Source organism: Lolium perenne, chromosome 5, assembly GCF_019359855.2.
Source record: "Lolium perenne isolate Kyuss_39 chromosome 5, Kyuss_2.0, whole genome shotgun sequence".
In the NCBI taxonomy this organism is placed as follows: Eukaryota; Viridiplantae; Streptophyta; class Magnoliopsida; order Poales; family Poaceae; genus Lolium; species Lolium perenne.
The window spans coordinates 263,818,604-263,883,582 of NC_067248.2; the positions used below are offsets into that span (position 1 = coordinate 263,818,604).

Consider the following 64,979-nt stretch of genomic DNA (forward strand, 5'->3'; position numbering starts at 1 on the left):
TGCTAGCTGGCAGAGGTATCGGCCAGACCCAGATCTAGACGTCCAAGACCCTAGATTGGCGGCACCACGAAGTCCACCATTCCCAGCGCACGAGCACACCTGCACAAGCACGACCACGTTGGTCGGAGGGAGAACAGACTGCAGCCGCCGGAGTAGCTGTAGTACTGAGCCGGCCCAAGGACATCGTCCCAGATAGCTAGCAAGGACGTCGCCCCAGCGACTCCAGAAAGGCGGGACGACACCCCAACGGCGACCCACCGCCGGAAGCTCAACCGAGCTCCGACAAGCCCGAGCGGGCAGATCGCCAAAACCGGCGCTGCCGGTCCAGTCCGAGCACGGCACTAGCCGCGACGGATGGTGGTCGAGGAGGCCTCTGCGTACAGACACGAGAGAGACCCCAAAACGGCCGGGCCCGACCGGCCCAGATCGGCTGCCGCCACCATGGACGCAGGAGCGTTGGCTGGCGAGGCGCTGGGCACCACCGCCGCGACCGCCCGCCTCGCCGCCGACCACGGCGAGATCCGCGCCGGCCTGGGCCGGAGCCGGCGCCCTCCAACGTCGCCTGGTCAAGCCCGCCCCGTCGGGCCTCCCAAGCGCACGGGAGAGGAGAAAACCGCCGCCGCCAGCACCGCCCGGGCTTTGCCCGGCGGCGGCGGCGGGGGAAGGAGGGGGAAGGGGGGGGGGGGGTGGGGGGGGGGGAGAGGGTGGGGAGGCCGGGGCGCCCCGGTCGCCCACGGGAGCGGGGTCCTAAACCACAAGAGTATGTTTCCACCAGAAATGACCTTGCTGTCTATTTCGAGGAGGGAGCATGTGCTTCTGCGCTTCATGGGAAAGTAATCTCCACGAAACTAGGACCTAGCTTGCGAGATACTCCCTCGGTATGATTAAATTGACACGAGAGTGCACAGGTACTGACGCCCGCGTCGATTGAACACGTATAGAGGTAGTAGATCGGAAAAATCGATTCGTAACGTGCAGCAAAGAGTTGAATATAGATCACCTGATCTTCTCTGCGGATTGAGATTCGACCTTGAGGCCTTGACGTGTGATGATATGCAAGTTGCAACACACGCGGCACAGTAGAAGACGGCCCCCCAGAAAAAACCACATATACAGCAGAAAATAAAGCTACAAATGGTGCCCTCATGGTCCCTGCGCTGCACAGCACAGCACACCGTCGTGGCCTGTCGCTGCCGGGAAGAAGAAAGGCAGACGTCCGTCTCGCCCAGATCCGTCAACCCCCATTGCGAAACACACCTGCTTTGTGCGCCCAATGGAATTGGAAGCTAGCATGCGCAGCGGTAGACCCTCGTCGGCGGCTCTACGAAGCCGGCCACTCTCCATACGCACCAAGCCAAGAAGAGCAGCGCCACCGGCCGCTGCCGGCGCCGACGAGTCGGCAACGGAGGGGGAGCCCCTGAGCCCTACGTCGAGACTCGTGGATAACCTGTATATCGTCGTCACCATCGGCCTGGGCTCGCGTCTGAACAAACCGGCATTCAGCGCCGGCATCGCCCGCCTCATTGCCCCCCACCCTCGCTTCAACAGCATCCAGGTTAGCTAGCTACAGTATTTGGAGTACCAGCTGCCTTTGGTTTAACCAATGGGATGAGAGTTGAGAGGGCGCGTAGGTGACGGATGGTTCCGAGGACGGCAACCCGCGGTGGGTGCGGGTGAAGGTGAAGGTGGAGGACCACATCGTCGTCCCGGCGCTGGATGCCGCGGCCGTCGCCGCCGACCCAGACAAGGCATTGGAGGACTACGTGGCGTCGCTGTCCACGCTCCCCATGGCGCGCTCCCGCCCGCTCTGGGAGTTCCACTTGCTCGACTTCCCCACCTCCGAGCCGGAGGTGGCCTCCACCGTGGCCATCCGCATCCACCACTCCCTCGGCGACGGCGCGTCGCTCATGATGCTCCTCCTGGCGTCCGCACGCAGCGCCACCGACCCGGCCAGCCTGCCGGCCATGCCCACCCGCGCGGGCGCCATCTACGCGCGCCGCCCGCGGTCCGCCGGCGGCGCGCTGGCGTTCGCCGCCTTGGTCTGGTCCTACGTCGTGCTCGCGTGGAACACCGTGGTGGATCTTTGGTGCTTCGCCGCCATGGTCCTGTTCTCCAGAGGAGAACCGCACACGGTGTTCAGCCCGCCGGCGGACCGCGGAGTACTCCCCGAACACCACAACAACAACAGGCGCCGCTTCGTGCACCGGAGCCTTTGCTTTGACGACGTCATCTTCATCAAGAACGCCATGAACTGCGTAAGGCTAACTAGCTAGCTTGCTCTCTCTAATTCCTTCTTCTAAAGCTAGCTGGAGTACACTATTTCATCAATCGTCTTACTCGTCTGGTGTCCCGGCAGACTGTCAATGACGTGCTAATCGGCGTAACTTCTGCTGCACTATCACGATACTACTTCCGCAAGTCCGGTAAGTGGCCGGCGGTGACTGGTGACTACTCAAAACAAAGGATTTAATTAATCATTGTACCATATACAGTTTTTCCTGGAAGCCCATGCTTTACTTATAAGGCTGGCCCATAGTGGTTAGTATCATCATGTATATAATACTTTCTATAATACTAGATCCATAATGCATAGTATATTATAGACTAGTATCATAGTTTTGCTATATTACTTGATTTCTAGAATCCTAATACAAATTTGTGTACAAAATTTATTTGATACTAACTTTTCTCGTGATGTTATGATACAGTATCTACCTATGATACTCTAATCTCCTCTCTCATCCATAATTACCTACTACATCAGTATTTTTGGTGGGGCTAGGATGCATGATACTAGCTATGATATTAGCACTATGACTAGCCTAACCTACCGTCAACGTATTAATATATGTCAGGTGGCACTAACGCAAAGGATATATGCCTACGGTCGGTCATCGCTGTCAATACAAGGCCACTCACTAGCCTACAAGTAAGTTTTCCCCCTCTCTATTGTGACATGTAGTATCTGTGTGTAAGAAATATTAAATTCAGGCCATTGTTAATTATTTCATCCATTTCTATGCTCCCTTTGTTTTTATTTACTTCACCTTCTAGGTTTAGTTAGAGTCAAATTTTATAAAATTTGACTAAGGATATGAAAAAATCATATTTTTAAATACTAAATGCATATAATATGAAAATGTACTTTATAAAGATTTCAATAATATATGGTTTACATTCTACATGTGGCTATTTTTTTCTAAACATTTGATCTAACTTGACTAAACCTAGAAAACAAATTAATTGTGAACGGAGAAAGTAATTCTGAATAAAATGGTAACTATATATCTCCATACTCAGGGATGACATTTGGGATAGTGGAAACGTGATGTTTGCTCCATAATTACTTTTATATGGAGTAATACTAACTAATAAATTAACAATCATGATGTTAACATACGAAGTTTCATGACAAACTATGCATGGTATTATCCACCTGACTTAACTACATATTACATTATTTATTTTGATTTGCTACAGTTAGAGTTGCTACATTGACTACGCTTTTTCTGGAATGCCAAATTCAAGGATATCTCTATTCCCTACTAATATTTCTTACAACTATGAACAGGTATACGCTGATATGATAGAATCTGGTAAGAATAATGAGGCGGCATGGGGAAATCAAATAGGCTACATCCTTCTCCGATTCCATTTAGCCATGTGCGATGACCCACTTGCGTATGTTCGCAAGGCAAAGAAAACCATGGATAGAAAAAAGAACTCACTCGAAGTGGCTTTCACACATAAGATGTGTGAATTTTTCCTCAACACGTTTGGTCTCAAGGTATATTTGCTCCCTATTTGTATTTTCCAAACACTTTATTTAGTTATTGTTCATGTTTGTAATTGTCCAACTTAACCGTCTAAGCAGGGAGGCGCTTTCATATTTGGTGGTATGGCTGAAAATACAACCATAGCGTTCTCAAACATGGTTGGACCAACAGAACAGATAGATCTTTACGGGCATCCAGTTGTTTTTATTGCGCCTAGTGTATATGGAGTTCCACAAGTAAGTTACCCAAAATCTTGCATCAAAAACTTGTAATGTCAGCACTACCATTTCTTTACATCACTTCGGAATGTGTACTGTATTTTTGTGTAAAATGTCAGCACTATCATTTATTTGAACAATAAAAAAGTAGAAACCCAAGACAACAATAACAAACATCCTGCATGGTTGACCACTAGGAGGAACTGGAGTATAAATATTACTGACAAGCAGATTCGAGTTAAGAAGTACTCGAACAAGGTGGTGGAGGTGTACTCTTAACACCCATCACCAATAGAGTTTTTAGAAATTAAGGAGAGATGACTAGACCTTATGGTGCCATTTAGAATTTGGAAATGATTTTTTTTGCCTCACTTGAAATGAGCAGAAGTTCAAAACTTCCATTGCCTTTTGAAATTTGTTTCAAAAAAATTAACAAACAAATTGTTTAAATTTTGGTACAATTGAACTTAAAAACGATAAAATAAACATAACGTATAAATTATTGTCAAAGTTTCTTTTTTTTTAGAAATGGGAGCATCGCCCCAGCCTCTGCATCAATAGATGCACACAGCTGTTTTATTGCATAGTTTAATATTTAGAAGTTATACAACTCAAGAGACACATAAGGTATACGTAAAACTTAACCAACGGAAAATAAAAAAGAAAATATAATTATGCAAGTTCCAATCTCTTAATAGGCTGCCAGCCACCCTGGTTGTAGATATCCCGAGCAACCGTCTCCAGACGGCTGCATCCAGAATCCATATGCGCACGCTGAGCCTCCGGTAGTAGGTATGACCATTCGTGGATCCAGTGCGTAACCATACGGATAACCTGTAAAAATTTAGCATTTGAGCTTCTGTTAAAGACAATATCATTGCGACAATTCCATATAGCCCACATCAAAGCACAAATACCCGTTCGAATCTGTGCTTTAGATATTTTATCAACACCATTTAGCCAATTTCCAAACATATTTGTAACATTGGCCGGTGGAGGAATATTAAAAGTATACTGGATTGTTCTCCAGATTAGCTTTGCGAAGGGACAATCGAAAAATAAGTGGTTTATAGTTTCATTAGAGCCACAGAAAACACAATTCTTACACCCATTCCAATTTCTTTTTGCGAGATTATCTTTTGTGAGAATTACTTTTTTATGAAGGAACCACATGAAAATCTTAATCTTCAGCGGTACCTTTATTTTCCAAAGATATTTGCGCAAGAAAACCGTATGACCATTCATCATGTCTATGTACATGGATTTGACCGAAAAAACACCATTGGTAGTTAATTTCCAGACAAAAACATCCGGGTCTTCCGTCAAGTTAACCCTGATTAGGCGCTGAAGTAGTAGTAACCAAACCTCCCATTTATCAGTAGATAAAGTTCTCCTGAATTCGATATTCAGAGGATTACTCGTTAGAACATCTGAAACCGTAACGTTTCTCCGGCGGACAATGTTATACAACGAAGGGTATTGCTTAGCTAGCGGTTGGTCACCTAACCATATGTCCTCCCAAAAGCGTGTATTTTGACCATTACCAACTTTGAAAGAGCCGCGAGAGAAAAAATCATCCTTAACTCCCATGAGCCCCTTCCAAAAAGGAGAATCGGTGGGTTTTGTTGTCACTTGTGACAGCGTTTTAGTCCGGAGATATTTATTATGCAGCAACTCCTGCCATACTCCATCCTCATTTAAGAGTTTAAACATCCACTTACTGAGTAGGCATTTGTTTTTGAGATCTAACACCTCCACCCCGAGACCCCCTTGATCTTTAGGTCGGCAAATAATGTTCCACCTAGTCAGCCGATATTTACGCCTATGCTCATCATTTTGCCAAAAAAACCTTGACCTGTAGAAGTCTAATCTTTTCTTTACCCCTTTAGGTATTTCAAGAAAAGATAACATAAACATCGGTAGGCTAGTTAGGACGGAATTAATAAGTACAAGTCTATCTCCGTATGAGAGTAGCTTGCCTTGCCAGCAACCCAACTTTCGTTCAAAGCGGTTCTCTACTGGATTCCATTCCCTATTGAGAAGTTTTCTATAATGGACCGGGATCCCCAGGTAACAAAAGGGGAGAGAACCAGCTTCACAACCAAGGATTTGCTTATATTGGTTCTCCACATCCTTCGCCTTCCAAAACAGAAAATCTCACTCTTATGAAAATTGATCTTAAGTCCAGACAGTTGCTCAAAGATGCAAAGGATTAACTTCATGTTAACAGCCTTCTGAAGGTCATGTTCCATGAAGAGAATAGTATCGTCTGCATATTGTAGAATGGATACTCCCCCCTCAACTAAGTGTGGGATAAGACCACCGACCTGACCATCCTCTTTTGCTCTTACAATTAGGATTGCCAGCATATCAGCAACTATATTGAATAGGATAGGTGATAGAGGATCGCCTTGCCTCAATCCCTTCCTAGTCTGGAAGTAATGGCCAATGTCGTCATTAACCTTTACCCCCACTGATCCTCCCTGAACATAATTAGCCACTAAATTACACCAAATAGGCGAAAATCCTTTCATACGCATAGTTTGTTGAAGGAAATGCCAATTAACTTTATCATAGGCCTTTTCAAAATCAATTTTGAAAAGGACCCCATCTATTTTCTTCCTGTGTAGTTCATGGATGGTCTCGTGAAGGACAACTACTCCTTCAAGTATATGTCGTCCCGGCATAAAAGCAGATTGTGTAGGCTTAATAACCTTGTGGGCTATCCCGGTTATTCTATTTGTACCTACCTTGGTAAAAATCTTGAAACTCACATTTAGTAAGCATATAGGCCTATACTGTTGGATCTGGACAGCGTCTTCTTTCTTAGGTATTAAAGTAATAACCCCAAAGTTAAGCTTATATAACTCGAGATCACCTTGTTGTAATTGCGTAAAAAGGTTCATGAGATCGTGCTTAATAGTTTCCCAGAAGTGCTTGTAAAACTCGGCTGGAAACCCGTCTGGTCCAGGAGCTTTGTTGTGTTCCATTTGAGAAATAGCTTCAAATACTTCTTCCTCAGTGAACTTAGATGTGAGGAAAGAGTTTTCCTCAGGGGAGATCTGAGGTATATCCGCAAAAATATCTTCTCTCATATAAAAATTGTTTTTTGTTGGTTCCCCAAATAGTTTCTTATAGTACTCAGTGATGAAAACTTTAAGATTTTCCTCACCAACGATTGTCCCTTCGTCTTGCTCTAACTGAAAAATCTTCTTCTTCCTATGTTTTCCATTAGCAATCAGGTGAAAATATTTCGTATTATTTCCCCCTTCTTGTATGTGTTTTACTTTTGCACGTTGGGCCCATTTAGCTTCCTCGTCACGTCTGAGTTTAGCTAGGCTATCATTAGCCTTTCGTAGGGCAGCACACTCGGCTGCCACCAGGGGAACCGTTTCCGCCTTAATGTCTAGCGCATCAATAAGTGCCATTAATCTCTCTTTTTCTTTTTTATACACCCTGCTCCGATTTTTGGCCCAACCCCTTAAGAATCGTCTTAAGTGTCTAATTTTGTTTTGCCATATTTCAATCGGGCTATTTCCCCGAACAACCGCACCCCATTCTCTTTTAATCATTTCATGGAAACCATCATCGCTCAGCCAAGATAGTTCAAAAGAAATAAGAGCCTTATTGCCAAGGTGAGCTTGTTCACCAGAGTCAATAAGGAGGGGAGTATGATCAGAACCCGTACGTGTAAGTGCTCGTACTGATACAAGAGGAAATTTCTGCTCCCAATCCACACTAGCTAGCACTCGGTCTAGTTTTTCGTATGTTGGAGTTTCTCTTCTACTTGCCCACGTGTATTGACGTCCTGAGAGAACAATTTCTCAGAGATTTAAACTTTCAATAATAGCATTAAAAACAAAAGGCCATCGGGCATTATAATTATTATTATTCTTCTCATGAGGCGACCTAATAATGTTAAAGTCCCCCGCAATCAGCATAGGCAAAATTTGGTTCTCACACATACGGACAAGTTCCGCCAAGAAAGGTGGTTTCTGAACATCCTGAGCAGCTCCGTAAACTGCCATGAATATCCATTCAAAACCATCCAATTTGGATCGTATATGTAGCTTAACGCAAAACTCTCCCGCATCACCGTTCTTGTCAAAGTTTCTTATTGACAAGGTATCAACTTGTCAATGCCTATGGATTGTAGGCTAGGGTTTAGTTGGAAGTAGAGGGTAAGTAGATCTCGAAGGTTTCAGCCGAAAAGTACTCGACGATTATGAAAACTAGGGTTTGCAGACAATGATTCGATTGATTCTTCGTCCCTCGACTCCCCCTTTATATAGGAGGTGGGGCGAGGGATTCGTGCTATACAAGTTTACAGAGTCCGGGACGGTTTCTAACTCATCCCGCCAGATTACAAACAACACTTCCTATTACAACTCTATCTTTCCTTAGTAAATCTTGGGCTCCCGAATCTTCTTATTCTTCGGGTATTGGGCCTCCAGTAAACCCCGGGTACCATCTTCGGCAGGCCCATTGGGGATGCCTATGTCAGTAGCCCCCGAGATTTTGCTTGAATCGTAGAGTCGGGGAAAATCTCCACTGTTTATTTTTATTCGGAAGCTTTAACTTTTTTATACTTCTTCACATAAAATTCTATATTGTACAGGGATAATGGTAGTTGGGGCTAGTTCATCCGACGGATCGTGTACTAGTTAACCGCTCTAGTGGCAATCCGCAAAAACCTACTTCAAAATCACGTCCCTGGACATGATCTCGGGATATGGTGTAAACTTCGACAGTGCCGCTTAAGGTCTTACCATTCGTCGAGTCCCGGTCAAATTTATCGGGTACCTAACGCGTCCGTTAGGATTTTTCTTCGTATCTCGCGATACGGATAAAGGTAGCAGAGCGCAGTCTTTGGCGATGCCACGCCCAAAGAACGGATCTGGGGTCTTACCTTCGCAGTTGCGGCATTCGTAAATTGATCGCAACTTCGGCGTTACGAGAATATATTGTCGAGTGCTTTTCCTACTGTTGGAATGGCACATTTTATCGAGTCACATATGACTTATGTTACTCTCCGATGGGAGTATATGTAGAGTTAACTATAACTCGAAATATACTCTCTTGCTTTTCTATTTTTCCTTTGTTAACTTCATCGGGCACGCGAACGGCGTTCCCGATGGGAGTAGCCCCCGAGGCTACAACCAAGAACTTGTGCTTGGTTGTAGGCTCAATATTTTAGTCCACCTTGTCGCTATATTGTCATTATTTCCCAATATGATCTCTTTCTTCTTCTTCCCTTTTTTTTTAATCTCTCGGGTGCGCGAACAGCGCTCCCGATGGGAGTAGCTCCCGAGGCTACAGCCAAGGACTTGTGCTTGGTTGTAGGCTCCCACAATTTCTATATTGTCATACTCGAAATTTTACTTTTTTCCAAAGTAGCCCCCGAGCATTTGGGCAAAAACTTGTATTTGGTCAAAGGCTCCCGAAGTATTGAATAATTCTTTCTGTCGCCAATCTTCTTTTATTTTTCTTGTCGACATGCTTCCCTTAATCAAATTTACTTCATCCTTCTCGAATAGTCGTAATTTTTCTCGCTCTGTGGGTCCATTGTTTCTACCATGTTGACACGTCGTGCAAGTGGGGGACACACGTCCTCCGCTTTTCCCGGCGCACGTACGGTAACGCCTATCTCAAGAAAATACTGTTTTGCCCTTGTATCTAGAAGATCCATTCTCACCACACGATTTCTTCATCCAACGGCACACCGCCTCACCCGAGTCTTATATAAACCTTTCTTCAACCTCCGTTCATCCCTCGCTTGCGCCGCTCAATTGTTCCTCTTCGCAAAACTCCCCGCGCCCAACTCTCTCCAATCTTCCGCACGCACACACATTGCTCTGCCCATTGCCATTGATGCCACCGCGCGCGCGACTCGCCACAAGACCCGGAATCCAAGATGGCCGCCGAGGATCTTGAGTGGGAGAGATCCAAAATCTCCAACCAAGACACCAACACGCTCGAAGAGGCTTGGCCTCATGAAGAAAGAAGGCGCCATCCGCTTCCCTAGCGAAGAAAGCTACCCCAATCCTCCAATGGAGTACCGGGTTAGTTTTGTTGATCATCTAATCCGCGGCCTTTCGACCCCAATCCACGATTTCCTCCGCGGCCTTCTTTTTGTTTATGGGATTCAACCGCACCGGTTGACCCCCAACTCAATCCTTCATATTTCTATTTTCATTACGCTTTGCGAATGTTTCTCGGAATCCCTCCCAATTGGGCTCGTGGAAACGCATTTTCTGCCTCCGCCGCAATGGCTCCCACAACGCCACTTATAACATAGGTGGCGTTGTTATCTCGTGTCCGTACCGATGTCGACTACTTCGACGTCAAGTTTCCCGATTCTGTCCAAGGATGGCGCAAAAAGTGGCTCTACATTCACGAAGAAAGTGCCAACTCCGTTGAGCACAACATAATCCCCTTCGACGGAAGTGCCAAAATCCAGCCGCCGCTCGCTCCCGGGATGCCGAGGCTTCGAGGAAGAGAAAAAGGCGACAGAGGCACTCATGTCTCGTATTCATCAACTTCAAAACACTCGAGGCAAGGAGCTGTCTGGTGTTCAAATCACCGCCTACTTCCTTAAGATTAGAGTGCAGCCTCTTCGAGCTCGCAAAAATCCCCTTTGGACGTACTGCGGTAAAAATGACGCCAACGGTAATCTCCGATGATCTGTCCACCAAGGACTTCGAGAAGTTGCTTCGAAGACTTTCTCGTCCTGGGCAAAGACCCAATTCCTTCCCCAAGTCGCGTGGAACCGTACGGCTCCACCAATCCACTCCCGAGGTATTTTGTCTTCCGAGTTTTTATCTTGTTCTGCATCTCATTGTATTGTCTTCTCTTTAATTTCCTTTTTGTCACTATTTTTTACAGAACCATCCTACTATGACTTCCCTTCCTCCTCTTCCTGAGGGTGGAGAAGTCGAAGAAATGGCCATCGTTGCCGAAGATACTCAAGGCTCTTCTGTTCCAGAAAGTGAAGTCGCGGGTTCTCACAAATCTGCGGCTTCTCATGAAAAAGAAGTCTGAAGCCAGTGAGTCAACGCAGTCCCTTCCTCCTGCTGTTTCTCCAAGGAACAAAAGGAAAAGAACTGATGCCGAGGATTCTGGCACCTCTAAGGCTAAAGAAGTTGTTCCTTCCCATCCGAAGGCAGCTTACGATCCTTATGTTGAATCCCTCGTCACTCGTAAGTCGTCTTTATCTCTCTCTATTCTTGTACTCGAAATATTTATCTTGTCTTGCTTTTTATCGCCGATTTTTTGATCAACGGTGATGAGGAGGAAGAAGTACCGATTCGACGTGGCTCCTCGGACAAGCACGTCACGTCTTGTACTTGCCTCGGACACGCTAGTTGAAGGAGAAGAAACGTCGCCTCCTCAACAAAACGTCGTCACCACTACTCCGCCATCAAGCCCCGTGCCCCTTCACCAAAAAGGGCAAGGGTGGAAAAGATTGTTGATCCTGCCCCTCAGTTGGGCAGTTCGTCGACTCTGCTCTTAGATGATGTAAGTTTGTCGGCATCTATATTTTTCTTATTTTGTTTTGTCACACCTTTTCTCTTTTTCATGCCGATGTTTCTCTTACTGTGTTCATGTTGAACAGCCTATGATCAAGGATCTTCTCCGCATCGGTTCCCAATTTATTGGGTACCGTGAATGTGCTAACAGAGCCGAAGGTAACGACTTTCATACTTGCTGTTTTTCCTTAATTTGTCACTCCTGTTGCTCGCCGCGATTTTTGATCTTTCTTCTCTCTATTTTCCATATCTTGACAGAGAAACTTGCAGAGGCCAACGAACGCGCCAACGCACTTGCTCAAAAACTTGAGCAAAGTGAGGCGGCTCGCAAGAAGGCCGAACTCGCTGCTAGCAAAGCCAAGGTCGAAGCTGATGAAGCTAAGACGAAAGTCGCCAGTGTCGAGGAACCGCAGAAGAAACTTGAGGATGCGACACCGCCTTCGATGAGCACAAAGCTGCACAAGCTTCTCGTGAAGAAGGAATCCTCAAGCGTCCGAAGTCGCAAAGTCGACGTACTACGAGTAATATTATCAATCTCTTTTATTTTATTGCACTTCCTGTTTCTTGGTTGTTGATCGATGTCTTGTCTTGTGTGGCAGCCCAAACAAACCAGGATTTTGATCTGGATAATCCCGTCAACGATCCTCTCCTTGACGCACTTTCTCTTACGGAGTTTCACGGGCGCGAAATTCGTGAAGGCGTGGCGAATGCTAGTGCAGGATTGTCGGCGTTGTTCCCTTACTTCTTCCCGAAGAAAGAAGAACCCGCAACTTTCCTTAACCTCGCCAAGATGTTCAATACTTCGGAAGACCTTGGACTGAAGGTGCGCCAAGAAAATATGAAGGTCGCCGTTGAGAACACTGTCGCGTTGGTTGCTGACAGTCGACAGACTATTGACTGGATAAAAGTGGGCGACACCGAGCAAAATAGAGCAGTCAAGGTGGAAGTCACTGATTAAGGCGGCCAAGCCCAACACCAAGAAGATCTTGGCGTATCTCGGGATTAAGCCATCGTCGACTCCTAGCTCGTCAAGGCCGGAGGTCTAGTTGCATGCCTCTGTTTTTCTTTCTATTTCTTTTGCTCCTGTCGCCAAAGTAGTCATTTGGCGACACGTACTTCCTTAGCTCCACTGTAATGCCCTTGTAATTATTCCAAGAAATGAATGAAAACTTCTATCTTTGCTGGTTGTTTGATGTTGTCTTGTTTAAATTTCAGTTGATATTTGACAATTATACTCCATCTGCCGCTCCTTCCAATGTTTCGCCTTCTTCTTCCCACGCGAGGAGAGCTTTTGCTGATACCGCTCCTGTCGACGATACCTTGTCGCAAGAACTGGATGAACTTCGGCAACAACTTCAGTATGCGAAGAAGCAAACACTTGTGATGATGGAGCAATCTCGTAAGTCATCTGAAGCCGAAAAAATTGCTCTTCAACAAGCTCACGAGGCCGTGGCTGCTAAAGAAATTGCTTTGCTCCGAAGTCGAAAAGGCGACTACTCGAGAAAATTTCATGCTCGAATTAATGAATGAAGCCCGGTGCGAGATATGTCGGGTATGCCTGTTTCTTCCTCGATATCTTCCATCTTCATGCTACCGTCTTTTTAAAGGTTTCCACTTCTTTGTTTTGATAGGTGCCTTTACCGATGCCGTCGCCGAGGAAGAGAGGGTAAATGCTAGGACAACCCTCCTTGTTAATCTTTCCCTGGACCATGGTTCTTTGTTTTGGGCTACCCCAGATAGGACCCGCCAAATTGTCAGATTTCAAGATCGCGCCTCTCAAACTCGCGATTTCCTTGACTTCTGTACCAAGACCTTGTCCATGGTTTACAATTCCATGTTTCCTCGGAACGTCCAGCCAAAAACTCTTCCTGACTTGATGGAAAGGTTCAGGGATGCTCGCAGTATCCATGATTTTGTCAAAGCTCAACTGGTGGCTGGCGCCAGATTTGCTCTTATCATGCTCCGGATCGCCACTCGAAACTTGACCTTACCCGGGTTGTCGAGAAAGTTCACCAAAAGGTAAAACGTCGGAGAGTTGGTGTTGACAGGATTAACACGAAGGTTACGCCTATAGCCGAAGAAATGATTGAGGACCTCGTTTCGGATGGATGCCGACTTTTTTGCCGATGGCCATTATGCCGATTTTCTTGGTGCTTTGCTCCCTGAAGAAAACAGAGTTACTCTTGATGACATATTGAATCAAGATTAGTTATTTTCTTCTTGTAGATATTTTTTGTTTGTAATCCATGACTATATTGTAAAGCAATCATTATATTTCTCTGTTTGTCTAGCCCCCGAGTGTTTCGGTGTATATTTGCGAGGTTTTGAACCAAGGCATTTATATATTTATGGCGGAGATGAGCCCCCGAGCTTTTTATTGAGTACTATTTTGTATTTCTATTGTCTCACGAGGTATTTGAATACCAAAGCAAGGCTTTTCTTTTGTCGATGAGCTATATTTGAAATTCGTCGGAGCAAAGACTTTGATCATGTCGATAAAGAAGAAAAGTTATACTGTCACTATCTTTATTATATTGCAGCACCGCGAGCCCGCCTCATTAAAAACCTTCTCCGGCCCCACTCGGTGCCCCGAAAAAGGAAAAGAGTGCGTCTGAAAACTCGCGGGCGTTTCAGTACATTGAAGTTTTACAAAGACTATATTTCGACTCTAGGCGTAGAACCGCCTAAGTTGCGCCACGTTCCAGGGGTTTGGCTCCTCCACCCCCGTCTTCTTGTCCTTTATCCCGTATGCTCCTCCTCCGATTACCTCCGTGACAATGTAAGGACCAAGCCATGGTGACTCGAGTTTTTCATGACTTTTTTGCGTGAGCCGAAGAACTAGGTCTCCCACCTCGGAAAGATCTTGGCCGTAAACATCGATCGTGGTAATTCTTCAAGTCCCGTTGATATTTGGTTACCCGAGATAATACTTCATCTCGAGCTTCATCAAGTGCGTCAACGTCATCTTCTAACGCTTTTCTCGACGTTTCTTCATCATATTCAGCGACACGTGGAGAGTTATGCTCTATCTCTATTGGTAGTACCGCTTCGCTCCATGAACCAGAAAAACGGAGTTTCTGCGTTGCTGTGTTTGGTGTTGTTCGGATGCTCCACAACACGCTTGGTAGTTCTTCCGGCCAGGTATGTCGAGCTTTTTCCAAAGTGGTCCTAATAAGCGCTTCTTGATGCCATTGCGAGATGATGCCATTGGCTTTCTCGACTTGCCCATTGGTTTGAGGATGTGCAACCGACGCAAAGTTCAGCTTGATACCCACCTCTTCGCAATAATCTTTGAATTCATGGGATGTGAAGTTCTTTGCCGTTGTCCTGTGACGATGCTTTGTGTGGCACTCCAAATGCTGAAGACGAGGCCTTTGACAAATTTTATCGCGGATGCTCCGTCTGGTGAATTTATCGGCTTTGCTTCTATCCACTTTGTAAACTTATCGACAGCCTACCGGCATGTACTCTTTTCCTCCTGGCCGGGATTTGTGTAACTTGCCCACCATATCAAGTCCCCATTGCGCAAAGGGGAATGATTATGGTATTGGTGCGATCTATGCTGCTGGAGAATGAGGTTTTGCGGCAAACCTTTGTCACGCGTAGCAAGTTCTTACTATGTCCTTGGCGTCCTCGATTGTCGTCAACCGGTAGAATCCTGCCCGAAAGACCTTGGCTGCGATAGCTCGACTACTTGCGTGGTGGCCACATATTCCTTCGTGTACATCCTTCAGATTATTCTTCCTTCTTCGGGTGTGACGCACCTTTGCAAGACGCCCGAAATACTTCGCTTATACAATTCTCCCTTGACCACCGTGAAAGCTTTGGAGCGTCGAATTACTCGCCTTGCCTCAACCGGATCGTCGGGTATTTCTTTCCTTAGGATGTATGATATGTACGGTTGCATCCATGGTATTTGTATCACCATGACCAGGTCCCGATCTTCTTCTTCGTCCTCTTGCTTGTCCTTGGTAGCCCCAGGGTTTCTTCTCCTTCTTTTTTGATTTTGTCGACTTAGTGGATCTCTCTGTTATCTCTTCCCGAATACACTGGCGGGACCGCAAGGCATTGCGACCCGATGTTTGCAAGAACGTCGGCTTCGTCGTTGCTCAATCTACTAACATGGTTTACTTCGCATCCATCGAACAACTTCTCGAGCTCGTTGTACACCTCCTTGTATGCCATCATGCTATCATTGATTGCGTCACATTGGTTCATAACTTGCCGTGCCACCAACCGTGAATCGCCAAAGATTTTCGCCGAGTTGCTCACAGTGCTTTCGCCATCTTCATCCCGTGTATTAGAGCCTCATATTCTCGCTTCATTGTTAGATGCGTTAGGGAACGTCATCCGAAGGATGTACTTCAATTTGTCGCCTTCGGGTGATATGAGTACTACTCTGCGCCGGCTCCTTCTAGTCTTTTGGACCCGTCAAAATTCATGGTCCAAGTTCTCGACAAATCCGTGAGGTCCCGTATTTTGCAACTCCATCCACTCTGCGATGAAGTCCCAGAATTTGCGACTTGATTGCTTTTCTTTTTCATACGTGATGTCCCGAGGGAAAGTTCTATTCCCCAAAGGGAGACACGACCCGTAGCTTCCGGGTTGTTCAATATATTTGACAAAGGAGCTTCATTGACCACTATGATCGGATGTGCCGAAAAATAGTGACGCAATTTTCGTGTCGTCGTGAACACTCCGTATGCTATCTTTTGGTACTGCGGATACCTTTGTTTTGAGGGCGATAAAACTTCGCTAACGAAGTATACTGGCCTCTGCACGCCGTGGAGCTTTCCTTCTTCTTCCCTTTCGACAACTAGCGCCGTGCTCACTACTTGGGGCGTGGCTGCGATATACAACAGGAGAGGTTCCCTTTCTTTTGGCGCCACCAAGATTGGTGGTGTCGAGATTGTACGCTTCAAATCCTCGAAAGCTCGTCGCTTCTTCGTTCCACCGAAATTTATCTCCTTGTTTTATCAAAGCGTAGAACGGCAACGCTTTTTCTCCCAACCTTGCGACGAATCTGCTCAAAGTCGCGACTCGCCCGCTAGTCGTTGTATTTCTTTCAACTTTGTTGGCTTCCTCATTGTTACGATAGCTTGTATTTTATCGGGATTTGCTTCAATCCCTCTTGCCGAGACTAGGAAACCCGTAAGTTCTCCGCCGGGACGCCTTGAAAGAACACTTCGTTGGGTTCGATTTGAGGCGTAACTTATCGAGGTTGTCGAAGGTTTCCTTGAGATCCTCAATCAGCGTTGCCCCTTTTTTGATGTTATGACGACATCATCGATGTATACTTGCACGTTCTTCCCAATCTGTGTCGCCAAACACTTCGCATCATCCTCCGATATGTTGCTCCCGCATTTTTAGACCAAAGGGCATTGTTACGTAGCAAAACACGCCGTAAGGTGTAATAAACGCAGCTTTTACTTCATCTTCTTCTTTCAATCTGATCTGGTTATAACCAGAGTATGCATCCAGGAAGGAAAGACGTTCACATCCAGCCGTGGAGTCGATAATTTGATCGATCCTCGGGAGGGGAAAGTGATCCTTTGGACAATGTTTATTGAGACACGTAAAGTCGACGCACATGCGAAGGACCTTAGTGTTTTTCTTCGGCACCGACACGGGATTTGCTACCCATGTGGCTTCAGAATATCTCTTTTATAAATCCAGCTTCTTGTAGTCGATTGATTTACGATAGCATGGCTTTGCGGTTTGGTTCGAAAACGCCGCAAAGGTTGTTTGATTGGTCTCGCTAGTGGATCCAAGTTTAGGTGGTGCTCGGCAAGTTCCCCGGGTACTCCTGGCATGTCACCTGGACACCATGCGAAGATTTTCCAGTTCTCACGGAGGAACTCGACGAGCGCGCTTTCCTATGCGATATCCATGTCGTTTGCGATAGATGTCGTCTTTTTGGGTCTCGTCGGGTGAATCGCACCTCTTTTGAATTTTTCTCGATCGAAAGTTGATTCTTTGTTTGGCCTCCCAACGTCCTGGCAAGACGTCGTAATCGGTCATGCTTTTTGACGCCAAGTACTCGGCTTGCATCCCGAAAGTTTCGACAACCGGTGGAAATCCTTGTCGCACTTATCGGCTAAGGCAAAACTTCCTTTGATCGTGATTGGTCCCTTTGGTCCAGGCAACCTCCACAACAAGTATGTATAGTGCGGCACCGCCATAAATCTAGCATATGCCGGTCGTCCCAACAGAGCGTGATATTGCGACGGAAATCCACGACTTCGAACTCAAGCCTCTCGATTCGTAATTTTCTCGGGTCCCAAACCGAACGTCGAGATTGATCTTTCCCAATGGATAACTTGGTTTCTCCGTGTGATGCCGTGGAACCTTGTGTCTGTTGGTTTCAAGTTTGCTAAGGATATGTTCATCTTCCTCAATGTATCGGCATACATAAGGTTTAGGCTGCCGCCGTCTATGAACACTCGAGAAACATCAAATCCCGCGATACCTGCTGGCAAAATAAGTGCTGATTGCCCTGGTCGCGGAACTTGCTGCGGATGATCTGCTATTGTGAAGCCGATGTCTTGTCCTGACCAATTAAGGTACTCAACTGTTGGTGGAGGCATTTTCTCGGCCATAAACACCCGTCGTGAGATTACTTTCGAGCTCTATTGGACGGCCTTCCCTTCTCGAATCATCGACACCGCTCCGTTGGAATTAGGATCAACATAGGGTGGTGGTGCAAAGTCTGCCGCTATTCGAGCCGATGCCGATTGTCATCCGTAATCGCAGGAGGAGGCGGCAAGTGGATCTCACTCCCGGGTTCCCGAGGATTTCTCTGTCTTTGCTCGCGCATTGGCGTTCTCTGCATACCGCAACATTGCTCGAAAATTTCGACGGTCCTTCCGCAAGTGCCCCGACTGTCTTTTGCCGTTCTTTGTCGAGGAAAAATGCATCCGGCACGGTCCGTTCATCATCTCTTCAGGGACATGAAAGGTCTTGGGAACCTAGGCCCGCTATTTTGCCTCGTTGCGTGAATCATCCCTGTTATCACCACGCTGTTCATCGCTTCTCTCGGTAATCATCTCTCGTTGCTTCCTCCGTATTTGTCCGAAAACCTGCCGAAATTTGTCCCTGGAGCGTCGTAGTTCCGTACGTCCGAGGAAATCTGCGCCTTGGTAGAGAGTTTCGACCGCGGTCCTCCTCTGGCGACCTGTGTCGTTTGTTGTGGACAGCGTCTTCTCCATCTGCCCATTTATTTGCTATCTCCATTAACGCGGATACTGTCTTTGGATTGGTCCTTCCCAAGTCCTCGACAAAATCTCCACGCCTGACTCCTGCAACAAACGCATCTATTGCTCTCTCGTCCGATATATTTTCTGCCGAGTTTTTGATGATATTCCACCTCTCGGATGTACTTCCTCATTGGCTCATCGGCTTTTGTCGACACGCTCTCAACTCCTCTAACGACGCGGGTTTTTTGCACGTGGATCCGAAGTTCTTGACGAACACATCCTCGAAACTTTCCCACTGTCGATGGATCCCTGAGGCGAGTTTCTTTATCCAAGATCGTGCGGCTCCACTCAAGTGCACCTGGATGCTTTGCATGGCTGTTGCCCTAGTTCCTCCTGTGAGCTTCACCGTTTCCAGATAGTCAACTAGCCAATCCTCTGGATCTTGGAGGCCGTCGAACTTCTTGAAGTTATCGGGTAACTTGAATCCTGAGGGGACTCGAGTTTTTCGGACTCTCCTCGTAAAGCATGGCAAGCCACACATATCTTCGTCGTTCAACTCAGGAGATTGCCGATGATCCCTTCGCTCTGCCGCGCTCTGTCGACTCTTGCTTGTGCGGCCGTGTCTCTTGCTCCACTTGGCCCTTCGAGTCTTTGCCGCCGTTGTCGCCGCAGTCGTGGACTATTTTGTCTTGCCGCTCCTTCGGAGGCGTTGATACAAACGCCGTCCCCATAGCTCCAACTCCTGCTACCGCCATATTGTACGGTGTTTCCCTTGGATCACCTGGAGGTGGTTTAGATGCAAGGATAAAAGCATGTGTCGCCATATACCCAGCCTCCGGTGTCTTAGGGATGATGTTTCCTCTTGTATCTATCGACATAAAGGACATGTCGAGGTTTTGGACCAAGTGCTCTCTTTCTCGCTTCGGGTATGTGTTGCAGCCTTGATCTTGCTCTGCTTCGCGCCTCCCGATGGCTATCACCCGTGGTTCTAGATTGTCGACTTAGATCTGCCCTTCTCCCTGCCGGATGCGTAGGCTGCCTCCTTTCTCTGTCCAACTCAATTTGTCTGTTTTTCCAATTCCCTGGCAGCTCGTGCGAGCCTATATTGATATGCTTGCAGTTCTTCTGGTGTGGCCGTGGTAGCCATTGGTTCTGTGCCGTTCATAGCTCCCGTGGCTCTGTCCCACGCTGCTTGTGACAGTTGAACTCTATCTCGCGGCTCTGGCCCGACGTATTTGTTGCCCAGGCCTTGTCGCAGATTGGAGGGATCAACGTATGGGTTTCCCAGACTGTCGAAAGCCTCAGATTTCTCCTCTTGATCTTAATGCGCGAAAATATGATGATATTTGGTACTCAGATATACGTTGGGTTTGGTGACATCATCGTTGAGATTGATGAAGACCTTGCCCACCGTGAGAGATTTGTCGATGAAGTCGCAATCGTCGATATCGCTTGAGCCATCGCTTATATATGAGTCCGCAGATGACTCAAACGACATGTCGTTGAAGATCTTGGCGAGTTTCTCTCTTGCTCTGGTGCTGACGTAGCATGTCGCCGAGGTTTCTTCTTCTCCTGACTCGGTTGACGATGCATAGTTTAAAAAATCGGAATCGACCGCCGACGATCCCGACGAAATCGGAATCTCGACACGATACGATCCTTCCTTCTCGACGCGAAAGTGGAACCTTCCGAACGTCATCTCCATGGGCTCCGCCAGATACGCATATGCATCCAAACGGGAGGGTGGGTGAGGAACAAAATCGACAAGACCAGCAGCGATCTGTTTACCTCGATCCATTGTGTTGCTTGCGGTTGACGATGTCGAAGATCTTGAGCGTGCCATCGAGATCGGCTCCTTACGCCTCTAGTTCCCACAGACGGCGCCAATTGACAAGGTATCAACTTGTCAATGCCTATGGATTGTAGGCTAGGGTTTAGTTGGAAGTAGAGGGTAAGTAGATCTCGAAGGTTTCAGCCGAAAAGTACTCGACGATTATGAAAACTAGGGTTTGCAGACAATGATTCGATTGATTCTTCGTCCCTCGACTCCCCCTTTATATAGGAGGTGGAGCGAGGGATTCGTGCTATACAAGTTTACAGAGTCCGGGACGGTTTCTAACTCATCCCGCCAGATTACAAACAACACTTCCTATTACAACTCTATCTTTCCTTAGTAAATCTTGGGCTCCCGAATCTTCTTATTCTTCGGGTATTGGGCCTCCAGTAAACCCCGGGTACCATCTTCGGCAGGCCCATTGGGGATGCCTATGTCACTTATGTTGAAGTATCGACTGTGTGCTCATCCCGCGCCGGCACCTGCTCGCCTTCGCTCCATCGCGTGCATGCCCGCGTCGCCCAAATCCCACCGGTGCCCTTGCCCCGCTCGCTCCAGGACAATCTAGCTAGCTCCACTTGATCCGCAACAATTCCAATTCCAGGCTGCTCCCGTCGCCGTTCCGGCCGCCGGGGCTGCTCGATCTCCAGGCTGCTCCCGATCTAAGCCGCTCGATCTCCAGGCTGCTCCCGTCGCCGTTCTCGTCTAAGTTGATTTTGATTTGAGGTAAAAAAAAAAGAACAAAAAAAAATTACTGTCGTCGGCTGTTGTTATCCGATGTCTTCTTCTGCTGATCCCGCCTTATCTTTGGGCCTCCCTTCGGTACTTGGTCTTTGTCCGCTGCCTTCGTGTATGATGGCCAGCCATTCTTCGTCGCCGTTTGCGGCCTCTTCACGCGGCAGTGCCCGCGCTTCACCGGCTCCATCTACGTCGGCTCGCTGCTCTATACCGACTTTCGCGGCCTCTCCCCGCGGCTCTGGCCGCGCTTCGCCGATTTTGTCTCCCTCGGCCTGCCGCTCTACATCGACTTTTGTGGCCACTTTATGCGGCTCTGCCCGCGCTTCGCCGACTTCGTCTACGTCGGCCCGCCGCTCTACATCGACTTTTGCGGCCTCTTCCCGCGGTTATGGCCGCGCTTCGCCGACTTCGTCTACGTCGGCCCGCCGCTCTACATCGACTTTTGCGGCATCTTCCCGCGGTTATGACCGCGCTTTGCCGACTCTGTCTTCATCGGCGTGTTGCTCTCTGTCGTCCCCTTCGGTGGCCTCTGTGCGTGTGGGTGATAGCTCCTCGTCGGCACCTGATTGTACGTCGACCTCTCCAGTCGCGCCCCTCTCTGCGCATGAGGTAGCACAGCTTCACTGCCTGCTTGATGCTTGGGATTCCAGTTTACGTCAGCAGCCTCGCGGTCTGAGTCTCCGCCCTCGTCCTCATTGCACCTACTGTGGCAAGGTTGGCCACACTTCCTCTACCTGCTGGACGCGGGATCCCGCCACGTCGGCGGTTCCAGGATCGTCGGCGGTCGGCTCTTCAGGATCTTCTGCAGTTGCACTCTCTGATCAGGACATTCTCAGGGGTCTTCGTGGTCTGCTCACTACTCCAGACTCTTCCTCGCCGGGCGCTGCTGGTTCTGTGACTGGCTCTTCTGGCACTGCACGAGCACCACTTTCTACACAGTCAGGTACGTCCCCATGGTATCTGGATTCTGGAGCTTCCTTTCATATGATCTCTGAGTCCTCTATTATGTCTACTCTTCGGTCTCTTATTTCTCCTGTCCGTGTTGTCACGGCTGATGGAACCTCTATTCCTGTTTCTAGTACAGGCACCCTTTCTACTCCCTCTTTCTCTGTCCCTGATGTTTCTCATGTTCCTCGCCTTCAGCTGAACCTTTTCTCTGCTAGTCAGCTCACCGATTCTGGTTGTCGCGTCATTCTTGATGCTGAGTCTTGTGCGGTTCAGGATTGTCGCACACAGGCCCTGGTTGGAGCTGGCCCTCGTAGCCGTCAGTCTCCGGGGCTTTGGGAGTTAGACTGGCTTCGTGTTCCTTCCGCTGCCACTTCATCTGCCAGTTCTCCTCCGGTTGTTGCCTATGTCACCGGCTCTTTTCAGCAGTGGCATCATCGTCTTGGTCACCTTTGTGACTCTCGCCTGTCGTCTTTGGTTCATCGTGGCCTTCGGGGTCTGTCTCGGAGATGGGTCGTTACACTGCTGTCAGTTTTGTAGGTTAGGCAAACAGATTCAGCTTCCCTATCCTACTAGTGTGTCTGTCTCTCAGCGACCGTTCGATTTAGTCCATTCAGATGTTTGGGGTCCGGCTCCCTTCGCTTCGAAAGGGGGCCATCGATACTATATCTTATTTATTGATGATTTTTCACGGTACACCTGGGTGTTTTTCATGCACTCTCGCAGTGAGGTGCTCTCTATTTATCAGCGGTTTGCGCCCATGGTCCGCACTCAGTATTCCTCACCCATTCGTGTATTCCGCGCTGATTCTGCTGGTGAGTATATCTCTCAGCACCTTCGTGGTGTCCTTGCTGAGGAGGGCACCCTCGCTCAGTTTTCTTGTCCCGGCGCGCATGCTCAAAATGGCGTCGCCGAGCGTAAGCATCGTCATCTTCTTGAGACCACCCGTGCTATGATGATTGCTTCTTCTCTTCCGCCACATTTACGAGGCTGTCGCTACGTCGGCCCACCTCATTAACATTCAGCCTTCCGCTGCTCTACGAGGTGGCATTCCTCTCGAGCGTCTCTCCGGTGTTTCTCCGGACTACTCGACTCTTCGTTCATTTGGTTGCGTCTGCTATGTCCTTCGCCTCCTCGCGAACGCACCAAACCGACCGCTCGATGCGTTGAGTGTGTTTTTCTCGGATACAGTGATGAGCATAAGGGCTATCGCTGTTGGGACCCCGTTGGTCGTCGGATGCGCATCTCTCGTGACGTCACATTTGATGAGACGCGTCCCTTCTATCCTTGCCCCACCTCGGGTACTTACCCGGTGGATGATATCTCTTTTCTTCTTTTTTCGGATGCACTCCCTGCTGTCCCTCCTTCCCTCCCTCCTACTTCTGATGCGCCCCCTTCGGCGCCATCCTCTCGTTCCTCTAGTCCACCTAGTACTCCTCGTTCTCCGGCTTCGGCTCCTTCCGATGCTGTCCCTTCTTCCTCTTCTTCTGATGACTTGTCCTCTTCAGATGAGCTTCCCCCTTCCCGGCCTGTTCGTCAGCGTCGTGCTCCAGTTCGTTACTCTCCTAGTCAGTATGGTCTCTCTGTCGTTTCCGAGCCGACTTCTTATCGGGATGCCGAGCGTCATCCTGAATGGCAGCTTGCCATGGCTGAGGAGATCGCTGCGCTTGAGCGCACTGGCACTTGGGATCTTGTTTCTCCCCCTTCTGGTGTTCGTCCCATCACGTGTAAGTGGGTCTATAAAATTAAGGCTCGCTCTGATGGATCTCTTGAGCGCTATAAAGCGCGTCTTGTGGCTCGTGGTTTTCAGCAGGAGCACGGCCGTGACTATGATGAGACTTTTGCCCCTGTGGCTCATATGACTACCGTGCGTACCCTTCTTGCTGTTGCTTCTGTTCGCCGCTGGTCTGTCTCCCAGCTTGATGTTCATAATGCTTTTCTTAATGGCGAGTTGAGTGAGGAGGTTTACATGCAGCCTCCTCCTGGGTATTCTGTTCCCGATGGGATGGTTTGTCGTCTTCGACGTTCTCTCTATGGTCTCAAACAGGCCCCTCGTGCCTGGTTTGAGCGCTTCGCCTCTGTCGTGACTGCTGCTGGTTTCTCTCCTAGTCTTCATGATCCAGCACTTTTCGTTCACACTTCTCCTCGTGGACGTACTCTTCTTCTTCTCTATGTTGATGATATGATCATTACTGGTGATGATCCTGAGTATATTGCCTTCGTCAAGGCTCGTCTTCGTGATCAGTTTCTTATGACTGATCTTGGTCCTCTTCGCTATTTTCTTGGCATTAAGGTTTTCTCCACTTCTGATGGCTTTTCTATCTCTCAGGAAAAGTACATTCAGGATCTTCTTGCTCGTGCTGCTCTTGGGGATGAGCGCACAGTCGATACTCCTATGGAGCTTAATGTTAAGCTTCGTCCTACTGATGGTGATCCTCTTCCTGATCCCACTCGTTATCGCCATCTTGTTGGGAGTCTTGTTTATCTTGCTGTACTCGTCCTGATATTTCTTATCCTGTTCATATTCTGAGTCAGTTTGTCTCAGCTCCTACCACTGTTCACTATAGCCATCTCCTCCGTGTTCTTCGTTATCTTCATGGCACGATCACTCGTCGCCTTTTCTTTCCCCGTTCCAGCTCTCTCCAGCTCCAGTGCTATTCGGATGCTACGTGGGCGAGTGATCCTACGGATCGTCGTTCACTTTCTGCTTACTGTGTGTTTCTTGGTGGTTCGTTTGTTGCTTGGAAGACGAAGAAACAGGTTGCAGTTTCCCGTTCGAGTGTTGAGGCTGAGTTGCGGGCTATGGCTTTGTTGATTGCTGAGGTGACTTGGTTACGGTGGTTGCTTGCAGATTTTGGGGTCTCTGTTACGACACCCACTCCACTTTTGTCTGACAGTACAGGTGCTATCAGTATTGCACGTGATCTGGTCAAGCATGAGCTGACCAAGCATATTGGTGTTGATGCTTTTTACACAAGTGCTCAGGTACAGGATGATGTTGTTGCGGTTCATTATGTGCCTTCAGATTTGCAGTTGGCGGATTTCTTTACGAAGGCACAGACTCGAGCGCAGCATGATTTCTTACTTTCCAAACTCAGTGTTGTGGATCCACCATGAGTTTGAGGGGGGGAGGGGGGGTAGATGTATATATCTGTATATTGTAGTTTCCCCATATGTTAGGGAGCTTTCTGCATATGTGCACCTGTACATGTACTATATATTGTGGCCTTTGGCCCCCTGGTAATACAACAAGCATATTGGCTTAACAGTCTATCTATATTTCCATCATAGATCCAAGGTTTATATTGTGGGATTCAAACTTGAGACCGACAAACAAAAAAGGAGGATGCAAATTTAAAAAGATATTGCAGATGTCCTATTTTAGTTTTAGAACTATAAACATAAAGGAGGATGATCTGCCGTCCTGCTAAGTTAGAGTTACCAAATGATGTTTGTTTGATAGGATTTGAGCGTCTTTTATTATTGTAATTTTTATAGCGCGTGAATATATAGCTCGCCCTTAAAAAATGACCAAAATTTTGATTCATAAAAGGCATGCCGCACAACTCATACCGATTGAGGTAAGCTAAGCTAAGCTCAATTGCTTCGGAACAACAAAAGCCAGAGTTCATAACGCGAAAGAATAGAAAATTGGAATAAATATTCAAATTTATTGTGTTACCACTTATATTGTAGCTAATTAACAGGGTTTCTTTTTCCGCAGCCTGTGATTGTGCACTACCAGAGCTACGATAGAATCATCAAGGTAATTCTGTCGATCAACGATCAAATATTTCCGGATTATCGTGAGCTTCTGGATGACTTCGCTGTGTCGTTCGGAGACATTATGGATGCCGCTTCCAAGCTCTCAACATAATCAACGAACAGTTGCTTCACAACGGTTCTTAAAAGTTTATCTAGGAGCATGTCGCTATATATATGCGGTTATCGCGAGTCAACAATAATTCCAGAAACTAAGCCAAGGCTGGACATTAATTGATGCCTCCAGAGAAATGATATGAAGTACAATGTTTCCATCTTACGCTTCTGACATGTCGCTAGTATCATTTCTTAGAGCATGTCTAACAGGCCCCGTATTTTTTCGCCCCTTAAAACGCGAGTACAGGGCCTGTATTCACTTTTCGCCGGCCGAAAACTCGGACGAGCTAGCAGACCCCGTATGTCTAAACTGTAAAGAAGAATATTCCCAGAATATGCCAAAAAAAAAATTCTTCTCTTCTTCCTTCTCTCCTTCTTCCTCCTCGTGCGTGCATCACAGCTCTTCAAAACTGCCCCGGCCGCCCCTGCTCAGCCCCTGCCCCGGCCGCCCCTGCCCTGCCCCGGCACCCCGCCGCCGGCCCTGCTCCGCCCGGCCGCCCGCTGTCCCCGCCCGGCCATGGCCGCGCTGCGCTCCGGCCGCCGGCGCCACCCGCTCCGGCTCCGCCCCGGCCGCCCCGTCCGCCACGGCCGACCGCGCCCGCTCCGCCCACGCGCGCGAGCCACGGCTGGCCGCGCCTGCTCCCGCCCCGGCCGCCCCGCCCGCCACGGCCGCGTCCGCACTTGCTACGCCCGCTCTGCCCCGGCCGCCGCCGGCCCTGGCCGTGCCCGCTCCGGCCGTCCCCACGCCGGCCGCGCCCGCTCCCGCTCCGGATGCCCGCCATGGCCGCCGCCCGCTACAGTGCGCAGAAGCAGTTGCGAGCTGAAATTTCAGCCCGCCAAGGGTGAGGGGTTCGCCCTGTATTCACCCTCCCACCCTGTACTTGTAAGGGGCGAGGAGCCGCCCCGTAGCCAAAACTGTAAAAATTCGATACCGGGGGCTGATTTACGGGGTCTGCTAGACGGCCGGGTAGAGCTCTACCCCGTATATTGGCGGTTATTTTACGGGGTTGGGGCTTTTAAGGGGTCTGTTAGACCTGCTCTTAGTACATTCCATATGTTGCAGCACCCGTGTTGTATCCATGTTTGTGGCTCTGGTCTAACTCGTAGGGGTGCCTTTTGCTGTCTAAGGCCTCGACATGCTCGTTGCCAGCCTTGCTCGCGGAGTGGCAGTCGACGCGCAGCGGAGCTTTTGCAGAGTCACTTTGCAACTACTACGATGCAAAGTAGTAACTGTCATTTTCAATAAAAGAAATATATTAATATCAAAAGATACCAATTATATTCTCTGCAACAACGCAATGCCCTAATGGCATTACGGAAGCACACAACTAAAAAGAAGAAAAAGAAAATTAAGAAATAAAAATCCCACTACAATATCTCTGCCTTAGCATCAGCAATACATCCACCACCAAGACAACACTTGAAATTCAGAATCTTCAAAAGCAACGCCTCCAAGAAGGGAACAATGCACCAGCGGGTTTTCACCCTGAAGATAGTCCCCGCTCTCAAAATGATGTCTTCAACAAGAACATTGTCAGACACAAACCACTTAAGGCCAAACCTTGGATTTTCACCCTGAAAGGTAAGACTTCGAACTTCACATGTGCTACCGCACCCACTTTCATACCACTGTTGCGAAGCCCGGAACACTAAGCATGTCCCTCAACAGTGCAGAGACTTGAACCTCCCTTAGCTAGTCCTTCAATCCGACCTTCATGATATTCTTTTCTTCTGACTATACCATGGACCAAATGTCACTTGAAGTCAACACACAACAGAGTTTCGCGCAACTCCCTTCAGAACCAAACGGTCGGAATAAAAGTTTAGGTGCGCACGACCGAATATCATCGATCTAGCAAACTCTAGGCAATAGAGAACGGTTACATTCGCTGGCGGCGCCTTCCGGAACTCAATACTCAGGCCAGATCGAGAAGGGCATGCCTCAGTTAGGTCTTCATCTTCGCCCAACAGAAACCCTAGGACCGCCGCCTTTATTCAGGTCAGCCCCCCACGCCGGCGACCATCCCAGGCTGGCCAAGGTTGCCGCCGGAGACATCAAACGCAGATCGATCGCGTAGTCCGGAGACACCGCACACGCCTGGGCACTGCCACAGCCGAAACGCTAGCCCTCCACCGCCGGCCGTCGAGAGGCGAGGAGAAGAGGACCTAGGGTTTCCCCTGCAAACCGCCCCCACCCATCCCTCCACCGCCGGCAGGGCTCACCACCACCTCGTCGTCCGTCATGCCGCCTTCGAGCCGAGTAACTATCATAGTGAAAAGTATATTTTCTGCTACCATAGTGAAAAGTATATTTTCTCGTTGAATATCACTATATTTTTGTTCTAATGAAACTCGCCAAACCAAAGAGCATGCACCACCGCTAAAGATGTTTCATCTAACAGCCCAAGGTCGATACATCCCATCATTTTTTTCGAAACGGGGAAACATGTCCCAGCCTCTGCATCAATTAATGCATATGGCTTTTATTTCAAAATTATTAAAAGTATCCAAGTATCCAAAGAACTTATTACATCTCATGGGTCACATAGCGTGGCTGAATGTATCAACCATCTAAAGATAGACTAGCTTGCAAATCTGGGAAACTTTATACTAGCTTGCAAATAAATACATCGCACTACCCCGTCAAACTTAACTAACAATTTGGAAACTTCACCCAACCAAAAAACTGATGGGTTGAAGTTCTGGGTATCCACTTACTTTGTAGTGGTCCTTGCTTGTTAGACCTGCTATATCGGAACTGTTAGCGAAGAAAGTGTATCACCAGCATATTACTATTTGTAAACCATTTGGTTTGTGCTTTTGAAAAAATTGGATCAATTGCGTTTATGGCCTGGTTACTGCTAATAGCATAATCCACTTGTGTAGTCAATCTTCTATTTATGGTGCTCGATTACTTGGTTTCCAATTTGTTGTTTAGCTGAAATCTAATAACATGATTTTCACTAGTTAAATATATACATTAATATGCTGTTATCTTAAACTCTTAAGTATTCAACGCTTGTAACCTAAATGCAATATTTACAGAATGAATTACTTCATGAATCATGATGATGGTCTTGTCTAAGAAAGATGTATGCTCAATGATCTCAAGATTCTCCCCACTTCTGGGCTACAGTATTGACCTTGTTCTGAAACCAAAGCTTGAGTTTCTGTTACAAACCATGAAGAAGCCTCTAAAAGTGATTGTGGAGTACCCAAGGTACTTCAGCTATTCTCTGGAGGGAAAGATAAACCACGGTTTTGGGTAATTAAGGGCAGAAACATAGACTGCAGTCTGACAGACATGTTTGAAAAAAACGGTGAGGTTTTTTCTGAAGAGTACATGGGAATAGAAGCATTACATGTGACACCTTCTCTACAATCAAGCAAAATTGGTTAATTTCTGGAACTAGTTACCTTATGAAACCGGAACAATGTGCATTCTCAGCAGCAAGGAACAACGTATATGGGTTCTCGGAGGTAATTTTTTGCCACGTGGTGATCCGTGTCTAATGGTAATGCTATTGCAGAATTATGCAAGTTTGGCAAGAGCTGCTGATTCAGTGAGTACAAGGATTGGCCTTCAGTTCCCCATTCTGGTCTAAATGGGCATATCCAGACGCACAAGGTCCAGGCCAGAAAGCATAGAAAGGATGCTCTCGAGGGACCAAGATCCTCGAGAAGCTTGGGTTTTATCAGAACAAGATGATGTAGATAAGAAGCACAGGGGTCATGCCTTCTGCCTGGCGACATGGGCTTGGTTTGCTTCTAGACCAGCACTCCCACCGTAGGTGCTATGGTGGGGGTTGACTGGGGCGGTCCTGGTGTCGTGGTCTTGGTTTGGGGTGGCAGGCAGCTGCGTGAGCGGCTTCGAGGATCTGTACTCCGCTTCGTCGCAATTCCTTGCATGGGTACCTGGCCATTCTTACATCCACTTCCAAGCTGACCCCTCACATTTAGCTACGAGCCCCTGTACGTGATCTATCTTGCACAAGAGATAACTCACAATATTTTCAACGAAAAAATAAATAAAAAAACCCTGCTCCCAGCTGAAGGAAGTGGTGTACGGCATGAAGTAGGGAACACGGCACAATGGCTTACAACCTGGAGCATGCATATGTTCTAGAGAGCTACAGGCATCCCAATCAGCAACAATAACAAAATTCAGATGCACTACAGGTCGAATAGGTTCAGTAATTTTTTTTCCAAGTTACATAGCACTACAGGAGGAAGTCGTTCAACAAACACAAATAACCTAAACAGGCTCCCATCAGGCTATTCAGCAATTTGCTCTCCCATATCACGAGCAGGGTTTCAGAGAGTCCAATCCACATTACAGAACCATGGGTAAAGGAGCCACGACAGGATCGAGAGCTACGATGACATAACTTCTGACTCAGCGGACGAGATGGACCGTCATGGTGAGGCTCGTGCTGTCCCTGCTTGACACCTCGAAGAGGCAGATGTCTCCCGGCTTCAGCTGGTTGTCCCTGACGAACTCGTTCCAGCCCTCGTAAACCCGCCTCTGGTTGCGACACCCGACGTACAACGTGGCGCGCCACTGCTCCTTCCTGCCCTCCAGCCGAAGAATGAGAGGATGTGTCTTGTCCGGGAGACAAGCGGAAGCATACACCATGCCAAACATCTATCAAAAAATACCCATGTTAGCCAAATATCTATGAGGCTTTCCCAATTGGAGTAATTGGATCAAGGATTTCGTACAAGGAGGTAGTGTGGGAGTACTGGTTAATGATGATATTGGCCATTACTTTCAAACTAAGAAATTGGATCTGAGTTTCTAAATCAATGCCCATCATTATATAATATTGTTTCGCACAAGAATGTATCGGTTCATTCGGTTATGTTATCTCACCCTCTGAATATTGGTTTTCGGAGGATACTTGATGATTCTAAATGGGATTCGTGGATGCACATATGTAACCGGTTAATGGCGGTACAACTTAGTGACGAACCTGATAGATTCGTTTGGAATCTCACTAAATCTTGTATTTTCACTGTGAAGTCTATGTATGAAGACTTAATGAATTCAGATGATCACTTTCCCACGAAATATTTTTGGAAACTCAAATTACCGTGGAAGATATAAAAAAAATCATGTGGTTCCTTCATCGGAAGGTTTTACTCACTAGGGATAATCTAACTAAAAGACAATGGAAGGGAAGCAAGAAAACGTTGTTTTTGTGATGCAGAGGAATCAATAGAACATTTATTTCTTTCATGTGCTTTGTCAAAAATTGTTTGCCGCATTGTCTTTAGCACTTATAATATCCCTCCACCAGCCAATATTAAAAAAATGTTTTCAAATTAATTGAATGGTATCGATAAACACACTAAAGCTAGAATACGCATTGGGGTATCGGCTTTATGTTGGTCGATTTGGAGATGTCGAAATAATGTGATTTTTAACAATGCAAGTGCTTCCAATTATATGCAGATTATTAATATGGCCACACACTGGATAGATTGGTCACTATCCCTCTTACTCCCGGAGGATCAGCGGGATCATATGGTTACTGAGTGCAACCATCTGCTAACGCTTACTCGGGATTTCTAGAACCTGGCTGGCTGGCGGCTTTCTAGGAGATTGACAAATGCTTAGCATGTTGTTCTTTTTTTTTTTACTTTTTTCATTTGGTTGGTGCTTGTGCCAAATTTATGAGTTTCTGGAGATGTAAACTATGGGTACCGACTACTTTCATACTTTGCAATAAAAAGGACAATTGATCAGTTCTTGATAAGAGAAAGGCATCCATATTTGCAGCTGTAGTAGATAAGAGAGTGTGTATTTAGCCTCACCAGTTCACCTAGGCTGTGGCCACCACCATCAATATTTGTAGTGGTCATCTCTTTCACAAAAATAGGAAGTTCAGATTCAATTGCTTGGACTTTCTCCTGAACTTTCTTCTTTACTTGCATCGGTAGAGTTGTGTGGCGGGCTAGAATGTAGGGTCGTTGGAAAGGCTCCCGTAGGTTGCTCGACAAAGGATCAGAATTGACTCCAAGCTTCATAGATGCCTGATTATGTGGCTTGTGAGCTCCATATCCTGAAAACCGTACCATACTCTCGTAGGGTGAGCATAGAGTGACCAGAATTCCCTTGAAACATGTAACTACAAAAAATAATGCATAGGCAGCAATAATAACATTACCTGATTCTCTCTCGCTTTCTCTCATGATGTCATCATCATCAGAACTGGACAAGTCAGTATTCTGAGATGGGGGTGGACCAACAGTTTGAGAACAAGGTGAACATGAAGACTTCTCATGACCGGATGAATCAAACACATGAACCTTGAATCTAGAATTCCCACGGTACACAAAGAGAATGGAGTCATTTTCTTCTATGTGATTTCCACTCACAAACTCCTTCCATCCATTCCTAAAAACTATATCGCCAAACTCCCCTTTAGCTTCGATAGGATATACGGAGCCATTGGGAGGTTCTAGGTTGACAGGCTCAGACAGAGAGATCATATTTCTAAGACAGCTTCCAAGCCCCTGTTGTATGCGCTGATGAAGGTTAATGAAGAAGATACACATCGGTTAGATTCATGTTTCTAGGCATTGAATTGCATGCTATATGCTGGAAATCCAGACACAATTCAGATGACAAAGGAAATGGAAAATAAACGAAACAAAAAATATATGTCAAGAAGCGAACACTTTTTTCTAGTGTCAGCAGGGGGTGCTTTTTTCCCACCTGATGACCTGAATGAGAGCTTCAGACACATTTTTCCTCGGACAATCGCATGTGAATATTAGTAAATAGCAATCACATGATAACACACCAGAAGGCAGCAGTGTACTAATCATCTCCATAAGAGCTTCACTTGCAATCCTACTTGCAATATTAGTAAATAGTTTTTCATGCATGTACGGAGTGTTTTCTGCTACCATTTTATATGTTTAGAAACATTTTTTCAAAGGAAAAGTACCCAAAATTGAATTATCTGAGACCAAAAGGTACTGGAGTCCAGGGTATGTTTTGACGAGGTGTAGAGCAATATACTATAAGGTAGCTCATTGCTGCCAGCATTGTGGACCAATGACTTTCTTGGTGAGATTTGTTAGACATATAGGTAACGTATGGAGACATACTTATACCTATACTTTTACATATATGTCTAACGAGATTAACTTCATTCTCCAATTTTATTTGTCGACCAAATTGTGAAAATAAGCAGTCTTGAGTGTCATCTTTCGATATAGTTTTTTTGCATAGATTTATCATGGAAATACAAATATAGCGTTAGGAAATTTGTTTGGAATCGTCACAGCGCGGCTAGGGAAGTAATGTCGATACAGTGAAACTGATTTACGGGGTGAATGTTCTTGCAAAGAAACTGTGATAAATTAACAATTTCGTTGTGGACACACACATAAAAGAGTTGGTTTCAGAGAGGAGGGAACGGAAAAAGCAGAGCAGGAACAGAGCATTGGCCCGGGCCCTCTCTTTTTATTCAGCAACGAATGCTCAAATGCTAAGCTTATTACATTAGCTGAGACCCACTCTCCTGAAGCGGCACTAATATTTTAACCCTGAAACCCCCAAAATTCGAGGAGCGCCGCCGGCCGAGCGGCCGGAAGCAACGGTGGTGAGAAGAAATCGTGGGAATCAATGCGGGTAAGGCTCACCAAGTTGTCTCTGAAATCGTCGGTAGCCACGATGAAGAACCGCTTGGTAGCATACAAGTACCGCCGCTGCGTCGCGCAATCCTCGCAAGCTCCGTCCTCGTCCATCTCGCGGCCGTCTCCTTCTCCGCAGCAGACGCAGACTGATGGTCGTCCCGGCGACCAAAAATGGCGGTCAGTCAGAAACTCAGAAATCAAGAAATAGAGACGCCCGTACATGGCAGAGAACCAAGGCGATCTAGGTCGCGGTTACCTGGGTGGTTAAAGCCGCCCATGTCAATGTCCATCGATCGTCGCCGCGCTGGTGCCCCAGTCCGTCGTCGCCGCCGCCTGCGTCGCCGTGGAGAGTGTCAGTGGAGCGGAGTAGCCTGTATACCCAACGTGGTTTCTTTGATGGTTTTGGGGAAGGTGGTGAGTAAATTTTCACGACCAGTAAAACGGCTGACACTACACTCTCATCAATTATTTACCTACCGTGTGGGAGAGTGAGAGGGGGAGGGAGGGCAAAAACTTTGAAAGATATGCTACTAAAAATATAGAGTAAATAACACCGCAGGTCACAAAACTACCGTGTAGAGATGTAAACGAAGCGGGTATTTCCACAGTGAATCCGCCACATCCGTTTTTAAGGATATGCTAAGTTATTTTAGGTATCCATCGGATATAAATGCGAACAGGGATAGTGATAGATGTGCGGATATGGTAGATGATATGGTATCGGCAAAATCCGACGGATGTAGATTATCCGGTATTTTTTTTGCAGATTACCAGAGGGGCTTAATTAGGATAATTCAATTTTACTACAAAATATTTTGATGTAAGTTCGTATAGGCAGCCCGATGAACCTCCAAAAAAATTTACTATCTGTGCAATGCGGACATCGCATCACTAGTTCTTTCTCACTCCATGGTGATATATGTGGTCGTTCTTGTGCACATAACACATCACACAATATGTGTTTTCAAAACATAGTATTTTTAAGTTATTGCCATAATCTTTTCAAACCTCCGATGATTTTCAACATTTAGGATGTATTGAATTTCTTAAATATAATTGGACATCAACTTTGTATAAATTTTCTTATTATTCTTACACAAATATAATTATCTATTTATACACGTATTTATCCGATTATTGTTGTCCATTCCCAATCCAAGTCTGCTCCATTTTCGATCTGAATCCGTAGTTTGATATAATCTGTATTCGAATCCGCGTCCGACCATTATCCGAACCAAATCCGTTTAAATAATATGATAAAGGATATGGAAAGAATCAAATCTGATTCGATCCGTTTTCATCCCACTCCCGTGAACCAAGTCTTCATGAGAAATTGATAATTTCAAAATCATTTTGGAGATAGGGCAATGTTGTGCTGATTTTTTTTTAAAGATGTCACTCTTACCTCTTTCACACAGCCTGGTGGCTCAGGGAGAACTATGGCAGTCGTTTCTACATGTGTCCAAACTGTGGGCCAATTTCAGGCCATTAGAGCATCGTCGCTACTCACCAAACTATGTTCGGCAACATTGTTGGCACACGAGTTTTGAGGGCGCCAGCACCCGCGCCGCTGTTTCGGGGGCCTATACCCACATTGGCACCCCAAATAGGCCGGTCGGAATGCAAATAAAAACATTCAACCAAATTCCTATCACACCACAATTCATACTTGCAACCAAATATTTAACTAAGTAAATTACATTATTCAACCAAATTCAAACATAGCAAATAGAATAGTACATATAATAATGAAAATAAATTAAAATCCAAAAACTCGAGGAGATCAAGACTCACGCGACGTTTCCTCATGAGAATCTTTAGGTTTCCAGAAGACTTGAGAGATCGCTTTTGAACCAACATATTTTCTTCTTAGTAATGTATACCAAACCCGATATTCAGTTAGCAACTTGGCTAACCATTTCCCCAATAGGACGGTGTTCTTTACCTGAAGTTCATGAACACCAAGCTCTCCTTGGTACTTAGGTCGGCAGACAACACTCCATTTAGTAAGTCGTTAATTTTTTTTTTGTTCTCACTGTCTCCTTGTCTCCTTGCTAGAAGAATCTAGATCGGTAATAATCTAACCGATACAAGACTCCTTTGGGTAGCTGGAAAAAGGATACATATACAGTACCATATAGTTAGTACTGAATTAATGAGAACCAACCTTCCACCGAGAGATAGTAATTTTCCTTTTCAACTACTGACGGGCTGCTGCAATCTTTTCACGACGCGTTTACATTCCGCTACTATTAGCCTCCGAAATTTTTCGGAATGCCTAAATAACAGATCGGAAATTGACCAAACCCACAACCGAAAAGCCCGGCATAGTGGTTTTCCTCGTCTTGAGCGTCGCCGTAATAGAACAACTCGCTCTTATGAAAATTTAATTTTTAAACCAAATAGTTGCTCAAAAGCTAACAAAATTAATTTCAGATTTGTCTTTCTCTATGAAATGTTCCATAACTAGTCTGTAATTAGCATAGTAATAGATACTTTGTGGTACCAGGGTTGTATCAAGTTGGGTGCACCCAAAAAAATTGTTCACCGAATCACATATAATAGACAAGATGAAAGTTAAATTCATGTTAGCTCCACCCAATGTTATAATCTAGTTAATTTGGATGAAGACGCCAACAAAAAAGCACATAGTATTGTTAGATATGCATACTGATGTAATTATACAGCATAAAGGTAGGTGAAGAGAATAATGCGTACATTAAGTATTTTTGGGATGGAGAAGACTATGTCTTCTGCTCAAGTTGAGAAGTGCAATTTTCATTTCGTTAAAAGGCAACCAATGGGAATGAGTTAAGGATTTGACAATCTACGATAGGGATGTCCACGTGAGTGGAATTATTCCTATTTCAGTTCTAACAACCGGGGTGATTGATCACCATTTCATGATCTGAAACTAGCAAGGTTGGAGTCAGTAAATTAACATGCAAAAGTTGGCTCTAGTTGTATACTAACATTGGACATCTATCATTTGGTTTGTGGTACAATGTTATTTCGTTAGTGCATTTGGATATGGAACGGTGTTAGTAATATTTTGATTTTGTCCCCTTCACTAGGGATGGCTGGCCAGAAGGTGCCTCCATGTGACGGCGCCTAGGGTGCGAATCATGTGATCTCGAGCCTAGGATCGCGATAGGGGGCATGTGCGGCTGGAGCAATCTATGGCGTTGATGGCTCTTGATGCGGGAGAACCGCAGCCCTCCGGGGTCTGCAGATCGAAAGCCAGGGCAGCAACCAGTGGCGGACGCAGGAAAAAATCAGAGGGTGGGCACACAAAAAAAAAATTGCGCTCCTCCAATTATAATAAAAGTTTGCCAATCGATAGTCAACATTGAAGTTTAATACATTTATATGAAATGTGCACGATCATATGGAAGGAATTTGCTTCGTTGCTTCATGATTTCCAAAAAGTATCGTGATTTGGCTATTCCTCTTGGTTTATACACACCATAGAAACATTCAAAAATGTAAGTGACATATATTCCTCTTCATTTTTATGTGTCAAACTACCAATTGAATCAATGTAAAGGGAATATTAATAGTAGCACAAAATACAGTGTCAAACACTCAAACTACCGACTGAATTTAACTTGATGTGGCTATGTCCCTATCTGTTGCTGAAGTACTAAACCAGTGCATCCGGCCAGAATTTAAGGGGACCCGTGATTGGTGGGACTTGGAGACCTGCTGAACCTACTTCTCCTTGAGAGCCAAGCCGAGCCAGGGCAGCGACATCCGAACCGCACGGAAAGGGGAGGAGGTGCCGAGGGACGAGCGGAGCAGGAGCAGGAGTAGAGAGCAGAGGGAGAGGGCGGCAGCCGGCGCCGCAGCGGGGGTCGAGCTCGAACCTGCGTCGAAGTCGAAAAATCTGAGCGTCTCCGCGTCTGGCCGGCCTCGCCCTGGCGGCTAGCGCTCTGGGGAAGGGGAAAGTCGGGCACGAACAGCTAGTTGGGCTTTTTCCAGCCCAAACAAATTGGGGTATCAAATATTTTTTCCGAAATTCTGGGTGGGCCACGGCCCCCTCGGCCCACCCGCTGCGTACGCCAATGGCAGCAACTCCAGATGATGGTGGGGCAACCGACCTCACAGTTGGCGATCTAGGTGGCTACGGGTTCGGCGAGGAGCATCTGATGGTGAACAACGTCAACTTAGGTCATGGCGTATGATGACAACATCTTTGTGTCGTTGGCTTGTCAAAGGCATTGCTGCAGCAGCTCTCGTCTTCTCCTGCGGATTTTCCAGGTGAAACCCTAGATCAACTAGGTCTCCTGGATCCGACGATGGTGGCGCATGACGCCCTTCTACCTTCCGTGGACATCATTCTTTTTAGTTGGCGCTAGGGAGGGGTCCTGCGTGGTTTCTTCCTTGATGATAGACGCACGCATGACAGTGACACTGCCTAGCGCTGATACAAGTTAATGTGTTGATCTCTTTTGAAGATGGGTTGAAGGAAGAAAGCCGCAACAACTTCTTAAGTGTGCGCATACAATATGTGCTGAAAGGCCCGCTCGACGGGTGCTCCAATTTCAGATGATGTGTCTAGATGTTAGGTCGTGGCATATGTCCCTGATCATGAAGCTGTCAAGTTTATAGATGTAGCGACCCTTGTCGCCAAGACAAGGAAGTGGTTTCGGGTTGATTAATACATTATCGTGTTTGTAAAGCTTTGTTGAATAATATTAAAAAAAACTATGTACAACATTTTGATAAAGAGGCTTGGATTCAAGCTTCTTTCGAAAAATGGGATAGTGGAGACAATGTTTACCTAGCCCGCAACACGGAATCACAGGAAAAACTCAGCAGGCCCTAAATGACCTTATGAGACGAAATCATACTTACGAGATGCCGGAGCAAACTCATTGGCATACAGTTCAACTAATTTACAACAAAATCAAAGAGAAGATGACGCAAAGTGCGACGAGAACTAGCGGAACACACGCTTGATGATCTTGTTGACTGTTGGAAGCGTGCAATAAGAAGATAGATTAGAACCCGGAGGGGCTGGAGCAGCTGCGTAGTGAGGAGGACCAGCTGGAACATACTGAACGTAGCCGGGTGGCTGGTAATAGCTCGGCGGTGTACTCCATGCGTGCTGCAGAGTCGGCGTCGGGGGTGGCTGCTGGTAGTAGCTCGGTGGTGTACTCCATGCGTGCTGCAGCGTCGGCGTCGGTGGCGAGGCAACATGGGCGGTGGAGGCACCTCCACCTTGCGCTTGATAGTAGGAGCTGTGGTGGTCAACATGTGCACCAGCTTGAGCTGCTGGGACTTTGCCATCCCCATTACCAGCTGCTGCTCCGCCGTTCATGCGAGCTTGGTTGATGAGGCTGAGGTCCATGATGCAGTTGTTGATCCGCTTGTCAACGCTGTCCAGGTCGCCGGCCTTCCTGCTGCTGTACTTACCGGAGAACGTACCGGCGGATTTGCAGGACTGGATAAGCGTGAGTGCCTCGCCGACGGCGTCCTTGAGCCTCTCCAGCACGCGCGCCGTCGCCGCATCGTTCGCTGCCGCGTGCGCGAAGCTGGGGAGGACGTCGCCCAGGTTCTTCACGCGCTCCGCGAGCTCCAGGCACTTCTCCTTGTTCTGGCTCGCCGTCGACGCCGCGCTCCTGATCAGCTGCACCGCCGTCAGGATCGCGGTCACCAGACCCAGTGGATCCACCATCATCCCGATCGAGGAGGAGGCGTCCAAGCTAGCCAGCACAACTTTTAGTAGGTTAGCAAGAACTCGAGGAAAACACATAATTTAAAACCGCCATCACACAGAGACTTGAGAGATCAACACACAGAGAAAAGTTGTACCACGCCGGCTGTTTGTGCTCCACGTCGGTGGTCGCGCCGCCGAAGGGCAGATCGAGGAAGGACCTGCTTGTGAGCTGACTAGTGCTTTGATAGCTTGCTTGAATCGGCGAGACATTTCATTGGGAGGGGATATCTATACTCGAGTGCAAGTCGTCGGTCGTCTCTCCGTGGCCACAGTTAACAATTCATAAGCAAGTCAACTGCCCAATCCAGAGCTCCTCTCTCTTTCACCCCAATCCTTTGACCGGCTGGGAAAAAGATTTTTCACATCTGGTTTTTCCTTGCCATAACAATGACACATTATTGTCACGCGTAATTCGCGAAGCCGCAATTACTCGGTCTATCTCTCTTTCAGCTAAATTAGAACCATCAGGAAAATGAAAAGTAAGCTAGCAAGGAAACTAAATAAACACAAGTTGTGCATTTCCAAATTGAAGTCATAATGACATAACATTGTACCAGGAACCAAATGATAGATTTTTCAAATATATATAGCCTACACCTTTTCAACATTTTGAATTTTTAGAGAACTTGGCGCGCTAGTGCATTAATTTAATATGATATAGGGGCTAAGGGGCACAAGGGGAAAGCAAATTTGGTGCACGAGCACTCTCAGTTTTTAAAATATTTAAAAACTGAATTTCTGCATTTCAAAAAATCATCACATTTATTCCATGAATACATACACATATTCTGAATAATCATGCAAAGTTTCGGTAGAAATTGCATTGTATTTTGAGCTACAGGAAAATAACAAATTTGTGACTACGTATAGAGGTATATGTTTGTCAGAAATTTGTCTTTTTGTATAGCTTAAAATATAACATATTTTTCTTCAAAATTTCTACCGTACCTTCAGAATGTTTATATGTATGTGGGTATTTAATTTCATATTTTTTAAAATCTAAAAAATTTGATTTTTAAAAATCAGGAGCACATGTGCCAAATACACTTTTCGGCACAAGGGTTGGATCGAATCCTGAAGAACACATTATTTAATTTAAAATAGTTGCGGTCTTTCCACCCCACATCTACAGTCTCCCTGTATCTTGATCTATATATATCTAAGGTCTTTCCGTGGTTATGTCTCCCCGTATGTATAGCCTTGAAAAAATTGCACTTTCCAATAGCTCGGACTTTCATAAACCTGGATGGTGCATGAATTTAACGAAATCGCTTGTTCTCAGCGAACGAAGCTCATGTTCAGTAGAGTTCTGCAACGTCGGATTTGCATCATGATTCATGTACTTGAGTTGTAAATTGTGTTGCAAGTGAGATTTTTTCAGTGGAGGAAGTGTTTTCCATATTAGTATTTAACATAGTAAGTGACCTACTAAATTCATTATCAAGAATAAGTTTAGCCGACTTAATTGCCTCATCTTTCGATTTACCCAAAGAGACTCCCAACGAAGTAGCATTTCTAATAATTTTTTCCGGAGATAAAGCCAACAGAGATGCATTTTTAGTTGTAGACGAACCTGTGGCACTTGGGTTGAGCAGCATACATAGCCCGCTCCATTTGCGTGAGATCCGCTGTAGCCTGATCCTCAATCCTTGCACTTGAACGCACATCCGATACCCTTTGCTCAGGAATTCCCCCAAACGCTATAATATCCTCTCGTGAGTAATTTTTAGCTCCCTCTGTTAACACATCCACGTAAGATATATGATTTCCATTGTCAATTGTTGGTTTCTCAGAAACAGCTTGCTGTATATAAGATGAAGAATAAACATCCCGTTTGGAACTAAAAAAAGTCGCTTTTAGCGATCAACGTACCTTGGGACACTCCCTTCCTATGCATATTGGGCTGGGTAGCTGCACCCCGTACACCGCCAAATCCTGGCCAAGGGAAACCCGTCGGCGCCGTTGGCCCAACAGCTCCCGACTAGATTTTATTGCTTTATTAGAGACGGATTTGTGAAGGAGGCTATCCGGGAACACCGACTAGATTTTATCGCTTTATTAGAGACGGGTTGTTCGAATTTTTCCAGGTCTTTTTTGAGTAGCCTAGCCGGTACAGCCGATTTTGGTTAGTTTTGTCTCCCTCCTTGTGGGAGGTCCGGGGGGATTTTAGTTGGAATCAACACTGCAACTCTTATGGTGAACAATGTGGACAATGGAGAGTTTTGTGTGAAATTATATCTCCGTTCCAAACATGATGGTTTTGAATGGATTTTGGTATCTGTATATGGAGCAGCCCAAGACTCAAGAAAACCAGAATTTCTATCGGAATTGGTTAGAGTATGTGATAATGAAACCAAACCAATTTTGCTAGCTGGAGATTTTAATATTCTTCGCAGACCAGAGGACAAGAGTAATGATAATTTTAATCCTAGATGGTCTTTTATGTTTAACGCTATTATTGAAAATTTGAATATTCGAGAAATTGTGCTCTCGGGTAGGCAATTTACATGGGCTAGTAGAAGGGCTAATCCAACTTTTGAAAAGCTTGATCGGGTTCTCGCGAGTGTGGAGTGGGAACAAAAATTTCCACTGGTTTCGGTTAGGGCTCTCACACGGGCCGGTTCAGACCATACCCCCCTTCTTATTGACTCGTGCGATCATGCTCACATTGGGAACAATGCACGGTTCTCCTTTGAGCTCTCATGGTTCGAACATGAGGGTTTCTATGATCTAGTTAAATGGGAATGGGCGGCGGTTTCTGCTGGGAAAACACCAATAATAACTTGGCGAAACAAAATAAGACACTTACAGAGATTTTTACGTGGATGGGCAAAGAACTTAAGTGGGAAATACAAAAAAGAGAAAGAAAGATTGCTCAACATCATTGACTTTCTAGATATTCAGGCTGAGTCATGTCCTCTAAATGATGACGAAAGAGCTGAACTAAGGAAGGCCAATGAACTGTTAAATAAGCTTAGAAGAGATGAAGAGACTAAATGGGCACAACGGGCTAAAATCAAACACATACAGGAGGGTGGCAATAATACGAAATATTTTCACCTAATTGCTAATGGAAAACATCGAAAGAACAAAATTTTCCAACTTGAACAAGAAGAAGGGACTATTGTTGGGGATGAGAATTTAAAAGTTTTTATTACTGAATACTATAAGAAGCTCTTTGGAGCACCTGAAGAGAACTCTTTTAATTTAATGGAAGATCGCACCAATGATATCCCTCAGTTGTCTGTTCAGGAAAATGAACTTTTATCAAAAACTGTTACAGAGGCTGAGGTGTTCAATGCTATTAATCAAATGGAACATAATAAATCACCAGGACCTGATGGTTTTCCGGCGGAGTTTTATCAAAGATTCTGGAGTGTGATTAAAGGGGATTTGATGGCCATGTTTGGGCACTTCCAAAATGGGGGTTTCCCTTTATTCAAACTAAACTTTGGAATTATTACTTTGCTTCCCAAAAAACAAAATGCAGTCCAAATTCAACAATATAGATCTATCTGTCTTCTAAATGTCAGTTTCAAATTTTTTACTAAGGTAGCCACTAATCGTGTGTCAGATGTGGCGCACAAAGTAGTGAGACCATCTCAGACTGCATTGATGCCGGGCAGACATATTTTAGAAGGAGTAGTTGTGCTTCATGAAATGATCCATGAATTACATAGTAAAAAGCTGGACGAAGTCCTTTTTAAAATTGATTTTGAGAAGGCGTATGATAAGGTGAAGTGGCCTTTTCTCCAGCAGGTACTACGAATGAAAGGGTTTGATAACATTTGGTGTGAGCGTATCAGAAGTTTCGTAGAAAGGGATAGTGTGGGAATTAAGGTGAATGATGACGTGGGACATAACTTTCAGACACGTAAAGGATTGAGACAGGGGGATCCACTTTCACCTATTCTTTTTAATATTATCGTCGATATGCTGGCTATTTTGATAGCCCGGGCTAAAGAGTAGGGTCAAGTCGGAAGTCTTATTCCACATTTAGTCGATGGAGGGGTATCTGTTTTGCAGTACGCTGATGATACCATCCTGTTTATGGAACATGATCTAGCTAAGGCTGTTAATATGAAACTCATTCTTTGTATTTTTGAGCAATTATCTGGTCTTAAAATTAATTTCCATAAGAGTGAGTTGTTTTGCTTTGGTAAAGCTACAGAATTGGAACATCAATATAATAACATTTTTGGATGTGCATCTGGAACACTACCTTTCCGATATTTAGGAATTCCCATTCATTATAGACGACTTCGCAATTCTGAATGGAATCCAGTGAAGATTCGTTTCGCCTCAAAATTAGGATGTTGGAAGGGCAAGATGTTGTCCTATGGGGACCGTTTGGTGCTTGTAAATTTTGTACTTACGAGCTTACTTATGTTTATGTTGTCATTCTTAGAAATTCCTAAAGGGGTGCGCAAGAGACTCGATTTTTATCGTTCTCGCTTCTTTTGGCAAGAGGAGGATGATAAGAAGAAATATTGATTATCTAAGTGGAATATAGTTTGTAGACCGAAGGACCAAGGGGGTTTGGGAATTGAGGTACTCGAACTCAAAAACATGTGTCTATTAAGTAAATGGCTTTTTAAATTGCTACGGGAAGAAGGGGTGTGGCAACAATTGCTTCATAATAAGTACATCAAAAATAAAACATTGGCACAAATAGAGGTTAAACCCACTGATTCACCTTTTTGGAAGGGGCTTATGCAGGTAAAGCCAGAGTTTTTTAAGAGAGGAAGATTCAGAGTGGGTAATGGTATGACAGTGCGGTTTTGGGAGGACACCTGGTTGGGCGAACACCCTCTAGCTATACAATATCCGTCGCTATATAATATTGTCCAACGGAAGAATGAGTTGGTTTCTACGGTATTGGTAAACTCTCCGCTTAATATTGGATTTAGAAGAAGTTTCAATGTTTATAAATACAATTTGTGGTTACATTTGTGTCAGCGATTAATGTCTGTCCAATTAATTAATGAACCTGACAATTTTGTATGGAACCTAAATGAATCTGGTTTATTTTCTGTTAAATCCATGTATCTTGATCTTATGAATGGTCATACTAAATTTTTGCGGAAATACCTATGGAAGATTAAGGTTCCTCTAAAAATAAAGATTTTTATGTGGTTTTTAAGTAATAGAGTGCTGCTTACTAAGGATAATTTGGCGAAGAGAAAATGGACAGGTTCTCAGAAATGTTGTTTTTGTAACAACAACGAAACTGTTTCTTCATTGTCCTTTTGCAAAAATTATATGGCGGATGATATTCTTTACATACAATATTCCACCCCCGTCTAATGTAACTAATATGTTTGATAATTGGCTAAATGGTGTCAATAAGAAGGATAAAGGTTATATTAGAATTGGTGTTTCGGCAATTTGTTGATCGATTTGGACTAGCCGGAATGATATTATTTTTAACAAACAAAAGGGAACAAATTTCTTGCAGGTTATTCTTCGTGCAGCGCATTGGCTACAAACATGGGCATGTTTGCTCCCGGCGGACCAGCGGGATACCATGGCTACTAGATGCAACCGGCTCCTGGAGGTCACTCAGGACTGCTATTTCCAGGCTACTAGATGGCGACACATTAGTAGAATTCTGGATGGATAGTTTTTGTTCTACTCTCCATCGTTTGTGGTTGTTTTGAGTTGTTTGTCTAGTTTTCTTGAATTACCAGACTCCCTTCATGTAATAAGTACTTGATGTTTTTCGTTTTATTATCAATAAATGGATGTATGCATCGATTGATGCAGAGGCCGGGCTATGTTCCCATGTCTAAAAAAATAAAAAATAAAAAAAGCAGGGTTGCGCAACTGAAATTTTTGCAAATGAGGTCGCAAGTACGAAAAATTATCTTAAAAACTATTAAATTTGCTTCATGATCCATGCTAACATGAGTTACAACTAAAAGTTCGATGACACAATTCTACTAAAAAAGAAGTAAGTTCTAGCAGAGAACCGGTCACATCCTTAATTAAGTATGAATGTCCAATGTTAACATATGCAACTAGAGCTAACTTGGCAACTTGCATGCTAGTTTAGTGATGCCAACCTAGCTTGTTTCTGATCATGAGATGGTGGGGTAAGTTACACCCGTACTAGTACGGTTGTTGGAATAGAATATCTCATATCATGCCATTTCTTCGTAGCCATAGCTTACTACCACTTGCGTGAAGGAGCTAATAAACAGTTGATTGCACGAATCAATACAATATTTTCGTGCCATTTCTTCGTATTAGCCATAGCTGTCTAGCTGACTACCACTTGCCATCATTAATCCCCACAGTACTCCATGGTAAGTAGTCACACCGTGCGATCACGGTGGAATACCCTACGTACAGGTAACAGGGTAATGCAGCTCGTGTAGCTTGGCTCGGTGTATACAATCTTAACATACATACATCCACGCATCCGTCCACCTTTCCAAACCTAGCAGTGACGTCATGAGGCGCGTAGCTGTCCGAGCTCAGCGCCGAGACTTGTTCCGAGCTTTGCCCTAGATATGGATGAAATCTTTTTTTTTAGAGCAACCACGTATATTAATAGACCGTTGGGACCGAATACTGCAAAGGAGAACAATGAGTCACTGGATGACCATTGGGGAGGCGTTTGGCGACTCGGGTGGCGACCTCGCCACCCCGCCGTCGGCGAAGGTCCAGCAGGAAAGGGCCGACTGCGGTTTGCCGGAGCAGCCACTAGGGGGTCGTTTCTGGGTGTTGCAGTCATCTGATGATGAGGAAGACGGCGATGCGGACGAGCTTTCGTCGGCCGGAGGCAGCGCGCTCAGGAAATATCTTTGTCGTACACCACTTTCAGTGAGCGGTCGGGATATGTCGGAGCGTTCGTCGGAGTTGGCGAGGAGGATGCGCAAGAGGATCAATTGGCAGGCAAGTCAGAGAATGGCGGTGATGGAGATCACAGCGTCGGAAGGTACGCTGTCATCGCCCTCAATGCTGTTTGGCAGGGCTCTGTGCAAGGCTAAGATTAAGGCCGGAGGCAGCGCGCTCGGGAAATATCTTTGTCGTACACCACTTTCAGTGAGCGGTCGGGATATGTCGGAGCGTTCGTCGGAGTTGGCGAGGAGGATGCGCAAGAGGATCAATTGGCAGGCAAGTCAGAGAATAGCGGTGATGGAGATCACAGCGTCGGAAGGTACGCTGTCATCGCCCTCAATGCTGTTTGGCAGGGCTCTATGCAAGGCTAAGATTAAGGCCATGCATGTGCTTCAACCAACAGTGTTCATGGACGATGGTTTGGACGGGTGGACCGTCGTATGCCGGAGGCGTTGGTCGCCGGCGAATGAAAGAAAGTCCCCTGATCCGTTTTTTCCGGGAATTTCAAATTTCGTTGATGTGGGCTCGGCTAGGAGGCGGGCCGGTGCACAATTGAACAAGGCTCGTTGGGGCCCAAAAAATGTGTTGCGAAAGGAGCCGCTAGCCAAGATCGATGTTGTGTTTGATGAGAATATTTTTCCTTTTGCTTCCCACAATCCAAACGATGGTCGTCATTTTCGTGAAGAGATTCTTCTTTTTCCGCCACACAACTCTTATTTAGAATCTAATGATATGGGTGTGCACACTAATAACCATTATTTGCAAAATTTTCATCCTGTTCACCTCAGGTTACTGCGGATGAATCATCTCCAAGTTCTGCTCAAGAATCTAGATAAACTTCTGAAGAAAAAGCTTCAAACAGCACATCAAATGATGAACCACAGTAGGAGAATAGGACTGAGACAACAACAATCCCGAGCAAGATCCTGGTCCAGAATTCGCGTTGGTATCAAAACAGGTAGACTGCAGCAGCAGTAGCGTGTCTTCTCCCGCGTGCGCTCGGTCACACCGGCCCCGCGAGGACACGTCACAGGCGGACCGCGCCTCTGCCGCGCGTGACCCAACATCCCCCGTCCACGCGAATCCACGGATACCACATCACCGCTTGACTCCAGGTCACCGCAGCCCTTGTCGGTGTGGTCCTCACCGCGATCCCCGCCATCAATCCATTCCGTCGACCAGCCCAATCATGAGCCCATGATGACGTCGTCAGATGACAGCTGCGCACAATGTTCGCATGTGCAGCTGCAGCTGCCCCTGCTGGATCTTTTGTACCGCCCGTTCCTGCACCACCTCCTGCTGCTGGAGTTCAAACTAGGTTGCAAAAAGGTATTCGACGTCCGAAAAAATATACCGATGACACTGTTAGGTATGCACTACTGACATCTACGCAAGAGGAATATGATGCTTTTATGGTCAACAACATCTGGCATCTTGTACCACCAAGCTCCAACAAAAATATTATTAATTACAAATGGGTTTATCGCATCAATACATGCTGATGGTACTGTGGATATGTATAAAGCTCGTCTCGTTGCCAAAGGATTCAAGCAACGGTATGAAATAGACTATAAAGATACTTTTAGTCCGGTTGTCAAGGCTGATACTATCAGACTTGTTCTATCTATATCTGATTCTCGGGAATGGAGTTTAAGTCGGCTAGATAAAGAACGTATTTTTACATGATATTATGAAAGAGAAGATTTATATGAAACAACCACCTTTTTTCGAAATGGGGATATAACTCCGGCTTCTGCATCATGATGATGCACACGGCATTTTATTAAACAAACCAAAGTACAGTAGTATTATTATAACTCAAGCATCGCCAAGAATTGATACAAAAATCAACCAGCGAAAAAAGCATGAACTAAAGCGAGCGCGCATCAAGATAGCCTCCTAGTATGACACCAGCCAGACTGGCACCAAATATCCTGAGCGACCATCTGGAGCCGTGTGCATCCAGCGACCATAGCATCCCTCTGTCCCTCCGGCGATAGGAGGGTCCAAAGCTGAACCCAATGAGCCACCATATGAATAACCTGCAAGAAGTTAAAAGTTTGTTTTTTATTAAATATAATATCATTTATGACTCTCCGTATAGACCAACATAAGGTAGAAACCCAAATCCGGATTAAAGTCTTAGATTGTCTATGTACTCCATTCAGCCAATTACCAAACATATTAGTAGTATTGGTTGGAGGTGGAAGATCATATGTGAAATTAATTATACGCCACAGAAGCTTAGCTAATGGACACTCAAAGAAAAGGTGTTGAATAGTTTCCTCGTCACCACAGAAAACACATTTCGTACACCCATTCCAATGTCGTTTAGCTAGATTATCTTTAGTTAATAGAACCTTATTACTCAAAAACCACATGAAAATCTTTATCTTGAGGGGAATTTTAACTTTCCAAAGATACTTTCTCAAAAAATGGGTATGGTCACTCATTAGATCCTCATACATAGATTTAACCGTAAACAAACCATTTGGTGTGAGATTCCAGACAAAAAGATCCTTTTCTTCATTCAAATGTACCATCATTAATTTGCGACACAATTGTAACCATAAGGACCATTTGTTACCATTTAACACCCGTCTAAAATAATATTCAGCGGTGTTTGGGCTAACACATGAGCCACTGTTACATTTTTGTGATGCATAATATTATACAAGGAAGGATATTGCTGAGCTAGAGAAACTTTTCCTAGCTATACATCTTCCCAAAAACGTGTACCCATTCCATCACCCACTTTGAAAAAAACCTCTAGAGAGGAAATCATCCTTAACCTCCATTGATGACCCACAAGTATAGGGGATCGCAGCAGTCTTCGCGGGAAGTAAATCCCAATTTATTGATTCGACACAAGGGGAGACAAAGAATACTTGAAAGCCTTAACAGCGGAGTTGTCAATTCAGCTGCACCTAGAAACAGACTTGCTCGCAAGAGTTTATCAGTAGTAACAGTTTTATAGCAGTAGCAGTAGTGAAATAACAGCAGCATAATAGCAGAGACAGCAGTAGCGATTTTAGTAAACAGCAGGATTAAAATACTGTAGGCACGGGGACGGATAACGGGCGTTGCATGGATGAGAGAAACTCATGTAACAATCATAGCAGGGCATTTGCAGATAATAATAAAACGGTGTCCAAGTACAAAACAATCAATAGGCATGTGTTCCAATTATAGTCGTACGTGCTCGCAATGAGAAACTTGCACAACATCTTTTGTCCTACCAGCCGGTGGCAGCCGGGCCTCAAGGGAATCTACTGGATATTAAGGTACTCCTTTTAATAGAGTACCGGAGCAAAGCATTAACACTCCGTGAACACATGTGATCCTCACATCACTACCATCCCCTCCAGTTGTCCCGATTCTTGTCACTTCGGGGCCATTGGTTCCGGACAGCGACATGTGTATACAACTTGCAGGTAAGATCATAAAACAATGAATATCATGATGAAACAATAACATGTTCAGATCTGAGATCATGGCACTCGGGCCCTAGTGATAAGCATTAAGCATAACAAGTTGCAACAATATCATCAAAGTACCAACTACGGATACTAGGCACTATGCCCTAACAATCTTATGCTATTACATGACCAATCTCATCCAATCCCTACCATCCCCTTCGGCCTACAGCGGGGGAATTACTCACACATGGATGGGGGAAACATGGCTGGTTGATGAAGAGGCATCGGTGGTGATGATGGCGATGATCTCCTCCAATTCCCCGTCCCGGCGGAGTGCCAGAACGGAGACTTCTGGCTCCCGAGACGGAGTTTCGCGATGTGGCGGCGTTCTGGAGGCTTTCTGGCGACTTCGACTTCTCTCCGTGCGTTTTTAGGTCGAAGGCAATAAGTAGTCCGAAGGAGGGCGTCGGGGACCGACCGAGGCCGCCACACACTAGGGCCGCGCGGGCCCCTCCTGGGCCGCGCCGGCCTAGTGTGTGGGGCCCTCGGGCCCCCACCTGGCTTGCCCTTCTGGCTCCGCCAATATTCTGGGAAAATAGGACCTTCTGCATAAATTCCGAGGATTTTCCTGAAAGTTGGATTTCTGCACAAAAACGAGACACCAGAGCAGTTCTGCTGAAAACAGCGTTAGTCCGTGTTAGTTGCATCCAAAATACACAAATTAGAGGCAAAACAATAGCAAAAGTGTTCGGGAAAGTAGATACGTTTTGGACGTATCAACTCCCCCAAGCTTAGCTTATTGCTTGTCCTCAAGCAATTCAGTTAACAACTGAGCGATAAAAGAACTTTCACGAACACATTTGTTCATATGATGTATATATTCTCATGCTATGGCTAACACTTAGGCAGTTCATAATAAGATACATGCAAATAAGATCATCTAACAGCTATGTCAATCATGGAGAGGTACCAACAATTAATAATAAGCATCATGAATCATGTCTATAAGCAGGATTGCAATGTTCATAAAAGAGTATGATAAAGTGGTATCTCGCTTGCCCATATTTGATTGGCAAAACATAAATGCCCAGGCACCTCTGAAGTTCATAGAAAGACTAGAAGTAGTGATTGTCAAAGATAAAAGCATCAAAGTTATACCACAATCAATCATATTTTGAGACAAGCATATTATACTAAGAATGACAGTTGTGCTCTCAAGATAGTGCTCAAAGAAAGAATGGAGACACAACATAAAAGTAAAAGATTGACCCTTCGCAGAGGGAAGCAGGGATTAACATGCGCTAGAGCTTTTCATTTTTAAAACAGGAGTAAAATTATTTTGAGAGGTGTTTGTTGTTGTCAACGAATGGTAATGGGTACACCAACTACCTCGCCAACCGGACTTCCAAGAGCGGCTCCCATGAATTATTTTTATGTTTATGTGGCACTCCTTCCAACCTTTCTTTCACAAACCATGGCTAACCGAATCCTCGGGTGCCTCCCAACAATCTCATACCATGAAGGAGTGCCTTTTTATTTTAGTTTTATTATGATGACACTCCCCCCAACCTTTGCTTACACAAGCCATGGCTAACCGAATCTTCGGGTGCCGTCCAGCAATCACATACCATGGAGGAGTGTCTATTTAGGTTAATTAATTCAGGACTGGGAATCCCATTGCCAGCTCTTTTTGCAAAATTATCGGATAAGCGGATGTGCCACTAGTCCATGTGAAAGTCCGTCAAGAGTAAATGACAAGGTTGAAAGTTAAACACCACATACTTCCTCATGAGCTATGAAACATTAACACAAATTGAGAAGCATTTTGAAGGTTTTAAAGGTAGCGCATGAGAATTTACTTGGAATGGTTTGAAATGCCATGCATAGGTATTTATGGTGGACACTTTGGAACAACTTGGTTTTCAGGGGTTTGGAAGCACGAGCAGCGTTCCCGCTCAGTACAAGTGAAGGCTAGCAATAGACTAGGGAGCGACAAATCAAGAGAGCAGTAACTGTCATAATCATGCTTGCGGCAAAATAAATTAACGGAGGCATAAAAGTGATACAAGAACTCTGAAGCAATGTAAATCATCGAGGCTTAATTGACTTTTGTTCAGTCATATGAATGCGTGAGCATGTGCCAAGTCGATATAAATGAATTATTCAGAGGAGGATACCACAATACCATACCTACTTATGAATAAAACAATGCAAGCAAACATCCATGACATGCTACTCATATTAATAAATTAGAGCTAAACATGAGAGATCATGAACTACTAGACTTTCTTAAATGACATATACCTCACATGAACCAACTAAGCATGCTCACATGGATGAGTATATGTACAAAAACGAAAACAAATAGAGTTCATATCAGCCTCTCACCACAATCCAATTGTCGCAGATCGTCATTATTGCTTTTCACTTGTGTAGCTTGGATAATATGAAATGAAAACCACGCTCCAGCCACCGAAGACCATTGAACTCAAAATGAACTTTACAAACCAAAGAAGATCAGCAAAATATTTTTGGAGTTTTCGAATTGGAAACAAGAACAAAAGGAAACAAGCAGACAAAGCTAAATCTTTTTGGATTTTCTTATAGCAAACCAACGATAGCCAATAAAGCAAAATAAATGCAAGAAACCAAAACAAACAAATGGTGAAGAGAAACAACAGAAATATTTTTGGTCTTTTTGTGTTTTAGGAAAGAAACAAAACAAAAACAAGAAAATGGAAACTAGAAAACTCACATAAACACTAAGCAGCAGAAATTCGTCAAACTTGACAGCAGTACAGTACTCGATTTTTAAGAAATTCTTCCACTGCTCAAATCGAAAAGTGTTCAACTAATGAAAGTTAGATAACAACCTGGGGAACATGCAAAAAATTGGCTTCGCAAAATATCGTTCTGGCTATTTTTGAGAATTTTTTCGGTAACAGTCCAGAATCTGTTTTCAGGCAGCACTTCCCCAAATATCATCTCCCTCTCATTAGAAAACCACTCAAACAAACTAAACAAGTATATACAAGTATCCAGCAATCATAATATGCAAAGAATGAGTGATGCCGGTATACCTCCCCCCAAGCTTAGGCTTTTGGCCTAAGTGGAGTTCAACCCCAGCGAGGGTCGCTGTTCCTTGCCGGTGGATAATGCATGGCGTAGTCATAGTAAGGTCCCTGTGCAGAAGAAAAGCGTGGAGGCTCCACATGCCCAAAATGTTGATGCGAGGAACTTGCTGCATCGGATGATGAGTCGAGGTGTTCCTCGGCCTCCGTGTTGTCTCTTGCATGATGGCCTCCTCCCTCTATGTGTGCATTCAGTGCACTTTCTGTGACTGACCAATCCTCCCACCATCCTCTGAGAAGCTCCTTCCATGACAAATCATCTCGAAGAGGCTTAAGAGCTCTCGCGGCGATCCCCTTATCTTCTCGCATGATCCCCATTGCGGTACTCTAATTGCTGTACAAAAATCATTGAATGGCAAGTTGACAGTTTTATTATAAATCTTATACTGAACCATGGGGTTAGATTGCGACCAATTGAACTTAAAATCCTGCACAACAGACATAGTCAATTTTGCATATTGGCATGGTTCCCCGTCAACAAAATCATTCAACCCTGCACGACAAATTAGATTCTGAACATCTCCCAAGATTCCTGCACTTCTCATGAAATCTGTGCACGGGTAGTAAGAGGGGTATACTCCTTCTTCGCGGTTCACTCTCATGACTTGTTGCACCTCCAATTCTTGTTGGTTTAGTTGATATCTATTCCACTCCATTTTCTGAAATTTTCAACAATCATTATAAAATTTGATTTGGTGACAAGGGGAACTACTATAGGAACTTGCTAGAGTACTAATCATGCATCAAAACTAGTTTATACAACTTAGAACAAGCATGCAAGCTCACTAAACATGTTACCTACTGCAGCAAAATATTCAAGATATACTCAACCAAACAAAATTCTACTTGGATAATCGGAGGAGTCACATACCGGAGAGCAAATGTGCCAAATTTCAGACAGAAATCTGGGCTGAGCAAAGAGATCGAAAAATCCCGAGCTCTTGAGCAAAAACACGAGTGAGAGAAAGCTGGTGTCGATTTTTTCGGGAGAGAGAAGAGTCTGGGAGGAAGAGATGCTAAAGTGGGGCAAAGGGGGACCCACACGCCAGGGTGGCGCGCCCCCCTTGCTGGCCGCGCCGGCCTGTGGGGTGCCACCCTGGGGTGTCCCACTGGTCATCCCCAGGTGATCCCAGGTGCATTTTCGAAAAATAGGACCAACGGTATAATTTTTGTGAATTTTTGAGAACTTTGAAAAATGCACATTTCTGGGCATTAAGTTTATTATTACTGGACAGGAAATTTTTTGAAATCTCTAATTCACTAAGGAACTTTGCAAGTCAAAAGTGCTACAGCAAATAAAACAAGTAGAGGGAGAAAGAGATGTTGTTTACCTCCTCTATGCATATAAAGAGTATTTGTTAACAAGGTTGATCAAGTCTTGCTACCAAATAAATTTTACATAGCATATGAAGAAATAAACCTCAAATCAATCATGTTACCTTGAATTGTATTGATATGGATCCAATCATAAGATTTTGATAACCTTCTTTAGGCTCATATATAAGACAATCGATAGTTCCAATTTTGATAGTTCTCACATTAGAAATAGTATTAACTCCACATACTTTATCAATCCTCTTGGGGAAATAGACGGTATGCTCCTTATCATCAACATTGAAAGTAACCTTTCCTTTATTGCAATCAATAACAGCCCCTGCGGTGTTAAGAAAAGGTCTCCCAAGAATAATAGACATGTTATCATCTTCAGGCATTTTCAACACAACAAAATCAGTTAATATCAAGCAGTTATTAGTAACTTGAACAGGAACATCCTCACATATACCAACAGGAATAGCAGTAGATTTATCAGCCATTTGCAAAGATATATCAGTAGGTATCAACTTATCTAAGTAAAGTCTCTTATAAAGAGAAAAAGGCATAACACTAACACCAGCTCCCAAGTCACATAGAGCAGTTTTAACATAATTATTCTTAATAGAACAAGGAATAGTAGGTATACCTGGGTCGCCCAACTTCTTTGGCACTTTGCCATTGAAAGAGTAATTAGCAAGCATAGTGGAAATCTCCTCATTGGGGATTTTCCTTTTGTTAGTAACAATATCTTTCATATACTTTGAATAAGGAGGCAATTTAATAGCATCAGTCAAAGGGATTTGCAAGAATAAAGGTTTCATCCAATCACAAAATTTATTATAGTGTTCTTCTTCCTTTGATTTTAGTTTCTTAGCAGGGAAAGGCATTTGCTTTTGCACCCAAGGTTCCCTTTCATTACCATGTTTCTTAGCAATAAAATCTTCTTTAGTATACTTTTTATTTTTATCATGCTTTTCAGGTTCATCTTCAACTTCTTCTTTATCAGAAGCATCATTCTTATTATTATCATTATCATGTTCATTACCACTTTCAGTTTCAGCATCGGAAATAGAAATACTATTAGGATCGTTAACAGGTTCAGAGGATTCTACAACCTTTTTATGTTTCTTCTTCTTTTTCTTAGAAGGAGCTCTAGGTTCAATGCGTTGAGAATCTTGTTCAATTCTTTTGGGATGCCCTTCAGGATATAGAGGATCCTGGGTAGAGACACCACCTCTAGTTGTTACTTCATAAGCATGTTTCTCTTTAGAATTATTTTTTAACAAGTCCTTTTGAACTTTAGTGAGTTGATCAATTTGAGTTTGAACCATTTGAAAATGTTTAACAAGCATCTTAACATCATTGGAGGTTCTCTCCACAATATCATGTAAATTGCTAATAGCTTGAGAATTTTCCATTAGAATATAATTATCAAACTCATCTAAGCATTGCGCAGGAGGTTTTGAATACGGAATATCTTCCCTAGTAAAGCGTTGAAGGGAGTTTACCTCAATCATGGATGAAGGGGGAATTATCTCACATATATCTTCTATGGGAGGTAGATTCTTCACATCTTCGGATTTAATACCTTTCTCCTTGAGAGACTTCTTAGCTTCCCTCATATCTTCATCATTCAATTCAATTAAACCCCTCTTCTTCAATATTGGCGTTGGAGTTGGTTCAGGTGTATTCCAATCATCATGATTCCGGCTTATTTTAGCCAATAATTCTTCAGCTTCGTCTGGAGTTCTTTTCCTGAAAACACAACCAGCACAACTATCCAAATATGCTCTAGATTCAATGGCTAGTCCACTATAAAATATATCAAGTAGATCATTCTTTTCTAAATCATGTCCAGGTCGAGCTCTGATAAGAGAACAAAATCTTGCCCAAGCCTCAGGCAATTTCTCTTCATCTCCCTGGTCAAATCTATAAATTTTCTGTAAATCAGCATGTTGAGCACTAGCAGGAAAGTATTTTCGAAAGAAAACATCACGCAAATCAGTTGGACTTTTAATAGAACCAGGAGGCAAATTATTATACCAAGTTTTAGCATCGTCCTTTAATGAGAAAGGAAAATTTTAGTGACAAAGTAAGTACGCAACTTGACATCATCAGAAAACAAGCTACTCATAGAAGAAAGTTCAATCATGTGTTCTACAGCACTTTCTTTTTCAGTACCACAAAAGGGTGTTTTCTCTACAATAGCTATATGAGATAGATCAAGAGAAAAATCATAATCTTTATCCTTAATGCATATAGGAGATGTGGCAAATTTAGGATCAGGAGATAACTTATGTCTAACAGTATATTGTGTGAGAAACTTTTTAATTTTTCTTGCATCAGCAGTAGGATTGCATCTATTAATAAAATCATCATTAAGCTCCACATAATCTTCATCAGGATCATCACTAGAATAATCAAGTTCAGGTGAATTAACGGGTGTAGTAGCATTTTTATTAGGAGTTTCAGCATTTTCAATTTGTCTAGACCTAGCAATTGTAGCATCTAGAAAGGATCCCAATGAACCACTATCATCAAGCACAGAAGAAACATTATCAATATTATGAGAATTTTCAGATTCAGCAGAAGTACCAGCAAATGAAGCTTGCGGCGGTGAAACAAGTTGACTTATCACAGATGGTGAATCAAGTGTAGCAGAGGTACTCAGAGTTGTACCTTTTCTTGTAGTGGATGGTAATATGGCGACTTTAGGATCGCGAGTTTTACCCATGATGGAGAATTTGCAGAGAACAATATCAATCCAAGTGAACTTCCAAATAAAGCTATGCTCCCCGGCAACGGCGCCAGAAAACAGTCTTGATGACCCACAAGTATAGGGGATCGCAGCAGTCTTCGCGGGAAGTAAATCCCAATTTATTGATTCGACACAAGGGGAGACAAAGAATACTTGAAAGCCTTAACAGCGGAGTTGTCAATTCAGCTGCACCTGGAAACAGACTTGCTCGCAAGAGTTTATCAGTAGTAACAGTTTTATAGCAGTAGCAGTAGTGAAATAACAGCAGCAGAATAGCAGAGACAGCAGTAGTGATTTTAGTAAACAGCAGGATTAAAATACTGTAGGCACGGGGATGGATAACGGGCGTTGCATGGATGAGAGAAACTCATGTAACAATCATAGCAGGGCATTTGCAGATAATAATAAAACGGTGTCCAAGTACAAAGCAATCAATAGGCATGTGTTCCAATTATAGTCGTACGTGCTCGCAATGAGAAACTTGCTCAACATCTTTTGTCCTACCAGCCGGTGGCAGCCGGGCCTCAAGGGAATCTACTGGATATTAAGGTACTCCTTTTAATAGAGTACCGGAGCAAAGCATTAACACTCCGTGAACACATGTGATCCTCACATCACTACCATCCCCTCCGGTTGTCCCGATTCTTGTCACTTCGGGGCCATTGGTTCCGGACAGCGACATGTGTATACAACTTGCAGGTAAGATCATAAAACAATGAATATCATGATGAAACAATAACATGTTCAGATCTGAGATCATGGCACTCGGGCCCTAGTGACAAGCATTAAGCATAACAAGTTGCAACAATATCATCAAAGTACCAACTATGGACACTAGGCACTATGCCCTAATAATCTTATGCTATTACATGACCAATCTCATCCAATCCCTACCATCCCATTCGGCCTACGGCGGGGGAATTACTCACACATGGATGGGGGAAACATGGCTGGTTGATGAAGAGGCATCGGTGGTGATGATGGCGATGATCTCCTCCAATTCCCCGTCCCGGCAGAGTGCCAGAACGGAGACTTCTGGCTCCCGAGATGGAGTTTCGCGATGTGGCGGCGTTCTGGAGGCTTTCTGGCGACTTCGACTTCTCTCCGTGCGTTTTTAGGTCGAAGGCAATAAGTAGTCCGAAGGAGGGCGTCGGGGGCCGACCGAGGCTGCCACACACTAGGGCCGCGCGGGCCCCTCCTGGGCCGCGCCAGCCTAGTGTGTGGGGCCCTCGGGCCCCCACCTGGCTTGCCCTTCTGGCTCCGCCAATATTCTGGGAAAATAGGACCTTCTACATAAATTCCGAGGATTTTCCTGAAAGTTGGATTTCTGCACAAAAACGAGACACCAGAGCAGTTCTGCTGAAAACAGCGTTAGTCCGTGTTAGTTGCATCCAAAATACACAAATTAGAGGCAAAACAATAGCAAAAGTGTTCGGGAAAGTAAATACGTTTTGGACGTATCATCCATCAACCCCTTCCAAAAGGGTGAATCAGTAGATTTAGCTTGAACCTCGGAAAGGGTCTTTTGTCTCAAGTACTTGGCCTGTAGCAATTCCTGCCATACGCCTTCTTCATGAAGGAGATATGCCCAAGAGGCAATAATAAAAGTGGTTATTATATATCTTTATGTTTATGATAAATGTTTATATATCATGCTATAATTGTATTAACCGAAACATTAGTACATGTGTGATATGTAAACAACAAAGAGTCCCTAGTATGCCTCTTAACTATCTTGTTGATTAATGGATGATTAGTTTCATAATCATGAACATTGGATGTTATTAATAACAAGGTTATATCATTGTATGAATGATGTAATGGACACACCCAATTAAGCGTAGCATAAGATCACGTCATTAAGTTATTTGCTATAAGCTTTCGATACATAGTTACCTAGTCCTTATGACCATGAGATCATGTAAATCACTTATACCGGAAAGGTACTTTGATTACATCAAACGCCACTGCGTAAATGGGTGGTTATAAAGGTGGGATTAAGTATCCGGAAAGTATGAGTTGAGGCATATGGATCAACAGTGGGATTTGTCCATCCCGATGACGGATAGATATACTCTGGGCCCTCTCGGTGGAATGTCGTCTAATGTCTTGCAAGCATATGAATAAGTTCATAAGAGACCACATACCACGGTACGAGTAAAGAGTACTTGTCAGGAGACGAGGTTGAACAAGGTATAGAGTGATACCGATGATCAAACCTCGGACAAGTAAAATATCGCGTGACAAAGGGAATTGGTATCGTATGTGAATGGTTCATTCGATCACTAAAGTCATCGTTGAATATGTGGGAGCCATTATGGATCTCCAGATCCCGATATTGGTTATTGGTCGGAGTGAGTACTCAACCATGTCCGCATAGTTCGCGAACCGTAGGGTGACACACTTAAAGTTGGATGTTGAAATGGTAGAACTTGAATATGGAATGGAGTTCGAATATTTGTTCGGAGTCCCGGATGACATCCCGGACATCACGAGGAGTCCCGGAATGGTCCGGAGAATAAGATTCATATATAGGAAGTCATTTTACAAGATTTAAAATGATCCGGAAGGTTCTATGGAAGGTTCTAGAAGGTTCTAAAAAGTCCGGAAGAAACCACTAAGGAAGGCGGAGTCCCGGAGGGACTCCACCTCCCATGGCCGGCCAACCCTAGGAGGGTGGAGTCCACCTTGGTCTCCACCACGGGGGCCGGCCACCCCCCCCCCCCCCCACATGGAAGGGGGGAATCCCACCCCAAGTGGGATTCCCACCTTGGGTAGGTTTCCCTATCACATGGAAGGTTTTGGGTTGGGGTCTTATTCGAAGACTTGTAGTCCAACACTTGGGGCTTCCACCTATATAATGAGGGGCCAAGGGGAGGGGGCCGGCCACCCCCAAGACCACAAGGTGGCCGCACCCCCTAGTGGCCGGCGCCCCCCTCTCCCAAACCCTAGCGGCCCTCTCTCCTCCACCACATCCCGCACGCTTAGCGAAGCTCCGCCAGATTTCTCCACCACCACCGACACCACGCCGTCGTGCTGTCGGATTCAAGAGGAGCTACTACTTCCGCTTCCCGCTGGAACGGGAGGTGGACGTCGTCTTCATCAACAACCGAACGTGTGACCGAGTACGGAGGTGCTGCCCGTTCGTGGCGCCGTGATCAAGATCTTCTACGCGCTTTTGCAAGCGGCAAGTGAACGTCTACCGCAGCAACAAGAGCCTCATCTTGTAGGCTTTGGAATCTCTTCAAGGGTGAGACTCGATAATCCCCTCGTTGCTACCGTCTTCTAGATTGCATCTTGGCTTGGATTGCGTGTTCGCGGTAGGAAAATTTTTGTTTTCTATGCAACGTTATCCTACAGTGGTATCAGAGCCGTGTCTATGCATAGATGCTTGCACGAGTAGAACACAATGGTTTTTTGGGCGTTGATGCTCTTGTTATCTTTAGTTTGAGTACTTTGCATCTTTGTGGCATAGTGGGATGAAGCGGCTCGGACTAACTTTACATGACCGCGTTCATGAGACTTGTTCCTCGTTCGACATGCAACTTGTATTGCATAAGAGGCTTTGCGGGTGTCTGTCTCTCCTACTATAGTGAAGATTCAATTTACTCTTCTATTGACAATATTAGTATCAACGTTGTGGTTCATGTTCGTAGGTAGATTAGATCTCTCTCGAAAACCCTAAACCACGTAAAATATGCAAACCAAATTAGAGACGTCTAACTTGTTTTTGCAGGGTTTGGTGATGTGATATGGCCATAATGTGATGATGAATATGTATGAGATGATCATTATTGTATTGTGGCAACCGGCAGGAGCCTTACGGTTGTCTTTAAATTTCATGTTGAGTAGTATTTCAAAGTAGTTGTAATAGTTGCTACATGGAGGACAATCATGAAGACGGCGCCATTGACCTTGACGCTACGCCGACGATGATGAAGATCATGCCCGAAGATGATGGAGATCATGTCCGTGCTTTGGAGATGAAGATCAAAGGCGCAAAGACAAAAGGGCCATATCATATCACATATGAACTGCATGTGATGTTAATCCTTTTATGCATCTTATTTTGCTTAGATCGCGACGGTAGCATTATAAGATGATCCCTCACTAAAATCTCAGGATAACAAAGTGTTCATCCTGAGTAGCACCATTGCCAAGACTTGTCGTTTCGAAGCATCTCGTGATGATCGGGTGTGATAGAATCAACAAGTGCATACAACGGGTGCAAGACAGTTTTTGCACATGCGGATACTAAGGTGGCCTTGACGAGCCTAGCATGTACAGACATGGTCTCGGAACACGTGATACCGAAAGGTAGAGCATGAATCATACGGTTGATATGATGAACACTTTGAGTGTTCGCCATTGAAATCACACCTTGTCTCGTGATGATCGGACTTAGGTGTGGTGGATTTGGTTCGTGTGATCACTAAGACAATGCGAGGGATATTGTTTTGAGTGGGAGTTCACCTAGATTTTTAATTATGTTGAATTAAAATTTGAACTCAATTTGTCATAAACTTAGTCTAAACTTTTGCAAATATATGTTGTAGAGATGGCGTCCCCAATCAATTTTAACCAGTTCCTAGAGAAAGAAAAACTTAAGAGCAACGGTAGCAACTTCACCGACTGGTTCCGTCATGTGAGGATCTTCCTCTCTGGCGGAAATCTGCAATATGTGCTTGATGCACCGCTAGGTGACCCTCCTGCAGAAATTGAAACCGATGAAGTAAAGGCTGTTTACGCGACTCAGAAAACTCGGTACTCTCAAGTTCAGTGTGCCATCCTGTGCAGTCTGGAATCCGATCTTCAAAAACGTTTTGAGCACCACGATCCTCATGAGTTGATGAATGAGCTGAAAGCTATATTTGAGACTCATGCGACCGTGGAATGCTATGAAGCATCGAAACATTTCTTCAGCTGTATGATGGAAGAAGGCAGCTCCGTTAGTGAGCACATGCTCGCCATGACCGGGCATGCGAAGAAACTCAGTGACTTGGGAATAGTGATTCCTAACAGACTGGGAATTAATCGTGTCCTTCAATCACTGCCACCAAGTTACAAGAACTTTGTGATGAATTACAATATGCAGAACATGAACAAGGAGTTACCTGAACTCTTTGGCATGCTAAAAGCTGCTGAGATTGAGATCAAGAAAGAGCACCAAGTGTTGATGGTCAACAAGACCACTAGTTTTAAGAAACAGGGCAAGTTTAAGGGAAAATTCAAGAAGGGTGGCAAGAAAGCTGCCACGCCTCCTAAGAAACCTAAGAACGGCCCTAAGCCTGATGCTGAGTGCTATTACTGCAAGGAGAAGGGACACTGGAAGCGTAATTGCTCCAAGTATCTGGCTGATCTGAAGAGCAGCCTTGTCAAGAAAAGAAAGAAGGTATATCTGATATACATGTTATAGATGTTTATCTCATTAGTTCTCGTTCTAGTACCTGGGTATTTGATACTGGTTCGGTTGCTCATATTTGTAACTCGAAACAGGAACTAAAGAATAAACGAAGACTACTGAAAGATGAAGTGACGATGCGCGTTGGAAACGGATCCAAAGTCGATGTGATCGCTGTCGGCACACTTCCTCTACATCTACCTTCGGGATTAGTTTTAAGCCTAAATAATTATTATTTTGTACCCGCGTTGAGCATGAACATTATATCTGGATCTTGTTTAATGCAAGACGGTTATTCATTCAAGTCTGAGAATAATGGTTGTTCTATTTTTATGAATAATATCTTTTATGGTCGTGCACCTGAAAAGAATGGCTTATTTCTGTTAGATCTCGATAGTAGTGATACGCATATACATAACATTGATGCTAAGCGAATTAAATTAAATGATAATTCTACTTATATGTGGCACTGTCATCTTGGTCATATTGGAGTGAAACGCATGAAGAAACTCCATACCGATGGATTACTTGAATCACTTGACTTTGAGTCACTTGATAGATGCGAAGCATGTCTAATGGGAAAAATGACTAAGACTCCATTTTCTGGTATGATGGAGCGAGCTACTGACTTATTGGAAATCATACATACCGATGTGTGCGGACCAATGAGCGTAGCATCGCGCGGTGGTTATCGTTATGTTCTAACCTTCACAGATGATCTAAGTAGATATGGGTATATCTATTTCATGAAACATAAATCTGAAACTTTCGAGAAGTTTAAGGAATTCCAAAGTGAAGTAGAAAATCAACGTAAAAAGAAGATTAAATTTCTACGATCTGATCGTGGAGGAGAATATCTGAGTTATGAGTTTGGCATGCATTTAAAGAAATGCGGAATACTTTCACAATTGACACCGCCGGGAACACCACAACGAAATGGTGTGTCCGAACGTCGTAATCGAACTCTCTTAGATATGGTTCGTTCTATGATGTCTCTTACTGACTTGCCATTATCATTTTGGAGTTATGCATTAGAGACAGCCGCATTCACTTTAAATAGAGCACCATCAAAATCCGTAGAAACGACACCGTATGAATTATGGTTTAATAAGAAACCTAAGTTGTCGTTCCTTAAAGTTTGGGGTTGCGAAGCCTATGTAAAGAAGTTACAACCGGACAAGCTAGAACCCAAAGCGGAGAAATGCGTCTTCATAGGATACCCTAAGGAAACTATAGGGTACACTTTCTATCACAGATCCGAAGGCAAAATCTTTGTTGCGAAGAACGGAACCTTTCTTGAGAAAGAATTTCTCACTAAAGAAGTGACTGGAAGAAAAGTAGAACTCGATGAGATTGATGAATCTATACTCGTTGATTAGAGTATCGCAGTACCGGAAGTTGTACCTGTACCGCCTACACCGGCAACAGAGGAAGCTAATGATAATGATCATGAAACTTCGAACGAGGAAACTACTGAACCTCGCAGATCGACAAGGGAACGTGCCACTCCTGATTGGTATGATCCTTGTCTAAATGTCATGATTGTGGATAACAATGATGAGGACCCTGCGACGTATGAAGAAGCGATGATGAGCCCAGATTCCAACAAATGGCAAGAAGCCATGAAATCCGAAATGGGGTCCATGTATGATAACAAAGTATGGACTTTGGTAGAATTACCTGATAGCCGCAAAGCTGTCGAGAATAAATGGATCTTCAAAAGAAAAACAGATGCTGATGGTAATATTACTGTCTATAAAGCTCGACTTGTCGCAAAGGGTTTCCGACAAATTCAAGGAGTTGACTACGATGAGACTTTCTCACCTGTAGCGAAGCTAAAATCTGTGAGGATTTTGTTAGCAATAGCTGCATTTTTCGATTATGAGATTTGGCAGATGGATGTCAAAACAGCGTTCCTTAATGGAGACATTGAGGAAAAGTTGTATATGGTACAACCCAAAGGTTTTGTCGATCCTAAAAATGCTGACAAAGTATGCAAACTTCAGCGTTCAATTTATGGACTGAAGCAAGCATCAAGAAGTTGGAACCGACACTTTGATAAGGTGATCAAAGACTTCGGGTTTATACAGTGTCATGGAGAGGCCTGTATTTACAAGAAAGTGAGTGGGAGCTCTGTAGCATTCCTGATATTATATGTAGATGATATATTATTGATCGGGAATGATATAGAACTATTAAGCAGTGTAAAAGGTTATTTGAATAATAGTTTTTCAATGAAAGACCTTGGTGAAGCATCGTATATATTAGGCATCAAGATTTATAGAGATAGATCAAGACGCCTAATAGGGCTATCACAGAGTACATACCTGGACAAGATTCTAAAGAAGTTTAGAATGGACGAAAGTAAGAAAGGGTTTTTACCTATGTTACCAGGCAAGGTCTTGAGTAAGACTCAAGGACCGGCTACGGCAGAAGAAAGAGAAAGGATGAGTAATATCCCCTATGCCTCGGCAGTAGGATCTATCATGTATGCCATGCTATGTACTAGACCGGATATAGCACATGCTGTTAGTTTGACTAGCAGATATCAAAGTGATCCAGGAATGGAACACTGGACAGCGGTCAAGAATATCCTGAAGTACTTGAAAAGAACTAAGGATAT

At 44.8% G+C, this 64,979-nt stretch overlaps 3 protein-coding genes across 4 annotated transcripts; 1 reads left to right on the forward strand and 2 right to left on the reverse strand.

Moving 5' to 3' along the window:
- Positions 1-1,164: 1,164 nt before the first annotated feature.
- On the forward strand, positions 1,165-26,311 carry LOC127302955 (wax ester synthase/diacylglycerol acyltransferase 11). 2 transcript variants are annotated; one of them, XM_051333689.2, is made up of 7 exons: positions 1,165-1,555; positions 1,632-2,255; positions 2,357-2,423; positions 2,856-2,929; positions 3,572-3,787; positions 3,875-4,012; positions 25,961-26,311. In XM_051333689.2, the coding sequence occupies exons 1-7, from the start codon at positions 1,274-1,276 to the stop codon at positions 26,111-26,113; spliced, it is 1,554 nt and encodes a 517-aa protein (XP_051189649.1). In that variant the 5' UTR covers positions 1,165-1,273; the 3' UTR covers positions 26,114-26,311. The 2 variants fall into 2 exon arrangements, with proteins under 2 accessions (XP_051189649.1, XP_051189650.1); XM_051333690.2 differs by lacking the exons at positions 2,357-2,423; positions 2,856-2,929 and having other exon boundaries at positions 1,166-1,555.
- Positions 26,312-30,278: 3,967 nt separating this feature from the next.
- On the reverse strand, positions 30,279-34,277 carry LOC127298413 (putative B3 domain-containing protein Os03g0621600). The gene is made up of 5 exons (XM_051328273.2): positions 34,022-34,277; positions 33,772-33,911; positions 32,286-32,646; positions 31,933-32,180; positions 30,279-30,760 (listed from the first exon to the last, which is right to left on the reverse strand). Exons 1-5 carry the CDS (start codon positions 34,053-34,055, stop codon positions 30,512-30,514), a joined length of 1,032 nt encoding a protein of 343 aa, XP_051184233.1. The 5' UTR covers positions 34,056-34,277; the 3' UTR covers positions 30,279-30,511.
- A 4,294-nt stretch (positions 34,278-38,571) lies between these two features.
- Positions 38,572-39,739, reverse strand: LOC127302956 (uncharacterized). The gene is made up of 2 exons (XM_051333691.1): positions 39,583-39,739; positions 38,572-39,473 (listed from the first exon to the last, which is right to left on the reverse strand). Exon 2 carries the CDS (start codon positions 39,446-39,448, stop codon positions 38,708-38,710), a length of 741 nt encoding a protein of 246 aa, XP_051189651.1. The 5' UTR covers positions 39,449-39,473; positions 39,583-39,739; the 3' UTR covers positions 38,572-38,707.
- Between the last annotated feature and the right edge of the window lie 25,240 nt (positions 39,740-64,979).

Excerpts from the sequence above, each read along its gene's own strand:
- LOC127302956 (XM_051333691.1), bottom strand. The coding sequence starts at position 39,448 with ATGATGGTGGATCCACTGGGTCTGGTGACCGCGATCCTGACGGCGGTG.
- LOC127298413 (XM_051328273.2), bottom strand. The coding sequence starts at position 34,055 with ATGGACATTGACATGGGCGGCTTTAACCACCCAG. Across the intron at positions 32,181-32,285 it reads AGAAAGCGAGAGAGAATCAG|GATATGGAGCTCACAAGCCA; the intron begins GTAATGTTATTA and ends TACGGTTTTCAG. Across the intron at positions 30,761-31,932 it reads GCCACAGCCTAGGTGAACTG|ATGTTTGGCATGGTGTATGC; the intron begins GTGAGGCTAAAT and ends ATTTTTTGATAG.
- LOC127302955 (XM_051333689.2), top strand. The coding sequence starts at position 1,274 with ATGGAATTGGAAGCTAGCATGCGCAGCGGTAGACCCTCGTCGGCGGCT. Across the intron at positions 2,930-3,571 it reads GGCCACTCACTAGCCTACAA|GTATACGCTGATATGATAGA; the intron begins GTAAGTTTTCCC and ends AACTATGAACAG. Across the intron at positions 4,013-25,960 it reads GTGTATATGGAGTTCCACAA|CCTGTGATTGTGCACTACCA; the intron begins GTAAGTTACCCA and ends CTTTTTCCGCAG.